Here is a 71842-nt window from a genome sequence, read left to right on the forward strand (position 1 = left end):
GGTTCCCTGAAATTAAAATGCTTGAGAATCACTAATAGAGCCGTAAAAAAAACCTTCTCACATATGGGTGTCCCTGGCATCTCTTTTCAAATGGGGGTCCGCGGGCTGATATAAGTGTCAATTTGGGGGGGTCCTTGACATGAGAAAGTTTGAGAAGCACTGGTCTACGTGGAGCACAACAACAGCAGAGCAGGCCCAGGGAAGCTCCTTGGGCCTGTAGTGTAAGCTCCACGTAGAGGACCCAGGGCTCAATGAGACCACCGTGATCAGCTTTAGCGGGCTACAGCCCCAGCTCCACGGCGCTACGCCGAGGACTTTGAGCGAGCAGAATAACGGCCCAACCCGTTATCCAACCCCCATCTGAACATACGATCATTATCGGCCATTTAATTTAACCACAAGTCACATTTACACTTCACAGCAGGGAGGGGGGAGATAGCTGGCTAACACGAGCCGCTAACCTTGTGTGGTTTGACAGCCGAGCGGGCCTCTAATAATAATAAGCTGTGCCCAAAGAATTAAACCAACAATAAAAGGTTAACAATACCTGTAATTATTGTTATTCTTACCCGGGAATGAATAATGCCTGTGTGATTTGATGGGAAGACGGGGGGGCTCTTATCTTCTGTTATTTGAAAGCAGTGGCTTAAGTTTTCTTGTCCTCTTTCTCCAAAGGGAGAGTGGTGCCCTTCTTAGCTATTGACTTAGCGAGCTAGCTAGCTAATGCTAGCTGGCTGGCAGGTAGGGTGAGTGCTGTAGCTGTCACTTGCTATTTAAATCCCCGAAGCGTGCAAAAAGTGACAGCACACAAAATCAAATAATATAGCACTCCAGGAGTACTATTGGCAACTCCGATGCCCCCGAAAAAAGCCTCTGGACCGGAGGTCCATCATCAAGGCGCCGATGGTAACGGATTGCCGGTGAGATATGTACACACACAGCGGGCGTTTCAGCAGGCTTTACAGCGAGGCCATAGTGCGGTGTTTCTCCTCTAGGGAGCCGGTGCTGAGCCCAGAAAGTCGCATGGGCACTTCCGGGAAAATTATCATTTGACGCCGGCTCCCCGATCACGTGACACAGGAGAATACAGTAGTAGCCACGTTCAGGTTCATTGCAATCATATTTTTGAAAACTTGGGATATTCTGCGTACTGAGTACTTTTACTTTTGGAACTTTAAAAAAGCAGATCTAAGCTCACAATGCCTCGCATCACGACACACTGTGAACTAGATTATCTATTTTCAAATGAAGTGGTTAATGTATGTTTTGTAATAATAATCAAAATCTATAAGTAAATAGTAACTAAAGTTTTGAAATAAATGTAGTAATGGAGTAAAAAGGTAGGCTACAATATTTGGATCCGAGATGTAGTGGAGTAGAAGTAAAAGTATTGGAAATTGGAAATAAATTCTCAAGTAATATACAAATATCTCAAACTTGTTCTCAAGTAAATGTACTTATAGTTACTTTACACCACTAACTATATTAAACAATGCTGCTCTTTGTTACTAACATAATTTGGATTCCTATTTTGCTGTGAATGCAACCATAGTGTGTGTCCCTCTATTATGTTGTGCATGTGTTGAATGTATTTGGAGCATACTATTGAGCCTGAGCCATAGCCTAAGGTTTCTTTGCTGCTGTAAAAGGTGTTAAAAAAATCAGCTTCTGTAGGATCTTTGTGCTAAAGTTTTCTTTTTGCAGATTGGTTGGTTCAATAGAGTCACATTTTCCCACCCAGAACAGTAAGCTATGTATATCCAGTCAGTTAATGTCTGTCTGAGTTTCATAATATTAGAGTTGTTTTGTAGGTTTTAAAACATTTTGAGTTGATTTATTACAATTTATTACACTATTAAAGCAGCCAGAAGAATCCTTTTCTAACTTTCGGTTAGTGTCTGTCTTTCTCTGCTCAGATGGGACACACCAGACTGACCCTGTGCCCATTACATTCATACTCCTGCTGTTTTGTCGGCCAATACAACTTATTTGTTCCGGGGCATCAAGTGACAATTAATACTCTACTGCTCTGAACTTATTATTCAAAAACCCTAAAACCCCTTCAATGTGAAGCTACCTGGTAAACACTGGTGACTGGCCAATAGAGGGTGCCCCACCATTCCCCACATCCTAAACCTTCATTGAATAAGACTAAAAGGTACACTAGGTAACTTTAAGACTATTTTTTGAAGCGGTGAAAGCCGCTTCCAAGGTGTGGCTTTGTGTGTCCCGTGCATCTCTGCGCTGTGATTGGTCAGTTCTGTCTGTCCCGTACATGTCCCGTGCATGCTTGACCAATTGAGGATTGGTCAAGCTTCACATGCCAATTTGGCCCTCCAGACAAAATCATTCATTCATTCAGAATTCATAAAAATATAGAAGTAAAGCACATAGAAAGTAAGTATAGATCTAGAACACAGCATGTATAGATCTAGAACACAGATTTCATAGCTCTAGAACACATAGAATAAAAATTCACCGCTTCACTTTGAACCGAGGTTTGATTTTTGAAGCAGTGAAAGCCGCTTCCAAGGAGTGGCTTTGTGTGTCCCCCGTCCATATATGGTCATTTCAGTCCAGAATGAACAGGTTTTATCTGTCCGTAAATGTGTGTCCCATGTGTGTCCCCCATGTCTATATGGTCATTTCAGTCCAGAATGAACAGGTTTTATCTGTCCCGTACGTCCAGAATATGTGTGTAGTGTCCGTCCCGGTCTGATCAATCCTTTTAATCATCCGATCATCAGACGATTAAAAGGATTGGTCAAGCTTTACATGACAATCCAGCCCTCCAGATAAAATCATTCATTCATTCAGAATTCTATAGCTCTAGACAATTTTATACTCAGATTCACCGCTTCACTTCGAACCGAGGTTTAATTTTTTAATATTATGCATAATTGCATAGACATTTTTTAGCAGACATTTACCTTTATCAACCATTATTGTGCTTCCAAAAAGCTGCAGATCTTCAAGGACAGTACATTATCAGCTCTTTGAGAGCTGATAATAATCTCTCCTCTTTGAGGAGAGATTGCATTGAGATCAAATGAGGGCTGAAGTTGTGTAACTTGATTGATCCGTTCAAAGAGAAAACACTGGTTTCATCAGTGCTTGTGTCATAAGCAAAGTACCTCAAAAGTACCCGAAAGGTACAGTTCTTGAGAAACTATTTTTGGTGCACTACACCTACGGTGCAACTAAGGCTTAAAAACACCTTTATCCCTGGCGCCTGTGCTGTGTGCACCCTGTTGGCCAAAGGGTGATGATGCTAAAGAAAATCCATGAGGTCATACAAAATCAATAGGGTTCATCCTGCAGTGCAAACTGTATGTTAGCTTATGAGATACCCAGTGCAAAGTTGACATTTTGGCCTGAGGGTGGCACTAGAGCAAAGGTCATGGGGTCACTTAATTTCCTTCAGGGAACATGAATGAATGCAGCATATTTCATGTCAGCCCACTATTATTATTATTAGGAGATACAACTGTGTGCAAGTGGAATGTTTGGCCCAAAGGTGGCAGGAAAGTCCATGAGGTCACCAAAATCAGTAGCCTGATTTCAGACTCTTTCTTCCTTGTTTATTGCATGTAAGTTTTGGATGTATGTACACTTTTGGCCAAGGATGGCATTCAAGGAAAGACCATTGTGTCATATTTTTGGCAGAATTTGCTGTGATGCAAATTCTGCCAGTATTCTTCGAGATATGTTACCAAAGATGGACAGACGGACAGACCAACAATCAACAAACCAACATGGCCCTCCAAGCCCCACACTCTAATCTTTCATAGACTTGTACTGGATTCATAGAGGTTTTGGCTCAACAGAACCATTCATAATCAATCAATCAATCAATCAATCTATCTATGGTATCCATCCACAGTGGTGGGCAGTAACTTTAGCCCTGTTCCACCCGAGTGCCCACATATTTCATTTTTACATTTCCCACCCGTAATAGTTTTACTTGAGACATGAAAGTCAAAATAATAATGGGTTGTGAAATTGAGTGTACTTTATTTGAGAAGGGTGAAGCAAAGTACCTACATGCATATGAGACTGTCATCACCTCAGGCAATGAGATCATTTATACTTTGTCAAACAGCCTTATGGTACGACATAGAAAACCTATTTTCACCTGAACACAGCAACACTTTCAGTCGAAGACATGTTGTTTTTATCGAACAGTACAACATGGTAATTCGAAAAAGTATACATTTGTCTTTAGTGTTCATTTGTAGAAATTTGGAGTAGTCCACACACAGCATTGTTGTAGAAAAGAATGGGAGTTTTATACATTCAAAATAAATTCAACATGTGTTTATGTATTTCTAGAAAACAAGCATCAACAAAACAAACAATGTCATCTCGGGGTCCAGTGTAGGTAGTTTGCACGAATCAGACTGACACTTTTATGAGTCAGTTTTCGCAACTAGATCTTCTGCTGGCAGGAATGGAAAGTGCATGAATTCTCCAGATCTAGTGGAAAAGGAGAACATAAAAGTTAGACTAAAGAAGACGCAAGTGTGTGTGTGTGTGTGTGTGTGTGTGTGTGTGTGTGTGTGTGTGTGTGCGTGCGTGCGTGCGTGTGTGTGTGTGTGTGTGTGTGCGTGCGCGTGTGTGTTTGTGTGTGTGCACGCGCATATAGTTTGCATAATGTAATTATAATAATACCTATACACGTACCATGTGTTTGAATTAGACAGGGATTTCCTACATACTGGAATTAAAAGTGTGTGTGGAGGCGTGTAAGAAATTGAGTACCCCTCCTGCAAAATATTTCTCCATAATACCAACCTGATGCAGTGCTACATTCCCTTAGGGACTTCATGGCATTCATATACCCAGGTCCGAGGAATTTATCATAGGCTGTACCACTTTCTATCTCCTGGAGGCACTTTGTTTTTTCCTTGAAGAGAAGGTCCTTTCCTCCCTCAGACTCGAACATTCGGAATGAGTCATCAGTGCCAGTGGCGCCAAACTTGGCCTGAACATAAACAATAAAGTAGTATACATTCAGCTCTGTGTTAGTCATTTATAGATTTCATTCATGTCTACTGCAGGGGAAAATCTAATTAAAAATAAGTATCACAATGAAGATCCATGTAATGAAGCTCATATTCATGGCTACCCTAAACTACAAATACATTTAATGCCAACATTTCAACCGTGTGAGCTCAATATTAGTTCTGTCTGGTTTGATACCAACCTGCTGGTCGTTGAGAATGCGCACTACCTCATCACGCATTTCTGGGCGTGTCACCACAGCGTGAGCTGGCACTTTAGCTAGGTTGCATGACTCATACTCAGAGATGAGCCCTATCCCAGGGGCGTCAGGACAGATCAGCCGGTAATCACCAGAATTGATATTCAAGGCCGCATCCCATGTTGGACGATTGCCTTGATACGAGCAGGTGCGATGGGAGAGGAGAAAGAGTAAAAGATGTGTGTTATATGTAAACAAAAGGTAAAGTTGGGAGAAACAAGACTGTCTGGGGAAATAGCAGAAGCAGAGGTCAGCACTCTCTTACCATCACTGTTATCTGGAACAATACTGTGTTTGATGAAGGCAACTTCTCCAGCATCCTCAACAAGACATCTATAACATTAACAATTGAAAGGAATGCAACTTAATTAGGACAACATTGTGAGGAAGTAGTTTTTGGTCTTAAGCAGGGGATAACTGCCCTGGCGTCCCTTACCTGAAGGCCCCGTTATAGCCGTAGTAGCGCTCGTCAGCGCTGGCTTTGCATTTGGAATCGTCTCCCACAGCTTTACCACTGCCAATACACTGCTGACAAAGTGCAGAGCTCGTTGGAGCTCCAGGAGCACAACCGCTGCCGAAGAATTGATCTTAAGAAAGGAGCAGACACTTAGGCTGTTTCTGAGATGAATCACTGTTTCCTGATTTACATGGCTCTAAATAGGAGGCTCTATAGGACACCAATTACAGTAAAAGTAAAGTAAACAGTTTCTATTGAGACACAGATTACTCTAACTATTCATAACCAATCTGTGTCAAGTGGTCCTGTAACCAAAAACACATGACAACATGAATACATGTAACTTAATATATAATAATAATATAATATGTAGCTAACCATGAAAATATTTTGAAATATTTATTATAGCTGGATATTTAAAATCACTGTGTGAGATATGAGCACCCTGGAAGGTTTGACAAAAGTTGACTGTAAGCTATATAAAAATGGGATTCAATAATGCAATAAAATGAGAGAGAGCAAGAAACAGAGCTAGGTAGGTGACAATTCCACAGCTGCTTACCGAAATCACAATTCTTTGTTTGGGAATGGATACGGCCCATGGGGATGTTCCAGCCTGCAGTTCTCCCCTTGCCAGTGTGGCATGACCTCTTGCCCCGCAGGTTCTCCCAGGTCACCCCAGAATCCTTCTTCACCACTGCTACAGCAAAGTAAGAGGAGGCTGGCACTGTGGATGAAGAGCAAAGGAGATATAGCCTGACACTCAGCCTGAACTGACATTTTGTTTCACTCCCTGAATCGCCAAAACAAAAAATTTAAAGTGGCGTGGCTAGCGATTCAGGGTCTGGAACTAGGCTAAAGGAGATAGGATTAGAAGACTAATGTAAACTAATACAAATAATTGGCTCAACAAGTAAAAAAAGAAAGAAAGAAGCTTCTCAGAGCCCTGTATATCAGGCCCCAAACGCCATGCTGCTATGCAAAATGATTTCAGGTGTACTTACCACTTCCGGTGTTGCTGCACTGCCCTGTGAAGAGGGTTAGAGATGTGAACAATGTCAGTGTTGAAGTTAGCCCCATATAGAACCTCACCCGTCGCTGTACTACACTACTAATATGATTCTCTTCTACTTCAACATAGCCCCATATAGAACCTCACCCGTCGCTGCGTCCTGTTGTGCTCCGAGATGAGGTCCTAGAAACATGGCCGCTGGAATCGGGCGACAGCCTCCACATCACAGTTGGGAAACACACAAAACGAAATTTTGTCTAAAAAGTAACGGCAGTTCCGAGCTCCCAGACTGTGAAAACCTCACCTCGGTACATAAAACATGAACTGCGGCATGAAACAACCCCTTAAAATCGCTAGTTTTGTCAGCCGGAAATGTTTACAAGCCTGGAAGTTGCAGCCGGAATGGCAGCATTAGCGCCCTCTCTGGTCGAACGTAGCCCCAACCGTCGCTGCATTCGAACAGACATTCGACCAGAGAGGGCGCTAATGCTGCCATTCCGGCTGCAACTTCCAGGCTTGTAAACATTACCGGCTGACAAAACTAGCGATTTTAAGGGGTTGTTTCATGCCGCAGTTCATGTTTTATGTACCGAGGTGAGGTTTTCACAGTCTGGGAGCTCGGAACTGCCGTTACTTTTTGGACAAATTTCGTTTTGTGTGTTTCCCAACTGTGATGTGGAGGCTGTCGCCCGATTCCAGCGGCCATGTTTCTAGGACCTCATCGCGGAGCACAACAGGACGCAGCGACGGGTGAGGTTCTATATGGGGCTATGTTGAAGTAGAAGAGAATCATATTAGTAGTGTAGTACAGTATACTATACTGTATGTGTGCAAGTGGAAATGTCAGCCTGCTCTTCTTGGCTGCAGTGATAATGGATTGCATTTTTATAGCGCTTTGCTAAGCAAGTTGTGAACTCAAAGTGCTTACAATGGTCCATTCATTCATACATTGCAGTTCCATCTTGAACACCATCATTACACACACACACCCTGATATATAAACTGTCACTACTTGACAAAAAGGTCCAAGTACTTTAGAATCCACAACATCTCATCCTCCCCCATCATCCTCATCCAGCTTGATTCCTGCCGGGGACGCTGTGGACTCTGGGTGTGTGTTCTCTCCTCTACGTCATTAGTGCCCATACCCTAGGTGGGGTTGGCGAAAGAGCCTTTCTGTGTGGAGTTAGCATGTCCTCCCTGTGTCTCCTTAGGTAACCACACACAAAACATGCTCTACTGCCTCTCCCTGGTCAGCTGGGGCGCCTGATGGAGGGGGAAGGAACTGGTTGGAATAACGTGTTCCTTCCACTCGATACGTCCTACCGGGGAAACTTCCCCTGTCAGGTGATAAGAAGCGGCTCGCACGCTCCTCATGCATTGAAAGAAGCATGAGCTCAGTTCGGGGCTCTCCCCGGGTTGGCAGAGGAGGAGTAGTTGCCAGGATTACAGCTTAGGCAATAAACCCTTTTGCAAATCCCGCCCCATTCTGCCCTGTTACTATGATGGGACATTAACCCTGGGCAGATTGTTTTTATAGTGGAAGTGGATGGGATTTTTTTTCCCTTCATAGCCTCATTACAGCTATATAAAGTACCAAAGGAAAATCACCTAGGTGATATTAATAAAAAGGGAAGACAAAGGTACAGTAGTTACATTGCAAAACAGGGGATTTACCCGAAAATATATGTTTTAATTTGTTTAATCCCAGTGGGACAGAATCCTCTTTGCAGATTCTTTTATAGTGGTAGTGGATGCGTTTTTTTTTCCCTTCATAGCCTCATTACAGCTATATAAAGTACCACAAAAAACACATCTACGTGATATTAATAAAAAGGGAAGAAAAAGGTACAGTAATTACATAGCAAAACAGTAGTTTTCCCCCGAAAAATAAATGTTTTAATTAGTTTAATCCTCTGGATCAGAGATAGAAAGAGAAGCGCATTGCATCTTGGGTACTAGGAAGAGGACAGAGAGAATGTTTCTCCTCACATAATAGGCTGGCTTTTCGTAATTCTGCCCATTTAAATTATATGTACCCAATCGTGACTCTTAGACCATTGATAAGGTACATGTGAACTAGTTTGTTGAAGCTTATTCGTTATGATGAGCGAGATCGCTTGACGCTTGCCGTCGCTATCACCGTACCGGCCGATCTCCGTGTCGCGCACTGCGGACAGTTTTTGAAAGGCTGAAGCAACATTCTCCACTGCACAAACTCCACCCCCGATAGCAAAAAGTGAATGTTTTTTTCTGGTTGGCCAGTCAGGGAGTCTCAGGGACCAATCAGAAGGCTGACAAACGGTCTATTGGCACTGGGTGAAAAATGGGTTACAAAATCGTGGGATAAAAATGTAGTAAAAGAGAAAAAGGCCTGCTGAATCATGAGGGACTCTACCCACCCTGCAATGTTTGTCTTCAGGCAGGAAGTGATACAGATTCAGGTTCAGAAGCACCAGGCTGAGGAACACTGTTTCCTGATGCTGTGAGACTGATAACTAACTTTATCTCACTGTTTCACGTAAAACATGTTTTAGATGATTATAAAATATCTTTATTCTTATATGCCAACAGGCTATTTCTATTTAGCTTTTTACCTCCATCATACTGCTCCACCATGGCAGGAATGAGACCACATTTTCCAGCTGTGTACACCTGTCCACCATCCACAGCCATGACATCGGCCTCTCTCCGCTAGGAAGCAGATAGGACAGTGGTTGTCAAACCTTTTACATGTCACAGACCCCCAAATTCAGATATATCTGGCTGTGGATCCCCATCTGACTGAAACTATTTTGTGCCAGGGAGGGACCCATATGAAAACGTTTGTGTAAAAATAATTAATTAAAAATATTTTCAAGATTTCTCAACAATTTTCAATACGCATTGTGGGCTTGTACATCTGCTATTTTTGAATATCCAAATTAGCCCTATTCACGACCCGCCCACTCAGCATCCCCCGGGTGCTGAAGTCACATTTTGAAGGGGTAAAACCCTGCTAAGCCTATAGAGTTAACACAGAAATCGCAAATTTAATGCAATTTCCGAATAGTAAAGTATAAAATACGGCTAGCATGATCAAGAACACAAGATAGTAAAAGGCACAAAGCATTATAATTTACTTTACCGTTCGAAATAATGATTTGTTGGCTTTAAGTCCAGCTATTTCTGTTATAGTTTCCCCTTTTAAATTGATGTCAGCACCCGGGGGATGCTGAGAAATTTGCTGAGTGGGCGGGTCGTGAATAGGGCTAATTATAAGATAGGGTTAAAGCGGTTCAACAACTTATTGTGCTGCTAATTTAGCTGGGGACCCCATTCATGGACACCGGGGGACAAATGATTATCCAGGATATCTGCCAATAAAATGGAAAAGGAATTTACCATGATCTTCCTCACGCAGTCCTCCACCGTGGGGGCCTTCTGGCATTCGATCACAGCAGCGCCGTCAGAGGCAGAGCCGAGGGTGCTCCATTTGTCACATTTGTCCCCCTCAGCCTTGCTCACTGCACACCATCTGATGCCACCTGAATCGGCTTGAGACAACTCTGGAAAGCAAAGTTAAAGAAGTATTCAAATAAAATGCATTTGCATTAACGTGTGTGTGTGTGTGTGTGTGTGTGTGTGTGTGCGTGCGTGCGTGCGTGCGTGCATCTGTGCGTGTATGTGTGTGTGTGTGTGTGTGTGTGTGTGTGTGTATGTGTATGTCTACCCTTACCTCGCTCCAGGGAACGGATGGTGCTCATGTACTCGGCACCCAAATACAGGAAGGAATCTGTAGTTGGGGAGAGCTTCACCAGACTTTGTGTTGAGTCCTTGAACATCAGGTCCTTAGCTAAGTTATACTCACTAGAGGAGAAGAGGTTAAAACCCTGAAAGTCACAAAGAAAGTTATTAGTTGTAAAGTCTGACAAATATGTTCTCTGATTTATTAAGAAGACATTATGTAACAGAATCTAAAACCTTATTCTGTCTGTCATATCTGCAGCAATTAACATATATCTGGGTGGGCCAGCTATGTCTTACCCGGTCCCGGACAGAGGTGAGTTTAGTGTGAATTAAATTAGCCAGGTCTGGGTCTGTGCGGCTAACCACAGCATGGGCTGGGACCTTGGCCAGATGGCAGGTTTTGTAGTTTCCGATGGGTGCTTTGGTGCCATCCTTACACAGCAACTCATAATTTGCTCCATCTGCGAAATTATACGCCCTTAATTATTTAAAATATATATTTCTTTTGGTGTTTGAAATAAGAAAATACATATATTTCCTCCCCCTATAATACGGGTGATGGTCTATACAGCAACTAATATACACAATAAAAATAAAAAATAAAAAATATATAAAAAAAAAAGCATTGGAACATCCGTTCGACCGATTCCACTCATGATTGACCAGAAGAGCCTTCTATGTAAGATCCTTTTATATGAATCAATATTGATGCTGCAGTTATTTCATATCAACATAGAAAATGTTTGAATACCGACCAGTGACAGTGCTGTGTTTGACAAAGGCGACGTCTCCACGTCCGTCGGCCAGGCACCTATGGAACAAGTGGACACACAGTTTCTAGGGGCAGTGTAGACATATGAGGCACAGTAGCCTGTTTGCATATTAGTTGTGTATGATTAACAATATGGTCTTAATCTTTCATCTTTATTTCAACCAATTTATTATTTAATTAATTATTGCACATTACACAATTATTAGGCCAAATAGGCAAGTACGTTTCTAGAGCAAGGTTCAAATTCAAACATTTAGGCTACAGCACAGCTGTAGCAACATTGTAGGCAGTGAAAGTCCTGCTAGATAGTAGTACTATGATCTTCCTCAACAGCACTCTAGATTAAAATAGGAAAATAGAAATATTTTGGCCATATAATCTCTTAGCAGAATCTGTCAGCACTACTGCCTTAGACATGTAATGTTGTAGTTAGTAGAAATAAACAAAGCACCCAGAAGGAAGTGGACAAAGAAAGGGGAGTAGCCAACCCTGAGTTCCTGCTAATTATTACTATTATTATTATTATTTACTGAATGGGTTCCAAGATTGTAGGCTATATTGTTCAAGTAAGATACCTGAACCTTTATTGTTTTATATTGTCATTTATTATGAAGCTCTTTGACAAGGCGATATATTATTTTGCAATACTGACATTAGTGTGTCAGTAAGGCAGCTTTGAAGTGGAATTAATTAAATATAGGTAAACAATGTACGTGTTACAATGAGGAGGGACATGTACTCACTTGAATGCACCTGAATAGTCATAGTAAGGATTGGAGTGTGACCTGGAGCAGTCGGCCCCACAAAGCTGACAGAGTTTGGGAAATGTGTTGCGGTCAGCTCCTGGCACACAGCTGGCCGAGAAGAACTCGCTCACCGCTACAAAACCATGACAGTCATATGTCATTTAAGGAGATGACAGACCTAATTCCTACAGTGCCTACATTATCATTGATAATGTAGATACCTCTCTAACACAATGCCTAAACATTGATAATGTATGCACCTCTATAATACAGTATATGGAAACCTGGAATGACTAACAGGAGGAACCCAGAAAAGCAATGCATACATACATACGTCTTGTTTCAAAGTACAAGCGTCCACTCACCCTTCTCCACAGGCTTATCCTCGATGCCTGTCCACTGGATTTGTTTCAACGCTAATAGAGTTCCTATGGGAATGTTCCAGCCTGCAGACTTTCCCAATCCTGTGTGGCAGGACTTCTTTCCCTTGAGGTCATTGATGCTGGCGACGGTGCCCTTCTTTACCACAGCAACAGCATAGTAACAGGTGTCTGAAGCTAGTTGTATACAAAGGGCAGATAATAGAGAATAGTTTTAAAGTGATAATTCATATGAACATCAAAATCGAACAAAGGTAGCCATTTCCTGCACTAGTTACTAATCTTACATGGGCCATAGTCCTCAGCAATAATGGGCTTCAGATTGTTAGGGGCCAATCCAGCTTTGTAGATATCACCTCCATCCAATGTGATGGCATCTGCTTCACCAGCCTGTCAGAAAGAGATATTTATCATTTTGGTAATGATTGATGATGATGATTTTAGAATTTACAGGTGTGTAAATGTGTGTGAATTTAGGTGTGGTATACATTGGTATACCAGTGTAGTTTTGGTATTAACAGTCAATGAAATATGCTAGTCCTTGTTTACCTAGGTCAGTTTATGTTGAATATATGCGGAAAATAAGACATAAGTAGATTAGTTCTCACCTTAATTGCCTGCATGCATTCGAAAGAGTTTTGTCTTTGCACACAAGCGAACGAAGAATCTTTGGCTGCGAGGGCTGTACATTTGACCATTTCTTGGCTGGATTTCAGACACCATGTGACTTTGTCAGTGGGACTGGGAGCCGTAGACACGAATGCTGTGGATAAATCCGGAAAAGGTTGTTTTTCTTGGTTCTTTCATTTAGTTTTAAAGACGCTAAAAATATTCAATTGCCACTATATTTGACAGAAACGTTTCAAGAACAACAGAATATTAATTTAAAATAGAATCATCTTTACCAAGGCTTCCCAACATCAACGAAATAAGGAGAAGATTCATGTTGGATTGTTGTAGTCTCCAAATTAGCGCAGCAGACTGGTTCAGTGACAATATCCTACTGGTTTTTATAGAAAACGTCAATGTGGGCTGATCAAACAGAGAAGGGTCATAGTTTGTTCAGTGTTTCCTAATGCAGTTGTTCACTGTGAACACCCTTTCATGCATGATGAAAGAGAGGCTGAAAATTCTGATATTTCATCATAATGGAAAGTAAAATTCCAGAAAGGTATACACTGGAATTATTTAATTTGGAATCAAAAGCAAAATGTCTTCTTAGACAGAACATATATAATATATTAATAGAGAACAAACAATCATCTATCATATACATTTTAAAACATGAATGTATGTATGTGGGTCAAGTATTGATATACAGTAGACATAAAGGAACATTGAGCAATTCTGAATATGTACAGTAATTCAAAATAATCACTGGCAGTTGGCCAACCACTTCTGTCTCTTATTGATTTACTTATGGTTAGACAAAAGAGTGGACAAATTCACCATAGCAAGTCTTTTCCCTCCAAAAAGACACGGCATGACCCATATAATGCAGTGTTTGCTGAGTCAACATTACCTAACAGTAGAAAGTACATGTTGATCTCTAAATTAAAGCTAACTTATTCATGAAGACCTGCACAGATTTTCAAAATATTCAAATACCATACGCACTTTCACAAGAAAAGGGCAGGTGAAGCCACAAGTCATAGGAGGTATCTGTCCTTGTTTCACCAACTACTGTTTGTAAATTAAGGACACAGTTTCACCGAAACCACTTATATTTTCCACTGTAGAATTATTGAATGATTTTGTTTGTTTCTGAAAGTGTGATGGAAAAGGTTAAAAATAATAACAAAACCAACAATAATAAAGTAACTAAAACAAGTACGATTTTGTGTGGTCCGTGAAGGTATTTCATGTGGTCCCTGGACATCCATTCACGTGATTGTTTTATTTTGGAGAAACTTAGTATTTTGGTATTTGTGTGATATGAGGACAGTGAAATTCCAAAGGTACTTCAAGCTTGTAACAGAAGAAGATCAGCTCATTGTCCACAGACTCTTTCAAGAGACATGTACGAATGAAACACCCTGTCCCTTGTGAAGTAGTTTTCAGACAGTAAAAGCTAAATGTAATATACCTTTTGTATTGATGTATATCTCAGAGTGGCATTTCCACACTGGTATACCTGAAGAATATGAGTAGCCTATTATATAACAGTATTTTGTACAGGGCAAGGTTGGAGCCAGAAAATGACATGAGACCACTATAGCCAAGAAAAGACAGGCATAGACCACCTGTATTCATGCCATAGACCATTAGTGGGCCATGGACCACTACTTGAGAAGCAGTGCACTAAATGACCCGGTGACCTAAAATGATGAGTCAATGCAGTCAGTTACTGGAAAGTCTGAGTTCAAGCCATTCCACATTGAGTTAGAACCTCAAAAAGGGAGAAGGTGTCATCATTATTAGGATTATGTGTCTGTTAAATGGCATGTGTTTGCTCACTCATAAATGTTACACATCAGTATAGTATCAGTTAACACGAGTGAGTTTAATATGGAAGGTTGGATAAAGTAAGATAAATGGATCAGTGGTTGGTTTTCAACCTTTTTGGAGCTCTGGACCACTAACATATTTCAAGCAATCTTCAAGGGCCAGTGCCACCCCAACCCACCTTTAACTAAACTTGCACATGATATCCCCACCCAACACAACAGTGGTCCCCAGGTTGATTGTTAGTCAGGGTTGTGGTCCCTGGTTCACAATCAGTTGAAAACCCCTGGTATTATACAGAATCATGTGAACTTTGACTCCGACCACTGACTCAGCAGTGATAGTGTAGTGAAACCTCTGTTAACTACTACACAGTAACATTATACTTCCTTATGGGAACATAAAGATAATATTTTTACACTAGGAATTCAATTTAACTTGAATCATCACAATTTGTCTCTAGACACTTTGCATACAGTATAGAGTAGAGACCAGTTGCCCTCCCTGCCCTGAGAAAGCATTTTATTAGTGACTGTGGTGAGGAAAATGAATAGAAACCTCAGGCAGAACCAGGCTGTAGCGTTGGCAGCAATCTGCCTTGAATATAATAACAATTTTCCTCAACCTTGACCAATCAGAGTTAAATTAATCTGTGTAACCGACTGTATGCTTGGTCATTCTGATATATAGACAAACTGTACACCGGTAGGCCTACTGGTAATTCCAAAGTTACACTTGACTTACGTGGGGCTTTAATAAAGCCACAGTACCTGCAGAGGGGAAAGTGTTGGGGGCAACACAGTAGGTTTCCATCTTTTAGGGCTTCAAATTTCAAACCCTGCATCTCTGGTGCATTATATGGCCTCATTTAGAGGGGAGGGGGGAGGGGGGGGGGGGTTCTAGTACAGTAGGTAGACAGGAAACAGGGAGAGAGAAATGGAGTGACATGCGGCAACGGTCGGCGGGGTTGGGATTTGAACCTGTGACACACATGCACCTGGACCGCTATTGGCCAGCAGGCACCCCTGGAAATCTTAGAAAGTTCTTAAATTGTATATGTCCAATTTCTTTCTTTTTTTTAACATGAAGTATAATTCAAACTTAAGTGAATATCTGTATGAAGTATTGCCCCCACCCCTAAAGCGGGAGTTCTGGGGGTCCTCCCCCAGAAAAAAATGAACATAGTAGATTTAATTTCCTGTGTTCTGGTGAATTTTGTGCATGTTTGATACTTTTATCAGGCTTGCTTTACTAGCATGGGTACCATTTCAGCCTTAAAATGCCAAATATAGGTGTACAGATGTGATGACTGAAGCAAAGTAAGACATCATCTTTAATAATGACTTCTCATCTTTAAGTCATTACTTAAGTGAATATCTGTTGCATGCATTTTCCCCAACCCTAAAGCGGGGGCTCTGGGGGTCCTCCCCCAGATTTTTTTTACATAGTCTATGTAATTTCCTGTGTTCTGGTGAATTTTGGGAGTTTGATCCCAAATCCAGGAGATTTGCCAATCCAGGAGATTCCCAGGAGATGGGGTCAAAATCCAGGAGACTCCTGGGAAATCCAGGAGCATTGACAGGCCTGTCATTATCATGTATGTTACACTCAAAGATAAACGCTTTTTACAAAATCTGGGAACTTACGTACTTAACGTTATTGGAAAGCTGGACTGCTGCTGTGCTTGGGGGATTTTCATGCCGGCCTTGAGCTCCCTATCAGTGTTCTGGCTTGTTGTCATCTCTGGGCTATTGCTGAATAATGTTCCTATGGATACCATACTGACTTGGGTAGGGTTGTCTGTCCTCTAGAGGTTCTTAGGGGCCAGGGATTGAGTTTGTAATTCATCTATCCATAACCTTTTTCATTTTATTCTATGGTGTTATGTCTGAGCTGTTATTGTGTTTGTTGCTGTTTTTGTTTGTTGTGCCGTTTTGTTTCTTGTATGTCAGGTTTTGTTGTTGTCTATATTTTGTTAGAAAAAGATTAATAAACATATTCTTTAAAAAAAAGCAATATAAGAACCCCAGTAATTGACAATAAACACCACTCAATTAAAAGGACACATAGCCACTTTCTCGTATTGGAGAAAAGATAGACACACATTTGTGAAGATCAGAGAATGGATAGTGAAGCTATGACAGTACAATTGATCAATAATCCATTACTGTCTACTGTTCTTTTACTGTAATCCTTGTGGTGATCTAAGACACAACACTTCCTGGTAAGCAGTGATGTATCGTATCCTGTTACACTGTGCATTTAGCATAGGTTTAGATAGGGTTGGGATGGGAGTGACATGTTCTTATCAATGTCAAATGAGGGAATAAGGTGACAAGGTCCAAAGATATATATGATGGCCACACAGGGCTGATCTATGCATCTGTTGACTCCGCAGCATAGACTATGTTAATGTAAATTCCAAATTGGGGGGTTGTCCCCGGGTGTCCTCATTCAGGGATTAAAAGTGTCTTCTTCACATCATACTATTCAGTATACTTGACGAAGGCCACAGAGGCTGAAACTTAGTTTTTTTCTGACCGCTCTGGCTGGAGAATTTTGGGAGCATTTAAGACAGTGTGCAGACCTGCTGAGTCAGGCTTAACACCTTCTATGATGGGAACGCGAACATGCTTGTGATTTTACGTTCAACTAGCAGCTGTCCGCATTCGTCGGCAATGCACCCTTCATTGATTAAAAAGGGAACATTCCCTGCGTTGACGATGATGCGACGCCCGATGGCTGCAGTGGAGCCCTGGCGTTACATGCTGCTTGGTGAATTGCACGTCAGTTGTTGCTTACACATATGGATTTAGTCCCTTTACTTTATTTACACATTATTAACGGTCAGATTAGTGAATCGGGCCCAGTATCTCTGTAGTCAGGACTCAAAGTTGTGATTCAAAAATTCTTTGTTTTTGTTTTTTAAATGCAGAAAAAGAAAAAAAGGGATGTTTACTCGTGACCCGACCCATACAAATCTGCCCGCGACCTAAACATGGGTCCCTGCAGCCATCCAAAACCAGACCATAGTCTTATCATCAAGTATATATTCCTGCATTTAACCATGTGCTCTACGTGGTGTTTTTAGACAGAGGTTGTTGGGGTTGGATAACCTAATGTGATCCTGGAATATTGCTAATGTTTGGTTTTCTTTGGAATGCCTATGTTGTAACACTGATTATGGAAAAAACAAATAACTGTGGCTCCCCTGTGTAATTGAAAAGGCTTTCAGATAGTTAGCTAAATGAATGATCTGTTAAACATGTTGTCCTGGCCTGGTGTGAACTAGAGCTAGTAGTGTGCAGGCCCAATGGTTAAGGCAATTCTGTGGTGGCTAGGAGGATGGTGAATGCCTAGTGGTCTGTCCTTCAAGTTAATTTGGAACATGGGTACATGTGTCAGCGCTCGCATGCCCAGAGACACACCAGAGCCTCTCACGGGGTTGAGGGAGATGGAAGTGTATGTTGACAAGGGGTGAACTGAGATGGGACTTCAGGAGGGATACAGAGCAAACTGGCGTCCAGAGCCAGGGCTCACCATTAGCTGGGGGCAGAACAGAGTCCAAAAGCCATATGAGTGTTGTGGAAAACCGCCTTGCAATGCAATGAGGTTGTGGTTCTCTGGTTGTAATGGAACCTGTAGATAGTCCTGGCGGAGGTCCAATTGAGAGAATTGCAAACCATGTAGGGGGATGAGCACCCTCTATCATTGGCAGGGAACCTGATGGATATGATGGCCTTATTCACCACTCTCAGTTCCACCTGCACCACCACCAGGTTGAAGCATTAGCTGTAGCTCAGATGAGATGTCATGCAGAGTAAGGGGAGAGCAGGTGAGGACATACTAGCTGCACATACAGTACACAATGCAACGCACACTCAACCTGAACAGCTGTCGGAGCATTAGAAAACGTAGTTCATCATTTTCCATCAATAGTTTTGCTCCAATCTTGTCATGGTTCATATGCTAAATTAGTTCTGTCTGTACTGGCTCACGTGATGCTACTCTACATTCATGTCAAGTCAACCAATTCCTCTGTACACCCAGTTATCAAGTAATGGCCACTGCGAAGCACATCCACCAGAGTAACATTGACATTTTAGAGGCTCATGGTGAAGGGAAGATCAGCAGTAGTTCTTCAAGGGAGAGAAGGTATTTTTCATTCACCTTCTCACCAAGATTTTCCCCAAACAGCTGTTTTGTGATTGTGAACTGGAAACTCTATTGGCTAATCTGCTTCTGTCATTTTTAGGTTACTGACTATGAGAAAGCACAACCATGACTTCCTAAAGCAATAGTGTGTCATTTTGTGGTGTGCTGTTAAGGAAATCTTTACATTTTTCAATTTGTCTAATTTAATGTTTCTGTGGGGAGTAATTCTTTTTGCAGGAAAATATGACAAAGCATGACTTGTTTGACTTGTTCTCTCTTCGGCAGTACATGGTATCTTTCTCTTTTAAGGATTTTGTGCGTTGCTATATATTTGACCTGTACTAGCCTTAAGTCTCCAGACAAGTTATTGACTGCTGAGAATGAGAGGTGCATGCGGGGTGAAAAGCTCAACAGTCTTTTTATGCAACATAAGACCATGCAAACAAGGTGGATTTTAGTGCAGCTGGTGGAGATTTGGTGGTTGTAGTAGTGTTAGATTTGATCTTATATACTGTATTGTGGCCCAAATGCCACCTTTGTGCAGTTTTCCTCCATTATCGTAACTTCAGTTCATGACCCTAGCTTGTCTTGTGCTTGACAAAAAAAAAGAAGAAAAAAAAGGATTTTCAGAATGATCTTCAGAAAGACCATGCACAGCTAAGCGAATACAATAGAGTTAGTAGCCTCATCTGTTTGATCAGCTGCAGATTTCTCTTCCAGCTCTGACCTTTATCCTACTCAGATGTTCTACTTCTAAACATCAACTTGATGCACTCAACTGACCTTTTTTCCCCCAACAGTGCTCTTGTTCTGTCTCTAAGATGTAGTAGGTTGTCTAGCTACACGTTAAATATTTAAGTGGGTATTTGGTCTGGGCAACATATCAATATCAATTATATTGTGACATGAGAATAAAATCTAATCTCATGTCACAATATAATATTGATATGTTGCTTATGTGTTAAGTGTTGTATTTTCCTGGTTTTAGTCCTTATTTTATACCTAAGTTTATGTATAAAATAAAACCAGGAAAATACAACACTTAGGCCCTATCCTGCCTTTTGGTAAGCAGTGATGTATCCTGTTTACACTGTGCATTTAGCATATAGGTTTAGATAGGGTCGGGATGGGAGTGACATGTTCTTATCAATGTCAAATGAGGGGAATAAGGTCCAAAGATACATATGATGGCCGCACAGGAACATTAAGGGCTGATCTATGCATCTGTTGACTCTGGCATAGGCTATGTTAATGTCAATTCAAAATTGGCAAGTTGGCACCTCAGCAGAGTCGCCAGCAAAACGCGCAATTACTGTGCATTCAGTTTTTCTGTTGTGTCCTCTGTGGCAAGTTGGCACCTTGACAGAGTGCCGAGGTGGCAAAGCGCAAGTTGGCACCTAAACAGAGTGCAGGAAAATGGGTCAGACAATGGGTTATGGTTGTTATTGCGCCAATAGATTGCTACTTAGTATGAAAACCTCCAGCTCATGTCTGTCTGTCTGTCACACCTCATGCTCTTGCACTGACCTGTTCTGACATCACAATGATGCAAATGAATGGCCAAGACAGAATTCATTTGCACTGACCTGTTCTTACATCACGACACTTCATCCCAGTTCCGCAGAAGGATATTGCTGATCTGTTCTGACATCACAATGATGTTGCAAATGAATTCCGTCCTTGTCCCTTTTATCCCGTTGTCATCAATATCATCTCAGCTCCGCAGATAGCTGTTCTAACATCACAATGTTGCAAATTAATTCCGTCATTGTCCCTTTTAAGCCCATGTGGGTCACAGTGCGTGACACCTCATCCCAGCTCATCCATATTTGGGAAATACGGCCACATTTTGGCCAACTTGAACAACCAACCGCAACGCAAGTCACACTTGCGAATTAATTACATCCCTTCTATGCCCATATATGGGCCCATTAAGCCCATATCTGGGAATGCCCATATGGGCATATTGTGTCAGTCTCATGTGGTCTATGACATCAGACATCTATGATGTCAGACGTTAGTGATGTCCATATTTGGGGGAAAAAATTTACACATTTTGTCCTACTTAAACAACCAACCATCTATGCATTTTTTTTTAAATCAAAGTTGATCCCATGCCAAAGAGCCAGCGGTCGCCCAGCAGTCTGCTGTCACCCAGGCGGAATTCGTGCACACGCCCATGTGCAAAACAGGGAGTACCTCTCTCCCACACAGTTCCACCAGCTATGGGACCTACTGGATCAGAGTCCCGACATTTGCACTGCCCATGACAAGGACTGTGGTCCAACATGAGATTGGACCACAGCACTGTCCGTCGGACAGTCCTAGGCCTGCAGCTATTTTCAGACCCTGGGAAGAGACACAAAACTGCTTTCCACCAGCTGGTGAGTCGTGACTATATTAGAGTAATGATAAGCTAATGCTGCTGGCTAATGTACACTGTTTGGGCTTGTGGCTACGGAGAACCAGAACCACGGATTCCAAACACTGGGGTCGGGACCCATGCGTGGGTCACATCGCGGACACATTGTATATACACACACACACACACACAAACCCACATGGTAATCTCAGAATTTGTAGCTTTTTTTCTTTTTGTTGAAAGAAGTGAAAAATAGAAATAAAGCTGGCACCCCCTAGTGGCGGCCAAAAAAGACACCCAGGGATATCAGAAGAAATAAGTCATGATAAGTCATTGGCACCCTATGAGTTAACGTGCACACACTATTGACCTGATGGGAGTTCAGCCGCTACCTACCCTGTATCATGGACAACAGTTCTTGCTCTGAGACTGATCATGTCACCAACATGGCTCCTCAGCTTGAGCTTGTCCTCCTGAGGTTGCCTGAAAGAAAGGTGGCCCATTGATTTAATGTTTCTGAAGATTTCTATGGGGTGTCAAAAGTATAACCTCACTTTTGCATTCAAATATGACAATGACAACAAATGACTGTTATTTGCTCTACCCTGGGTACAGATATCTTAAGACTGTGGTTTAGTTCTATAGGACTTGGTGCTTTGCTATATATTTGACCCTTGCTGGCCTTAAGCCTCCAGACAAGTTATTAGTTATACATTAACTTCCATTGACTGCATTCTGAGAATCATTAGAGAGGTGCATGCTGGGTGAATAAGGTCCAACATTCCTTTTATGCAACAGAAGACATTGCAATGTGGGGGTTACAGACAGTACTAGCATTTTACCTTAGACTGTATGTTGTCACACATTGTGGTCAACTGACACCTTCGTGCTTTCTAATTCCTAGTTAGCACTCTTAACTTCAGTTCATCACTTTAAAAGTATGCCCAGCTTGTTGTTGTGATTATCAATAAATGCAGGAGTAGACTGTAGTGGAATGATCTTCATACAGTCCATGCACGGTTACAGCAAGCGAATAATTAGTCAAAAATCAGATCAGACATATTCAGATGTTCTAAACATCAGGGGTACATCAATCGATTGAGACCAAAAGAAGATACTTGTAATTGATAAAAGTTCAGTATTCAATAATTGTCCAAACTTTTCCGTCCTAATTAATCTTACAATGAGAAGAGGAATACCACCAAACCTGAGCCAGAACAAGGCATGTCTGGTGTGTCACAAGAACAGGACAATCAATGGTGTAAATGAACTAATTACATTTACACAAGTAATGTACTTTTGAGGTATTTTGACTTCACTGGACAGTTTTCCATACTGTAAGGGCACAGTCACACCACTTTTGTTTCTACCCATGTGGGTGGAAGCGTTCCTTTGCAGAAATCTGCAAATGGCAGCAAACCACTCCATTCACTCCATTCCCATTGAAATGCATTGGCATAATCCGCCTTAGGCCTACTTCTACTACAAATATTGTACTTTTACACCACTACAACCAGTAAGACTCCCTAATCGGGAGATAAGCGTCCGTCAGGTCGCATACAGAAACTTTAGAAGGCAATGGTAGGCAATAAGGAGGGAATATGGGAAATGGGAGAGATCGACATTTGTAGGAGCAGTGTCCAAAAATGTGCTTTGCAAAAATCAGCCTGATGGTGGCACTAGATGGGACAGATGCATGTTGATGACATGGCTGTAGAGATACTGTGTACCGCTTTGCCTGATTTTAGGTAAGGTAAAGAAGTTAAGGCATAAGGCATAAGACCTGGATCATAATAGGGCCCCATAAGTCTAAAATGCATCCATAGCAGATGCTTTAAAAGTACCATAATAAATAAAAGGCTTTGCCCCAAGGGTGGGGGCTAGTGTAGATAAATGTCCATGGAGTGACAAAATCAGTAGGATTTCTCCTCCAGGAAGCATTAAGGTGCTCACAAAGTGTCATGGCCAGCCACACATTAGATAATGTCTTGTGTGGAAGTGGAATTTAGGTCCAAATGGCTGTAATAGAGGAAAGGGGTGTGTGGGCACAGGGTCACCAACATCAGTGGGGGCCATCATCTGCAAGCATGGCAGCAGTTTGAGGTATGTTGTTTGGGACGCAAGTGGACCAAGAGACAATCTTCCTTAGAACCCTGTCTTAACAAAGATTAGATGCTAAACATGACCTGTTCAGGTCAGTTCAATTATCATTTTGCAGTGAAACCGCATTATTTAATGAGCTAGTAGCATGTATTATACAAACCATTTGAGTGGGAAAATATGGATCTCATAAAGGCTACTTCATCATTACTATTATTATTGTTCCAGTAGAGGCCAGGCAGGAGGATTAGGGCACATTATAATGAAGTGGCCGTGATTAAAGGGCCATTTCACCTCTGGGACAACCAGATCTTATTTTATTGTTGTTTTGCATCATATGATGCAAATTGCATCACTAGTACATGCTGAAATACTAAAATATCTCAAAACGGATGATCGTTGATCGTGTCCCAAAGAACAATAAAATAAGATCTGGTTGTCCCAGAGGTGAAATGGCTCTTTAACTTAACTGATCTCTTTGTTGACATATACTTTGCACATAACACAGGAGTGAGATAACCGTGACAGACCCTGTACTCACCCAAGGCTCAGACAAAGTCGGAGGCCTTTGATATGTTTATGAAATTTATGAATGTAATGAACAGGTTCTGCTGTTCTCTGCATTTTTCTTGCAGCTGTCTTGTGGGGAATATTATATCCACAGTATTTCTGGTTTTGCAAAATCCACACTCAGCAGTACCTGACAGTACCTTAGCCAAAACCTTACCTGCTGATGACAGTTGCAAGATTCTCCTGCTATTGTCACAGGTAGTTTTGTCATCTTAGTTTACGCAACGGCACATGACAAAACATTTTCCTATCCCCTGAGGTACTCCGGTCAGCAAAATATAAAGTGATTTACATATAATCAGGGACTAGCTACACCTGGGTGTAGATGAATGCAAATAAGTTAGAATAGCATACCAGTTACATACCATGGACACATACTGACAGATACAGAACAAGGCATGTAACAGAAGACCAAGCCAATATACCCTTGATTTGATGGTTATATTTCAGCATCGGCATCTTTTCTTGGAAATTGGGCAGCATATAAAAAAAGAAACAGAATGACTACAGCTAAATATCAATCTCTCTACACCATCACTGTACAATGCAGGTCTGTTCAATGCATTGAACAACCCTCTCATTAATCCACTTCTGTATCAAAAGTCAACCCCCGAAAACTCAAAAACAATCCACTTGTGTTGTCTATTAGTTTACCCATATAAACCTGATTAAAAATATGCAGATCTTCCCAATCTTTTTCGATCTATGTCTCCAAGGTGATAGTAGACATGTTTGATTTGTAGTTTGCGGTTTGCGGAGCCTGTGTCTCCTTACCCACCACAATGCCTCCATTACTGAACAAGTGATAGAGCAAATGTGGAACAAAGTAAATTAAAAAACAAAATAAAGCCCTCCTTGACCTGTCCGCAGGTACAGAAAATATAAACAAGGACTAGAAAATAAATTCTGAAATCTGAAATCCTTGCAGCTTTCAGGGGGGAGGGTGAAAGTTTTTTTTTTTTTCTTTTTAGTTTTTTTTTGTTACAAGTCTCCGATGCCTCATTTATCATTTAAACATTATTCAGTCCTTTTTAATTTCACGTAGGCCATATAAAATGTATTCCATCCTGATGTGCTTTAATATATCAGAATATGAAAATGTAGCTCAGGCCAGAGATTACGTTAAAAAAAAGTGTGCTAGCGTCAATAACACTTTACTGGTCAGATTTTGAGCACTACAATTATTTTAGGGTATCAGTAGAGACATTGGTCGAGTATTCAGAATGGCGGGAAACGCAATCCATCCAATATCAAATCCTGGCAACAGGGGGCCTAACTCCAGGAAAAAAGGTTAAGGGGCCGTGGCCAGTAAAGTCATCCAGGTCATTGTTAACAGGGTGAGGTCTATCAGAGAGATAAGGGGACGTGGGTAGTGAGTGCGGTTGAACGGGCTAGTTCCTCTCCTGCACAAATACAGTCTCCTGTGGACAAAGCCCTGCCTCTTGCAATGTGATGTCATAGTCCAAGTGGGCAAGCTTCCGTCTGGGGAAGTTAGTGACAAGTTCAAAGCGTTCATTGGGGTAGCCTTTTGACTGGACGTGTCTCACCAGCGCCTGTGATAGGAGAAAGTAATACAGTGATTGTAAGAAAGATTGTTATAACAAATCATACAAAAAACATGAATTGACCACCATGTATATAGTCAGAGAATTTTATCAGAATAATGTCAAATCTGGGAATAAATTCCTTACCAAGAAATGTCTTCACCAATGTGTGTGTCTAGGAAAAGTTGTCTAAAAAAGTTTGAAATTCAAAAATCCTAGGAGAATCTTTTACAGCTGCTGAAAGTTGGGCTCAGGAAGAAAATACACAGAAAAAAAATCTTCTTTAAGTAGCATGTGAGGGGTCTAACTAGGTGGTTGTCATGATTCTGAATCCATTGCAAGCATTTGTTTTGCACAAACTGTGAAAAGTGACGTCTCATCACTAATCCATCGTTTAGTAGTATTGTGTATAGAAAGTCAATGGGAGCCCAACTTTCAGCAGCTGTAAAAAATTCTCATAGGAATTTTGAATTTCAAACTTTGTTAGATGTGTTACTAGACACCTTTTACACACACATTGGTGAAGACATTTCTTGGTAAGGAATTTTAAACAGATTTCATTAATATCCCGACTAATAGAGCAGAAGCACTGATAAGAATAGATAAGTTGTCGTCTCACCATAAGCTTGGCTTTGGATGACAGAGCAATCTGTTCTCTCTGCCCATCTGGGTAACGAAGCATCAACCTTGCCTTGGGACCTAGGATTAAAAATACAAATAAAACATCAACATCATAGAGAAACAACAAACAGTATTTGTTCAACTACATGTGGACTCATACATACAAACAGGGACACTGGGGCTTACCATTATCATCAAGGCAGTCAGAGGGTTTGCTGTCACTGGCATTGGAAGGACCAGCACTTTGGGTTGCTGCGTTACAGTGGTTCTTTCCAGAGTCTGGGGCGGGTGGAGAACGACTTGGGCCTGCAGCGGAGGAGGGCTCTAGGTGGTTCTTTTTGCTCTCCTCTTTTCTGTGGCTGTGGTTGTTTTCTTTGTGTGGGGACTTTCTGTGCTGTGTGGGGGGGCTGTCGGGATGGAGAGGCTGAGGGGCCGGGGCCGTGGGAGGGGCTGGGGCGTGTCTGACTGAGGAGATCTTCTCCTCCTGGGCATCTGGCGTGTCGTCGTCAGAGCCGTCGACGGAGATGAGGCCCTCGCTGTCCGAGAAAGGCTCTGCGTCCGAGTCGTCCTCCGAGCGCGGGGAGTCAGGGGCCTCCGCGGCGGAGCCGGACTCGTAGTGGGTCTCCTGTAGAGATGCTCGGATGGCTGCCTCCAGCTGGCTGTCCTCACTGGCATCGATCAGACTCTCCTGAGACAGGAGGACAGACAGTATGCAGATGTTAAGAAGCTGAATGACAGCAAAGTGAAACAACATAGAGAGCCTTTTTTAAATCTGTCCCAAAAGCGTAACTAAACGATGAACACTAGCTTAGGTGAGCAAAGTGTGTTCCATGTAGACAGACAGGCACAGAGCTAGACAACACAACATGGGTTGTAAACTATTATGGAATTTGTCTCATAGAAGTACAAAACAATCGAAGAAAAAAAGTAAAAAACAATACATGTTTTTACATTAATACTAACTTATAACCTATCCATGGCATATTGAAACACGTTGGGGAGTGGCGTGCTGACCTGTAATGTCACCCCCTTGCGAATTGTTATTTTACATCACACTCTCCTCGTTCTTCTTTTCTCCAGTCTCCATCAACAAGAAAACACCATACACCTTGACTGTCACTATAGCTCCCCCTTGTGGAAGGATCAGAAACTCACCAGCCAAATGCCAATATCAACCATTTTCATTTCTCCTAGTACAATGACTGAGGACATTTGTCATTTAAACCAGTGGTTCCCAAACTTTTTAACTTGTGACCCAAAGAGAAATTAGACGTTTGCCTTGGGACCCAAACTAGTGAAAAATTATTCATGGAATTTTAGATTTGTTTGTTTTAAAATGTATGAAATCATTTATTTTTAAATATTGAATAGAAAATGTAGACCTTTTTCATGTAGGAAAAGAAAATGGGATTTTTATTTGAGTCATGACCCATAAAAATTGGTCCGTGACACACGAATGGGTCCTGACCCAGTGCTTGTGAACCAGTGATTTAAATGAGTCACTGAGGAACCACTCACCTCCTAAAACAAGGATATATTGAGTGTTGGAGTAAATGCCAATTAATGCTGCTGACGTGTCATTTCACATCATTGATCCTGGCATCAGCATTTTGTAGAGAAATACTCAGTAGACAAGGTTTTATTTGCCACACTAATCTCTTCATATCAGAACAAAGGGATTTAGGTTTAAATAGGTTCCCTTTAACTTTTTCAATTGCAATTTCCATTTTAGCGATTGCGGTCATCATGTTTTTACAGAATGCCTCCTTTGGGCCGAGCTGAAGAGGGTCAGTGAAAAAAAACATTTGGAAATCTCATAGCATCACACACTACAGGATAATCTTAAAACATTCTCTAAAACACAAAAGGATTTTATTGAGATTATCGGACTGCGCCTCATTTCATCTCACGTGATCACAAAACATGCGGAAACAGTAGCAGAGTAGCAGACATAACGAACGAAACATTAAACTTCCAATGGTGACTGGAAAGACAAGTTATAGACAGTGTTCTTGCCACATGACATCCAAGCTGTCCTACAGGTTGATTTGGCCAGTCGCCATGCCAAAAGTCCACTTATTCACTTGAATCACTTCACATCTGTCTCCTTGTAGAACGCCTTTCTTTCTCTCTGTCGTATGTGAGTGCCTCCCACCTTGCTGTTCCACTTTAGAACTGTCTCCACCAGGCTGAAGGCGTGGAAGAGACTATGATTTTGCCACCGACCGTCCGTCCGTGTGGGTGTCCATCTGTCTATGTACAGCCAACTGTTCTATATCTGGCAACGTTTGGCCCAATTAACGATTCCTTGGATACAGAGCAGAAACCCCACCTTTTTCATATCGGCTTGTCATAGCGCCACCAGGAGGCCATTTTTTTTTTACATGACTCATACAGATTTTTTCCAAACATCACGCAAATCGGTACACATTATAGTCATGTGATCAAGACGGATCTGTCCAATTCTTCATATTTCATCCTGATTGGCTAAGATTGACCCAAGGAGTGTTTTATAAGGAGGTCAATGGCAGTGGGATTTTGCTGAAACCATACCCAGATATGGAAATTACTGACTTCATAGAATGGCCACATGACTGAGATATGCATGGACGCAGTGCCATTATAAGCCTGTCTTGTTTGTTTTATCATCTGCCTCATTTGTATGGCACTTTGGGTCCACTGTGCAGTTTTTAAATGTACTACATAAAGGTGACTTGACAGACAATTATTGCAGATCATGTAGATTTTCACCCGATTGCAATCTCTCTCGTGGAAGGTTTCCGCTCAGTTTATGAAAATTATATACATCTCTTTTATAATGTATTAGTGGCTAAGCCATTGCTGAAATCTAAGACATGGGAAGCGAAGGTTGCTTCACTTGGATTTTTCCAACTGGGGTGAAGATACTGAGGCGACCGTTTGTGTCGACCTGCTTGCGCCGTACGTCATTTCGTCTTTGCATTCACTTTGTATGTAATCGTGCTGCTCGAACTATCCAGGTTTGAACGCACCATCAGCCTTGTTCAGACTGCATAAAACAAATCCGACTGCAAACAGGATAGGAAATCAGATTTGGGCTGCCAGTGAGTCTTAATAGGGCCTAAGTATAAAGGGTTTAGGTGGTTACGAATGTCTAGTTAATGTCAAGCATTACCCGACAATCATTATCCAAATAAAGACAGCAATCAAATACTCACAGAACGAGCTCGTTTTGCAGGGGGCGCGTGGCAGGATGGTCCATCTAGTTGTCCGTGCTCTGCCAGGAAGCCCGACACCTGCTCCAGGAACGACGCCACATCCAGCTGGTTCCACTCCACCATTTTTTGACCTAGGTTGGATGCCAAGACACAGGTATCAGAACCTTTAACATGTCTCCAAAGGCGTTACATGTAGCTACGCTAAAATTATATTTATTATATTATATTATTTAAGCTTAGCAAATGTCAGATTCGCAAAACATTCAAATAAAATGGGAATGGGTCATCACATCAGTGGTTCTCAAAGTAGGGTCCGGGGACAGCCAGGGGTTTACCACAGCTGTTTTACCACTTTAACCCAATTATGCTTCAGCGTTCTAAGAATAGCCAATTTAAAAACAAAAGAAAATCTTATGTTTCCATGCATTCATGGCTGTGGTTGATATGCTGTTGTGTTAAACCATTGGTTTAAACCTCCGACCAGTGCAACCACTAGAAGCAGTGTTATACCTTCAGAAGAAAACAAAAGCGCCTTTCAGACGGAGCGCGGTCGCAGCTTCCTAGTAATTCATTTTCAATGAGAGGCGGGCAGTTATTTTGGCCGTGCGGGGAAGTTTAGGTGCGGCGAGGCCAGCGGGCGCGGTTCCGTGAAATTCCCCCTCGCGTGCTCGTTCGTGGATGCGCTCGAGGGTGGCGAGAGCTGGATTGTGGTCAGCTTTTCTTTACACGCTTGGCGGCTGGCGCGCTGAGGACACAGGCGTAATATCGCCCGGCATTTACTCGCGGAGCGATTGTGTTTATCGAACTATCCAGGTTTGAACGCACCATCAGCCTTGTTCAGACTGCATAAAACGAATCTGACAGCAAACAGGATAGGAAATCAGATTTGGGCTGCTAGTGAGTCTTAATAGGGCCTAAGTATAAAGGGTTTGTCTCCACATGAGACCGCAGCGCAGCCCCTGTGCCCCGTCTGAAAGGCGCGAAAGGCTTCCCTGAATAGCCTACTACAGAGCAGATTATAATGCATATAATATACACAAACATTGAGGAAACTTAACTTCAGCCAATTATATATCCCCTTCAATAATACCAATAGCTATTGTGTTTTATATAATCTTTATCATGGATTAGACACCTTTACAATGGTGTACAGCTTGTAAGCATCAGGCATTCATGGAATGAGCAGCAACGTGTGGGTAGTGCCCCCCAAATGTGCCAAAATGGCCTGCAATAATTGTAAAAACGTATATATGTGGTTTTTCTTCTCCTTATTACTGTGGGAGAGTGCAATCATTTAATGCAACAAGAATGAAGGGTGTGAAGAATCACAGGCAGAAAGACAGACAGATACAGAGATCTCCATATATGGGCATAAATTGGACACAGTCAGACAGATGGGGAACGGGTACAACGAGCATTGCATAACCAGAGGGGCATGCATTCCCAACAGGGATCGACCTGTTAAAATGTAAGATGAAGTAGGGAGATTTCTGCCTGTCAGTGACAATATGCTGCCATGTCCTCCAGTCAGGACTCACCTGTGCGGGGGTCCAGGATAGATATGTATGGGAATTTTGACAGCTTGTAGAACTGGATGTATCTCTGTCCCTCTTCACTGTCATGATATACCTGCAGTTTGTAACAAGCAGATAAAGTGGTGTAAGGCAGGCATACAATGGGTGATTTTAGTTTTTACTACCACTCATGCTGTACAGGTAAATCGTTCGCAACATGTTCACAATGTATGTGCTGCGACCGATGTGTTTGAATTGGCTTGGTGATAAACGTGACTGTTGACAGTTTTTGCACATGTATTGATTACTCCTACTAATAAACACTTGGAGATAAGTATTTTTGCAATATTATTGAAATTCTGTAAGTACATTATAATGGCCAACTTGTTAAAGGGTAGTTTTATAATAATTGCATTGTGCATTTTTCCCTTCTTTTTTAAATTTAATTATTTTGCTGTTTTTTGTTTCTAAACATTAATGGTTTGAATTGTGTTTAAACATTTACACAATGAATCCCACCTCTAGTGTCAAGGCTAGGTTTATGTAGCCTGTGTACCAGCCTGCTATGCTACGTTCCGTGGATTTGTTTTGTCACTTTGTCGCTTCTCAGTCTGGCAAGCCCTCCATTTGACTTGTATTTCCGAAAGTCACCTGTTACATAGGTGGCGTTGTTGCTTGGATGTTGTTCCAATGAATCAAGAGTAGGGTTAAGCCCTTATCAAAGTCTGCGGTGAAGAGCCTATCACCGCAAATTTTAGGTGATAAGCTGTCCACCTAAAGTGAGAAAACAAGTGGAGGCCATCATAGTCAGTCACGGTGAAGTCCTATCACTGTCACTGACTGGTCTAGATCGACCAATCAGTCAACGGGGTGATGGGCCGATCTGTCTGAAAGTAAAACAGAGAGATGTGTCGGGGTTCAGTGCAGTGTCGTTCGGAAATCCAGTGCGCTGCGCACTGGGTGTGCTGAGTGCACGCACTGAACAACTCTACTCAGAAGATGGGGTTTGGCGGTGTGGTGCGTCAGTACGGTGTTTTGATTCATTGGTTTTCATGGCTATGTCTTGAGCGCTTCTCAGCTTTGAACAATGGAGGAAATGATCGCGAAATGCCCCATTTGCAGCTTGATAGGTCCTTTTGGGGTTTATTGTTAGACAAGCATCAACGTGTAAACTAACAGCAGGAAGGCCATTGTTATGAATTAAATTACCTTTCAATAGTAACGTTACGTTAGCAACTGCTGCTTTTCAGGAAGTTCTCCTTCAGAGTTCAGAGTGAAAAAGCACACAGCTGCCCCTTAACTGGTCGTTTCGTAAATAAGCCACACTGAGTGCACTCTACAACGTCACCGCCCACTGCACTCACTACACTGAGAGCACACCCGGTGTGCATTTCCGAACACACCCTATGTCATCAGCCAGCCAAAACACAGTGGTGTATTTGTCCCACCCCACACCACAGACCAATCGTAAGCTGCAAGTGTTTCCACTTGCTTTCTATGTCCCACCTCCCTTGGAGATAGAAGCCTGGCCAGACTGAGGAGCGAAGTGACAAAACAAATCCGACGGAACGTAGTGTAGCAGGCTGGTATCCAGGCTAAGGTTTATGAGACATACAGAGTCAAGCAAAGTGAGAGGGTGTTAATTCACACACCTGCCAGAAGATGAAGTGTTCTCTGATGATGGTCCTGACAGCATCGTTGCTCCATACGTCCCTGTTCAGACACTGGCAGGCAAAATCCTGCACGTTCTGGATGTTGATCATCAGCCACTTATTCTCTAGCTGACCGCAGTCTTTTGCCTATGCACAGAGGAACACAACATCATCATCAGAGGGTGTAGCGGTTCAAGGGTTGAAACACCTGATGACGATGGCTATTGCCTGAAGACATCAACTCTTCCTGGCCAAGGCTACATTCACCAAACGTGAATGAAGAAGAAGCATCTTTAGATGCAATTATAATCATGGGATCTAGTGTTAAGTAAAATCCTTTTGACTATTTCTTTTTACCGTTAGTGCACCTAAAAGCTCTAGTAACACACCAATTACCACTTCCCCGGCAGTGCGAGGGCCAAGCAAGATTTCTTTAGCATAGTAATCTTTTCCTAATCCCTGTGCAATACTGTCCGTTATCCTTTTTAATTTTTATATTAGTATTATTTGTTACTCCTCCTAGCTGTATCTCTTTTTCTTTATCTGTTCTGTCATTCGTAACTGTATTGTCATAACAACTGAATTTCCCCCACAAGATCAATAAAGGTCTATCTAGTATTAATTTAACACTGAAGAGTGTGCAAGTGCAAATGGAACAAAATGGACCCAGTCCATTAGATTACAAATGTAAGAATAACAAAAAAAAACAATGGCAACGCAATATCACACTTTAGATAATAAAAACAACAAAAGCACGAATCTGGGATATAGTCAGAAAACAGGGTAGAAATCCCCACCAAAAAAAAAAAAAAAGAAATCGGCAAATGTATGGTAGAGAGAAAGATTACATTAAAGAAACAGCTGTATATTAGCTGATGTACCGACAACAGAACAGACATGCTTGTTGTCACATCCACCATCAGAATTATCATTCAACATTCAGAACCCGCGTAGAGTGAGTAGAGTAGTGTAAAAGATCCAGCGAGTGTGTGCTCACCGTCTCAAAGCTGCCTTTGTGCATGAGCTCAATGGGGGGGCGGAAAAGGTCTGCCAGGGTGCTCAATTTCTTATCCACTGCGCTACCATTGCGCAGCTCCTGCTCCTGGCGAACTGGTTAAAAAAACATGGATACTTAGCCACTACAGGAGGAAACAGTACAGCTAGGAATACAATGACAGAGAGCAGACATACAGAGAGGGAAACCCCAAAAGAGACTGAAAGAAAGACAAGAGATTTTTCCGTCTAAGTGCATTATCCAATAGCATTTTCTTTACTAGGCTTGCTCTTAAAAAGGCAGAAGAGAAAAAGGAGACATTAAAGGGATAGTTCACCTCCAAAATGTTTTTTTTTCTTTCTTTTTCTATCGATTACTCACCCCATGGAGACTCGACATTTCTTGTCGCATTCCTAAGGCAATAATGTGAGGAGACTCAGTGTCTCCATAGGGGACAAAGCAGGTTCTTTGTGTCTCCATAGTAAACCACTGCTGGTCATCAAATTATTGGCTTAGGAATGCGAAGAAAAATAATCATAATAATAAAAACTATCCCTTTAAAGAGACTCACTTGTTTCAGTTTGGAAGTCACGGAAGCCATCAAATATGGATCGAGCAGGTCTCCGTCGCTTTGGCACTGCAATTATAATGGACATGGAAAGCACATTCAGACACTGAACAAAAGACTGACTGTTTGAAATGACTGAAATGAATTATGTGTGAACTTTCAGTCAATGGAAAGACAAAGTAGAGTTCAGTACATAACATCACCTCCAAACATTGGTTCCGGTTCCACCAATATGTCTTGCTTCTGGGGAATGGGTGCTCGTACCTCACTGAAACACAAGACAACAGGCATTAACTCATTCACTGCCAATCCTGTTTTTCAGGAATTTGATGTTTTGCCCACATCGCCAATCACATGTTTTTCACTTTTTTTGCATTTTTCACACGTTAGCGTTCAGCCCCATCTTGTGTTGTTCTTCTAACCGTCAGCTCCGTCTCTTGCCAGTGCCACCATGGAAATGTTTAATGCACAATGCATCACCACATCATGAAGAAAAGGCTTCATTTCATGAGCAATGCCTGGCCTTTCTTCCAGGAATGCCTTGCTTTCAAATGTAAACCTCCAAACTCCATGGCAGTGCTTCTCATGTACCGACCTCCCAAACCAAATCCATTCTTCCTCCCTGAGATAAATGATGTACTCACCTCACTCTGCACCATGTCATCCATCATAGTGATCTGAATATTCATGTGGGCAATACCTTGTCATTTTGCAACGCGAGGAGCTCATTCGGCTTGATTTTCTTGCAGGTGGGATTTATGGCTCTTTGAAGTGAGCCGAGCCGGATATCTGCGATCCGTTCCTTTTCAAAGAGCCGTTCAAAATACTACATGTAAAAAGTACAAACATTCTTTACTACAATGTACAAAATACACAAGTAGAAGTGTAATTAAAATGTACTTGAGTAAAAGCACTAAAGTATTGGTATCAAAATGCACTGAGTAGTCCACCCCCCAAAATGACTTTTTTTCTATTGATTACTCGTGCCATGGAGACTTGAGTTCAATAATGTGTTGTAGACTATTTGTCGCATTCCTAAGACAAAAATATGATTATAGCACATTTAGCCCCATATTGAATAGAAAGTACTCAATATGCAGAACGTCACATTTCACAGGTTTTCCAATTAATAACATTTGGAAAAATCATTTGACAATAGCAGATCTACAAGCTCACAATGTGTCGCAACGTGACACATTGTGAGCTTGTAGATCGGCTAATATTTTCAAATGGCGGAAATGTATATGGCCAAAATGTAGGCCTATATAGGGTTGAAGTGATTTGTAATTATAATCAAAATCTAGAAAGTAACAAAATAACTAAAAGTAACTAAAATGAGACAGTATTTTGAACGGCTCTTTGAAAAGGAACGGATCGCAGAGATCCGGCTCGGCTCACTTCAAAGAGCCATGCAAGAAAATCAAGCCGAATGAGCTCCTCGCTTTTGCAACAGAGTTCCTGAGTGTGCTTGGAGTGTCTTGGCCTGCAGCAGCACATTGAGGTTCCTACTCACATCAAGGGCAGGGGTGCACCCTTGACCAAGTTATCACCGACTCTGCCCCCATTAAAGGGGAAATTCAGACCAAAACATATCCCCCCCTAAATGTACCTTTTTTATACATGATCCTGCCTGGTTTGGTGGATTTCACTCATTGTTACTCCTCATCTGAGTTTTGACAACCCCTCCTCACAGCTAAAATGGGGCTTGTGTGACTCCAATCGCTTATTTCAGGCGCTCCAAAATTCTGCTAGAATAGTGATCTACGCTCACGTAGTACGCTATTCTAGAAGCTTACTACGCTAGAAGCGTACATATGTTCTCATTCATATTACTGGATTCAAGCGATCAACAGCCTAACTAGATTATATTCGTATGATGCAATTTTTTCTTATTTATACCACAATGACGCGTTGTGTATATACTGGCTGTAATAACTCCAGGAAAAATACTTCTTTACGCTACAGAATAGTGCTGGGCGATTCTTGCTAAAATGACAATCTCGATTTTCTTCCTCAAGAATCTAGATCACGATTCTCTCACGATTTTTTTAGAGCATAAAATGAAACCAAATAAGGGTTCATTTGGGTTTATAAAAAAAAAAAAGTTTGATCAAGAAAAAAAAACATTTATTTTGAAGTCTGCAGACCGGGAAAATGCGCCAAAAAAAGTCCACTGACAAATTCAAGAATTGACAATTGTCTAACTTGACAAATGCTATGTTGCTTGCTAGTGCTACATCTTCCTTCAATCACATGTTAACATCTGTCGGACAGACAGTCACAGGGAACCACAAAAAGTCTAGCTCTGCAGGTGTTTTTATTTTTAATATATAGCCCAGGGACTCATTCATGTCATGGTCCTGGGGTCCGGGGGATGCGCCTCCATTGGAGTCCATGTTAAAATAATTTACCGGGTCGCGGTAAAAGAAAAACATTTTAAAATTCCACAGACACCACCATTGTTCATGGGTGAAAGCATCCTACTTTACCCTACGTTAACACAAATAAAATCCACGTAGAAAGTCTTAAACAGGCGATAGAAACGTCAATGTTTTGATTCCACCGACGTCCGACGCCATTTTGCACGCCCAAATTCATTAGGGGCACATGTTTTAGTAGTTTTAGTAGTTCTAAGTTCAAACATTAGCCAAATTGTAAAATAAATAGAAATAGGCATACACTTTGAAAATAGCCGATCTACAAGCTCACAGCGCTCGAAAACATTGTATTGAGGACTCATAAAACTTTTCTGGGACCCATTTGAATCACCACCTGGAGTTAACGCTATGGACCAGAGCTATGTGTGTGTGGTAGAGAGAGAGGAGACGGCGATGGAGACAGAGCTTTGACTGCGTGCGGTGTGTGTGTGTGTGTGTGTGTGTGTGTGTGTGTGGGGGGGGGGGGGGGGGGGGGGGGGGGGTGATAGAGAGAAGGGGATACGGTGAGTTTTGCTCAAACGTAGTGTGTGCGGACTGTTGCATTTTTATTTCTCATGACATCATAAAATCGCCGTAACTACATAGGAGTCTGAATCGAGATTGCAATCCATTTCCGATTCATCACTCAGCACTAACTACAGAAGTTACGCTGTAAGCGAAGTCGCCGGAAGTCTCGCGATACGCGAGAATCTTGCCTAAGCTATGGAAACAGTAAACACAGCCGTGTTCTCATGGATTACTGCATGTGGTGGTCCAACAGCACGTCGGTGTCTTTGAACTATGAATAGACGATTGATAAAGAAAAAAACAATTGTGGAGCTCCTGAAATAAGCGATTTTGGGAGAGTCGCACAAGCCCTATTTTAGCTGTGAGGAGTTGTCGTCAAAACTCGGATGAGGAGCAACAATGAGAGAAATCCAAACCAAATCCAAATGTATGACAAAAGGCTCATTTAGGGGGGATATGTTTTGGTCAGAATTTCCCCTCTAATAACCTGAAGGACTACAGTCTGGATGTCATTGTGTCTGACCGACCACAAGGTCAGACACACCAGAGACAAGGTCTCAATGACCTTGACATTTTTGCTGCCCCCTACTAGACCTAATCATCAAATGGTTTTCTGAAACTGGAAAAGCATTGACCCAGCCCCCATGACCACAGATCTGGAAAAGCATTGACCCAGCCCCCATGACCACAGATCTGGAAAAGCATTGACCCACCCCCCATGACCATAGATCTGGAAAAGCATTGACGCAGCCACCATGACCACAGATCTGGAAAAGCATTGACCCAGCCCCATGACCATAGATCTGGAAAAGCATTGACCCAGCCCCCATGACCACAGATCTGGAAAAGCATTGACGCAGCCACCATGACCACAGATCTGGAAAAGCATTGACGCAGCCACCATGACCACAGATCTTCCGCAAATCTCTTGGGTCCTTCCCACTTCTCAGTCTCTGCATCAATGGATGAAATAGTGGCTCACTATAACACCTCATCCGCACTGCACGCGAGCGAGTGACACAACGTCCTGTGAAATAGTGTCCGCATTTACAGCATCGGACATTGCTCAACCTTGCTCAAATAGAGGCTCCCGAGCGAAAACAGGAGGGGTGGACGACATCGCGACACAACGCGTTGTTGCTCACGGTAGGCCAGGACGTCCTCATTGAAACAAATGTACCGGTATTTTAATGAGATTTCGTCGCTCGCGTCGCGTTGCATCGCGGGCAGTGCGGATGAGCTGTAACACATCCCTGAGCAGTAGGAGTGTAACGATACATTTAATAGCGATACGATATGCATCACGATACATGGTTGACGATACGATACATGGACTATATTGGTTCATTCATGGCGATACAATACAATATGATTCAATGATTTTGAATCGATGTAGGAACTATTTAGCAAAGAAATTAAATCTGTGTGAAACGTGTCAATAGTGCTGTTTTTTGGGATCTATTATTATGGCTATAATTGTAAGTAAACACTGTAATTCTCTACTAAATGCATGGACATTATATTCAACACATTATTATGGACAAAGCCTCACCTTGAAATGAATATAGAGATTACACACATTTATCGATAGACCAAGAGTAGCTATATGGAATGTTAAAGTAATTAGACCCCTCTTTTTCATTTTCCTTCTTAAAATTGCTAAATACAAGTCACAAAATAATACTTTGTTTCTATACAAATCAATTATTTGCATTGCAAAACTATACAAAGCCAAACAAATGTAATATTTTGCTTTTGCATATCGATATAGTAGATCATTGCAAATTGAAATCGATTTTTCAATTCAGTTACATTATCGTTACATTCCTACTGAGCAGTGTTTTTGACCTCCATGACCCTGTTATGATGCATGAGGTGAGATTGTCCTGGAATGACGTTCAGACACTCACGGCTCACTGTGCATAAACTGGCTTTCCATGAACTTCAAAAGGGTCCCTTAAAGATGCTCAGTCTCAGGTCTACTCCAACCTAACAAATAAATAAACAAACTTAAAATGTCCCCTTCTTTGACTATCTGTAATACCAATCCAATTGATATTTGCTTAACCCGGTCTTCTACCCTGAGCCATCTCAAACAAGCAAAAGTGTGTTGCAATTGGGTGGGTCATGGAGTTAAGGCCAGGCCAGACAGACAAACCAAACCATTTGTAGACCTCTTGCCACAGAGCCATGCCATAAAAACAATCCAGTGACAGTACATGGAAAAACAAGGTTTAAGTAATGAAAGGACACCGTCCCAACTTTAAAATCTTGGATACAACAGGTGAGAAGGGAGAACATCATCTTACTCTTCAGGAGGAGGACCTCTGCTGCTTGAAGCTGCTGTCGAGCCGGAGCTGGTGCTGGGCTCCTCTGCAATCCCTCCTCCATCTAAAAACATGGTCACTGCCATCTCTAAATTGTTGTTACATGCCTCTAGCATGTGTTGTCCTACGCTCTCTGTGGCCCCTGGAGGAAACAAAACGTTATTTTTCTATGCACATATTATTTAAATTAATACTATAAATACAATATACAATAAAAGACTATACATAGAAACTGACACCATTCACAATGTATTTGTATATATTATGTAGGCAAGCCCCCACAAACCCAAACAAGTCCATAATGCTCAAATAGCTTTGACCGTGGCTTGGTGAACAAGGTTCCACAATATTCTGTATTACATTATTTATTAGGGGACTAAAAATGGAAGTTGATCGCTGTGCAAACAAATATTCAAGGCATGTTGTATGTATGTCGGTTATGTATGTGGTGAGTGAGTGCACAGTCCATTATCATCAGTTTCCTGTTAACTGCGCATGTCCGTATCACTTTCCCAAGTCTTGCTCTACAAGCAGCCCCCATCTGGCTAAGCCATTCGCTTAAATACATTGATGTAGTTTAAACTCAGCACAATGCAATACAACGCACTCGCATTATTAGGCAATTTATAGATTAGATGGCGATTTCGATCGAGATGCCGACACGCGAGGCGAGAGCAGGCAGGGATGTTTGATTCGCAGCCAGCCAGCCAGCCACCACTAAACATGAGGCGGAGCTTCCACAGACACAGCGCAGGCTGGCTGATGGAAGGAAAATGTTAACGTCCATAATGATTCCACATACAATACAATCAAACCTACAACACAAAAGGCAACAGGCCAAGCCAATCTCGCGGTAATCAATAATACCAATCTGAAAGGCAACCTTAGCAGGTATAACGCCTCCGCCTTGTGGTTTTAACATGCCTTTTTGTTCGGAATTTGGTGTAAAGTTGAGCAGCTAAAGCTGCACATACTTGTCGGCCCTCCTCCCCGGCTGGCTGCTCCTATGTTCCCCATGTACAGGAGCACTAACAGGGGGCAGTGCAACACTTCATGCCCGCTCCGTTTCCTGGGGGAGCCGCTTCGCTGCGGGAGCGAAGTGGCTTTTAATGAAAAGCGTCCCGTGACGACTCCATCAAGCAAAAGCAAAAGGGAATGTTTTTGCTTACCTGTAATCGCTGTGAATTGTTGTATTAACCCATTCACCCCCGGAGCTGATGCGTCTCCGAGCGCCGCCATCTTACCGCCACAAACAACAACACAAATGTTGCGCGTGCGTTCCGTCGTCCCTTCCCCTGGCGCAAAAGGCCTGACGTCACAAGAGAGTCGTGTTGAATTATGGGTAATGTATTTTTTTCCCCCTGGCCCTACGTGATTGCCACTTGTTTTAGACTCGATGGAGTTGTTGTTCAGAATGTAATATCAGAATTTATGAGATACATGAAGTGGTTCCTGTGTAAATGAGCTGAAAAGCTTACTAGGATTTCCTTTTAGTTCACCTTGTACCAGTGATTTGTCCTGTCAGTGAGCTGTCATGAAACTACTTTTCCTATGCAACCTACTAATAAATTCTTCAATCAATCAACAATAATTTAATTCATCATTAAAACAATGATAATACTAACAAATGTCCCTACTCCCTAGATTCAAGTTTGTTGGAGGTCACTATTTGAAGACATTATAGGAAAATAGGCCTACATGTTTTATACTGCCATTATTACTACTCTATTAGCTACTCATATTTTTTTTACTTTAAATGTTTAATTGTAGACCAGGGTCAAAGTTACGTATTTCATCAAAGAGTAGCATGTCAATACTAATCTATCTTTCTTGACCCACAGTTAATTTGATTTTTCTTTTGAGATTATTTTTTTTTTCAGTTCAACAAAATAAAACAGCCAACTGGATCCAAATACTGAGAAGCAAAACAGTATCTTCATTACTTTACAACCAATCATGCATTACTTGCATGGATCAAAAATGTAAACTGAACACAGTTCACCCCCCATATTACATGCAGTTTCATTACCATGATTCACAACTTTTTTGTTCTGAAGCAGAAACTGAGTCATGTATAAAAGATGTATCTCTTTTAATTATAACAGGGAGTAAATCAAGTGCACTCAAGCATTATATATATATACACGACAGACCCCATGGATGAGTCAATTATTATTTGTGTGTGGTCAAGTCAGTAATTCAGTACGGCAACCATGGCCAGCTACCATAAACAATACTATGTAAGCAACATAAGTATGTGGGGCAGTTACAGGATATTACAAACAGCAGAGATCACCTTAGCCTTTATACACTGAAGAATTCTTAAAAAGATAATAAATTGCTCTGAGCCTGACATAAAACGTCTGTGATTATTTTTTAAATAAATATCAACAACTCCCATCCAAAGTGTGAAACCAGAGAATAAAGCCTGTTAATTGGAGATGCTTCACAACAAAATATTGAGGTCAAGTATTTTACATAAATTTGCTTTTACATTTTAATTTAATTAATTACAACACTGAGATCAACCAGAAAGAGGCAGTATCCAGTAAAATGACTCTGGGCTTATGTCAAAGCTGAGCTCCACTCCAGAATTCGATCGATGCTGCTGACTTTACAGGTTTCTCAGCTTTGGATAAGCCTTGGAGATAACTACTGACTTTCCCAGACCAAAGAATAAAGTTTCAGCATAAGGACTTGTTCCTTTCTGTTTCTACCTTGATGCCCTCTGTCTCCACCTGGTGGCTTTAATGAATGCAAACTGTCCATCTGCAAGCAACTTTCAATTGCCACAATCCTGCTTAAAAGGTTGAATTTCTACACTTTATCAGACATATGTACATTAGTTGAATATGGTTAGGTATCGAATGTTATTTCCTTAAAAGAAACTGGCGGTATGATAATCACTTATTTCAAAGTGCTACTTTCATGGCATTAACCCAAAAGTGTGCCCTCCCCCCCTTACAAATGATGTGTGTACCTTGTGAGACCACATTCATCCTCTTAGAAGAGCAGTTGACCAATACTCAGTATTTCCCTTATAAAGTATGGTAACGCCCAAGACTGCAGAGCAACTTCAATAATGACGCAATAAGCTCAACTTGTTTTTCTAAGGGAATTCCAGGGATGACAAAATAAGCATCCATCCCACATCGCCAACATGCAAAGAAAAAGGTCAAAGAGTAAATGTGAGCAGGATTAAGTTAGATTTCTTATACGTTCTATTCACAGCCCATATCCAGCCAAATAAATTAATAAGCTTTCATAAAACAGCATACAGTATGTTGTGCATGGATGTCTACATGTGCACATGTACGTTCACATGTTACATGGATGAGTCATAGGTGAATGGCAGAATGTGTGCATGTATATTTATTTATAAGCAAATACGATTGTGTGTGCATACGTCAGTGTCTGTGAGGCCAATATATTTGAAATGGAGGTCCTTGTTGTGGGAAGGGCAGACAGGGTGGTGAGGGTCAACACTGGGTGGGCAGGCAGAATGTGAGCCAGCAGCTCAAAAGCGGATAAAGGTAGCGTCGATCTGGCGTACGGTGGGCAGGGCCAACATGATCTTTCGCCGGTACTGAGGGTCCTTCTGTAGCGGGTTCCTCTCGAGATAGACCGTCTCCAGAGATTTGGCATTCTTCAGCTCATCGAGATCTGACCAGTTCTCGATCTGATTATCATTCATCTGCGAAAAGACATGACTAGTTTTTATCTTTGCTTAGGTCTGACATGTCCAAAGTCCGGCCCAGGGGCCAATCGTGGCACGATGGCAGATTTTATATGGACCGCAGCTTCCTTCCTCAAATGTATTATTTATGGCCTACCAGTAGACTTCATGGGAAATTCATACATTGAGTTTTGTGTTTTGAAATTAACATGGGCAGATAGACCATTTCTCAGTAGAATTCGCAAGGATTCCTAACTGCTTGTTCCTTGTGTCGTTTCATTCTCAGGATGTGAAAGGAAGGCTATTTTACTTTATTTCTTATTTTTGTACGTACCTTTTAGGTAGATACATTGGGCCATTTGAACAATTTACTGGGCTGTCAATATAATAGCAATGCAGTGCATGCACAAGAGAACATACAGAAAAAAGGCTCAATTCAGATTGTCTCAGATTTATTGAAGGGATAGCCCCTTGAGATGCAGCATCTTATTTTTGAGGGGGTCCCATATTGGTTTTGTTCACAGCAGTGACTTTCATTTGGCCACAGTGCCACCAAAAGACCATTGATATTGCACCGGAATTAAATCAAATTCTTGTAATGCGATGCATTTTTATGTGACTTTGTTATGGTCCAAAGGTACAGTATGAGGAGATGCAGTTGGCCCCAAACTATTTTCAAATATGGCCCCCTTTTGGACACCCCTGGCTTACAACATGTAGCATCAAGTATAATACTCCCACTTTATAAAGTATAATTCTCCCACTTCATACTACAAATATACATACCCAGAATTCCTGTAGCTCTGTTAGATGGCTGATGTTTTCAATTTTCTTTACTCGGTTGGCTGCAATGTCCAGGGTTGTGAGCTTTTTCTGTACAGGCATAACAATAATGTCATTTAAGCACGCTGCAAAATAGCCTGTTATACGCTTTGTGCATGATGGTTAGTGCACAGTATCGATTAGTAGAAGAAATGTAAACAAATGGACCATTAGGGGTCCATTTTACAGTGGCTGTGGCAGAGCCCTTTCAGAAATAGGCTTTTGTGTTGTGTTGTGTTGTGTTGTGTTGTACTGTACTGTATGACTCACATTGTTCTCCAGGCCTTCAATAACCTCTATGCCATTGTGACTCAGATAGAGCTCTCTCAGGTTGCACAGGCTCTGTAGGCCCTCAATTTTAGTGATGCGGTTACTCTGGAGATAAAGACACACATATAACACACATTCAATTAATTTGTCATGAATATAATAATAACTTTCGTCCCCAAGATAATATTATTTTTTTGCAAGTATTGCTTGCCTTGCTATTGCCAGTGAATTTGTGAATATATACCTGGATACTTAAAACGGTCAAGTTGTGCAAGCCTTCTAGTTGCTGAAGCTGCGTTATCTTGTTGGTGCCAAGAAACAAACTTTGCAAAGATGTGAGCCCATCCAAGTTCTCTATTACCTATGAACAAAACAAAAAATACAACAATACACATACAAACATTATTTAATATACGATTCAAAATGCTCTTCTGTGCTTTAGGTTTTATTTGTCCTAACCGCATCCAAAATGTGGATAGCAACAACTAAAACCTTTCATTCTATAACTGATTTACGGAAAGCTTCAAAGGATCATTTCTCTCGTCTCACTCGGATGCGGTTGGATCCCAGCTCCAGCATTTCCAGGCCTGTGAGGTGATCCAAGTTGGCAATTGTGCTGATTTTGTTATGTAGCAGGAAGAGCTTCTTCAGCTGAGTCAACCGCTCCAGACCTTCCACCTTCCTCAGGATGTTGAAGGACATGTCAAGCTGCCTGTCAATCAAATGAATCAAACATATCGTCACCGTCAGGCGGAAAACTCTTAAGTCCTCCAAAACAGTTACTTTTCAGGAAATGGAAAACATAATCAGTGTTCCAACTTCCAATGGATCCAATGTTATTTAGTCACAAGCTCTTGTTGATACATTTCATTGGTTAAATATTTATAAAACCCACAGACAAACCCACTTTCACCAAAAGACAATTCAAAAATAGACGGTCTAACAGCTCACAACGCACTGGTATTCTTCGTTACTTTTGTATGACACTGTAGTATGAAGAAGCAGGGCACTAATTATGGAAAAACACAAAAAGTTGAAAAATGGAGATACATGGTTTCTGTCAAACAGCAACGATATCCATCCATCCAGATTAGTAGAAGACGTAAAAACACACAACCAAAGATCAATCTGTCGTTATCACACCATCTCTATAATGTTCTCTGAGCTGTGATGGAACCACATAAAATGAGGAGAGGAATACAAAGTGTTTTTTGTTCAGTAGTCCTACAGGACACATTTCAGACTCACTCCAATTCTGTGAGGTTCTGCAGGCTCTCCAGTTTGCGGATCTGATTGTCATAGAGATCCAGTTCCCGCAGTGAAGTCAGACTCTCAAGGTTCTCTATCTTTTTGATGAGATTCTGTCGTAAGGATAATGTCTGCAAAAATACACACAAATAAACATAAAACAAATTTCAAAAATCTAAACAAATATTGATCACTCAATACTGTGTCAAGTTGTTTTGGGGTAACCCAACAGACAATTATAAACCATGTTACGACAAGAAAGGAAATCGGCCCAAATACAAATTTGTTGCCAATGTCAAAAACAAAAGCAGCAACCCCAAGACATTTAAAAACGTAAAACATTAATAGCCCATAACTTACTTTAGCCTTCTGTAGCACCTCTAATCCTTCAATCTTTCCAATTCGACAGTGAACAAGATCAACATCCTTGGAACAACAGAGACAGACATCAATATTAAACACACAATGTTGTAGTAACATGTACTATTTCATAAACTGTGAAAAGGTTTAACCACTTTTAAAATCATAACAGGTGACTAACAGAACAGCAGACCTTCCTAAAAGCCATCCACTCACCTCTTCATCAGGGTCGAGGGTTATTGTCTCCATATCAACAGGAGACTCTTCGTTACCTAAAATGGTAACAAGAATAAATAACATAATTCTGAGACGTCATTATAGCCCTACGTTCACATATACACCAGTAAGACGCCCTAAAGGGCGAGAACTGACCTCGCCCTAACGGGGCCGGACCAGGCCTTAATTTTCGGGCCCGTTGAGAATGCTGAGCTGTTCGAGTCATCATTGTTATGTCAGAACAGGTCAGCTATATCCTTCTGCTGAGCTGGACGAGTCATCACTGTGATGAACAGGTCAGTGCAAATGATTCTGTCTTGGCCATTCATTTGCATCATTGTGATGTCAGAACAGGTCAGTGCAAATGAATTCTGTCTTGGCCATTCATTTGCAACATCATTGTGATGTCAGAAGAGCATGAGGTGTGAGACAGACGGACGGATGGACGGACAGACATGAGCTGGAGGGTTTCATACTGAATAGCGATATTCAGTCGCAACTACACAGCACTGACACACAAATATTGTACAGGCAGGCAAACGTACTTGTGGTAACGGGCTTATTAGGGTCCACGTCGCCATTGATGCTCTTCCTTCGGGTCTCATCATCACCAGACTCCTCTGATTCACCCCTTCGGTCCACTAGACAGGAAACAATGACAGGAAAGGTTTCATTTAAAGACCTGTTATAATGTGTGACACGTTTAGCTGGAAATTGAGACAGAGGTGATCTCAACTGCAAACCTGACTACTTTCAGTGGAATGCAAGTCCTTGCCATCCCCACATAAAAGCCCCTTATGGAAACAAGCCTAAAAACTTTCTTGTGGTCTTTATCCTTTTAGTTGACCTTGTATCAGTGAACCGTACCGTCCTGTACTTTTTCCTGTGCAAACTACTAATAAACTATTCAATCAATCTCAATCAAAATGTTCAAATAATTTCAACACATTTAAAAAACGAGAACAGCAAAAGAAACATGGGTCTATTGTCTTAGAAAGGTGTCTACAACATTTTTAATATAAAAGAAATTGCGCTATCGTGAAGGAAATTTCCTTCACGATAGCTTGATGAAGCTAACAATTGCTAACACATTAGCTATATCATATCTCTATTTCAATGAAAATTACTCTTGAAACTAAAAAGAAACTAGAAAATGTGTTATCACACATTTGACAACACCATATAAGCAACCTGATCGTTGTAATGATTAGGGTAGGTTAGGCTCAGAGAAATTAGCCATCGATTAGTAGGATATGACAAATGCATAACATTGTCATTAGCTAACGGGTGCATGTTGTTAGCATATTAGCTAGTAAGCCAAGGATGAAAGTATGGCCAGTAAATAGTGCAAGTTAGCAAATAGAAGATTATGTTTTCTTTATTTAGGTGTATGTTCGACTAGTTTAATAACGGTCCATCAACTGCCACAACAGTGAACGGAGGCACCGCTGTTATGAAGGAATTTCCTCACCTTCCATGTCTTGAGGCTCTCCTACAGTCAGGGAAGCCATGTCTCCTGGAAACACTGTCCTGACGACCGCTCAGCCAATCAGGTGGCAGCAGTGGTGTAAGTATCCAAGTAGATTTACTCAAATACTGTACATAAAAACATAAAATGTTGAGGTAATTTGTACTTTACTCTGGAGTATTTCCAATTTTCAATACTTTAGCTTCTACTCCACTACAGCTTCAGAGGCAGATATTGTAGTTTTACTCCACTAAAGTTATTTGAAAACTTTGGTTGGTTACTATACTTTTTTGTTTTTGATTACAAAACATACATTTACCACTTGAAAATATCCAATCTACAAGCTCACAATGCGTCGCGATGCGACTCATTGTGAGCTTGTAGATCAGCTATTTTCAAAAGATTTGTATTCAATGGGACTTCACGCCCTGCAATTTACTCAAGTAAATTTTGAAATCCGGAACTCTAAAGATAAGAGTATTTTTCCACCACTGGGTGGCAGAACATCTTGTAGGCATAACGCTATTTGTCACAAGGGGGCGCTAACAGCCGGCCCTCCAACAGTTTGATGCAAAGGTCCTTAATTTACCAAGTTGAAAATAAAATGTTTGACTAAGTAAAAGTATCAATATTGCAATGTATAAATACTCAGTTACAAGCAAACGTCCAGGATTCAAAATGTACTTGAGTAAAATTAAAAAATATTGTCATAAAAATGTATCAAAAGTAGAAAGTAGGCCTACTCATTATCCAGAATGTCCCATTTCACAAGTTTTCAAATGTATACATCTTTTTTGGGGTAAAATATCAGATCTACAAGCATAACATAGATAATGTAATATCAAACTGGGAGAAGGATCTGAAAACTAAATATGAAATAGCTGACTGGAAGGCGAGCATTCTTTCCAGCAGTAAAACATTTTGCTGTAACAGACTCAAGGAAACTCAGTACAAAATTAAAATTCTACATAGACAACATAGGACACCATACATTTTAAATAAGTTTGACCCCACAAGATCTCCATTATGCTCTAAATGCAAAGATAAAACTGGTACATATATGCATTGCTTTTGGGACTGTCCCGCAATCTCCAAATTCTGGTCCTCAATTTCCAAAGAGATAAACAATATGTTTAAATGTAATATCAAGATGAAACCAGGTTTATTTCTGCTTAGCCTTCCAGACCGGCCCATATCCCCGAACCTGAACTCATCTAATGTTATGCTTCTCCAAAAATTGCTAGTTCTACTGGCCAGGAAATGCATCCTGTTTAATTGGATTATGGATAAACCACCAACAGTGCCAGGATATAATATCTTACCCATGGAGAGAATGAGTGCTAGGTCTAAAGGCAATGAGAACTTCTTTACCAAAATATGGAAACCTCTACTTCATCACTTACCACCAATAGAGGGAAAACCAGACATGTCTGTGGACTGTTGTGACCCCTTTCTTTCTATCTGTGACCCCTTTTTGTTTTGTTTTGCTTTGTTTATTTTAGTATATTTGCTTTTATTTCATGCATATTCTGTCGCATTTGTTTTATGGTGTGTCCGGTTTTGTTAAACGTGTAGGTGGTGTTTGTAAAAAAAGGGGGAAGAAAAGGGACAATGTTATGATACATGTAACCTGCTGTACCCAAATAAATAAATATGAAAAAAAAGATCTACAAGCGCACAATGCATCGCATCGCGACACACATTGCCACTATTAAGTTTCATACAGTACAAATGTTATTTGGTCTCTTAGAAGTGCATGTCAGATACAGGATAATACTGGTGGTCAGCTGACTCAACACAACATGTAGGTGATTGTATGTGTACTTCACTGTCTGATCTGGCAGAGCTGGCAATGCTCGAAATATCACGTCCAACTAGTAATACTATTCCTAAGAAACAGTGTGGGCTTGCATGGAACACCATGTATGGGCATAAAGATTTACCAAACGGGCACTCCAACATATATGGGCATAAAGATCTGCCCAACGGGCACTCCAACATTACTTCTGAGACTCCTACATTCAATCCCTCAGATACTGAGGGATTGAATGGGTCTCTCTTCCTCTCTCTCCAGACTCATTTCCCATTGGAAATGCACTGGGTGATTAAAGTTAAATATTTCACTACAACTACAAAAGATTTCATGTGGGTGTTGTTGTTATTTACTGTATGTCAGTCAGGTGTTGGTGGTGATGTCACCAAAAACGCTGCTCCCTCATTGACATTTGTACTGTCGGACAGTTTTTTGAGGTGAATAAACTTACTAAAAATTTGGGAGAACATACTGTACGCGTGCCTGCTTTCAGCGAGCCCACAGTGATGGTGTAAACTAACCAATACATTATTTACTTTGAGCATGACCCCCCTTCCTCCCACCCAAGGATCACTTTTTGTCTAGGTCGATCAGCAAGAGTGAATCATGGATGTAGGGATCTAACATTTAACACATCTAACGCTAACATTATTGTACCCAGTAGTATGCACATAAACACACACAGCGAGAGACAGCTTCCAGTCCCAGATAGTTGAAGTCATATCTAATCTCAAGTTGTCTTTGTAGGCTTTTCAAACTTACAGAAAGATATAGCTGCCTAAAAAAGAACATGGCATTCATGCAACTGCTATATATTCAACTGACCACATGCCTACTGATACCCTTGGTAGGAACAAGATGTTCATGTTCTGCATTCACTGATGCATAGGGATGTACTAACATAAACAATATAAAGCGTGTTGTGATAGCGTGTTGTGATAGTCAACGTTTCAACTACATCTTTTGTACTAGCTCTAACACAAATTAACAGACCTTGACCCACTTCACACTTGGTGGGTGTATTGCTGAGGACCCATGGGGTCAACCATGAAGTCGGCCAGAGGAACGGTTTTGAGAAAGCTTCACACAGCAATACTGGAGGCCAAGTAAGCCCTTTCTGAACATGCAAGTCTTGAACGGGCTCTGCACTAGTATTATTGCATCCCATCAAAACAGCTAAATTGAATTGCACTGTACACAGTGTCCTCACTGGCCTTATCGGTCAGAGGTCCTTAAATGAATTATAGATATGTGTCTAATAATAAGCATAATGTTTACAATGTCTAAACTTAAAGGCAAAACACAATTCCCTTAAAGTATTTAGTGAAAAATCTTCAGCACAAATACAGACTTGTACCAGCCAGCATGGAATATGACTCTTATCAGGAAATTCAAAGTTGCTTTATGAAACAGATTTGTTTTACCACAGATGGTTTTACCACAGATGGTTGTGTGCTTTGACTTTTACTTTGATCTCTTTATTGATGTAACGTGGGTCAGTGACGTGACGCCCCAAAAAATGTGTTTTTAAAAAAACTTTAAATTGCAGGCATAAAAGTTATTTACTTTTGTTCTACTCACTCTCAACCTTATGGAAATACATTTTGTTTTTAGATATTTTATTGGAATCAGACTTTATTCAGCAGTTTGTTGTACTTGTGCCTAAAATCGTCATATGGTGTGACATGAAAATAATTGTTCATAAAATGAAAATGGAGTACATCTTTCTTAAGTTACTCACTTTATCAAAGTCCTTTATCATAACTAACCAGTGATCCACTATAGTTTTTTGAAAATGAATTATTAATTAATTATATTATATTTTTTTCATAATCGACACTCTGTGTGAGGCCCATGTTCATGATCTTACAACATATTTTAAATGTATTCTGTCAAAACTTTCTCTAAAATTACACAAATATTTGTGACTCTTCCTGATAATATTCTCTATGTAATCCATAAACATTTTTTTGGTTTAATCATTAATAAAGGTATGATTTTTCACTATATGGAATGTCACACCAAATGATTTAGTGTCACACCGTATGATCATATCTTCATGTGTCAAAGCAAACTGTGTTTTAACCTACCTATTAGTGAGTACTGAACTTTACTGATTGATTAAACAATTACCCAGGATAACATGGCCTTAATATTTCTGAACAGGATATTATTGTAGGGCTTTAACATGGGATAAGAAAGAATTGTAGTAGTAGATGGATGATGAGGATGTGCACAGGAATGCTACGCACACCTCAGTCTTCTGCCGGCCCAAGGCAGAAGGATCCTAAAGAGACAATAAGGCGCATAGCCACACTTGGAGCCAAGGCAACATTTTATTAACACCAATTAGTGGAAACAGAACTCAGCATTCAGGTAAATTGCTTTTTTCCGAAGTCTCCTGAACTTGAACACAGCATTTTGTGTTGAACAAATGTAATTAGGAATCATGACATTACACCACATCTCCACTAGCTAAAGAGTGCTGGGTTGCGCAACTCCGAAAATAGCTGATCTACAAGCTCTCGCAGCACAACGTGTTGAGAGCTTGTAGATCAGCTATTTTCGCTAGTTTTGTCTCGGGTCCTACCTTAACACTGTCCACTGTCCAGTCCAGTGAGTGAAAGTACAAAAGTATTAGATCAGATTAGATTATACATTTAGACTGTATTGTACATCAGCCAGTCGTATTTGGTGAGGGTAGCAAACCGGCTGCCTTGTTGCGGTTCTGCTATGCCACAGACAACCTCCTGCTCTTCGTAGAAAATGCAGTCTCGCCCCTTTGGCTCCTCTCTCCTTGCTGGGTCATTGTTTAGTTTCTCCCTGTACTTTCTCGTTCTCTCAGCACTTGTCATTTTCCAGCTGACAAAAGAAAATGGAATGTATAGTTTAAGACAAAGAGAAAATATTGTTTAGATTGAAACAATATGTTAAGGTTTCTGTGAAGGGGTTTCTGCTCTGTCTGATGAATTTGAAGTATCACTGAATGAAGCTAAATTACATTTTATGTAAAAATGTTTAAAACAAATGTTTAAATGTACAAAAGAAACATGGAACTTTGTTATTTATTGTTATATCTGTAGTTAAATACAGTATAAATCATATGGTGTGACAATCAAGTCATATGGCGTGACAAGCAGACATGTCACACCATTATGATTAAGTGTCACACCATATTACATTTTCTGCATTTAGGTTTACCTTGAGGCTACTATGTACACATTAGCATGCTAACAGCATGCTAGCTATAACAAAGCAACCTAGATCTACATGGAAATATGACCAAAACTTCAAATAACTTAAGCTTTTTTTAATGAAAAGGTGTCACACCAACAGACATCCAAAGTGGTGAGTTTGTCAAAGTTACAACAAGATGGCATTTCATGAAAATGTTAAAATCATAACTCACCTCAGACACCTGTCTTGCAGTTGTGCTGGGAGTGCTGAATAGCCTTACAGAAGAAGGACCTCTCTAGCCAATAAGTGTCCAAATAATTGCCTGTTTAATTTGTCCAAACTAGTGTCACACCAAATGATTTTGGTTTGGGGGACAAAATGTTTTTGATCAGAAATGACTGAAAACATTATGCTTTGACTTTGAAAAGATATAGGCTCACAAATAGACATTTTTTTAGCCTAAATTCATTTTCAAATGATTTTTAGCAATTCTTTTTCTTAGTTTTATTCAAGTTCCCACTTTGAGAAACAAGGTCAGGACAGTCACACCATATGAGTTTTGCCATGTTTGGTTGAAAATTCTGAAGAAATGAGGAATGAAATGTTTTAATCTTGAGTAAGTTCACATAAAGCTTAATGTCCTGCACAATATTCAGAAGGTTTTTGACAAATATATTTTTTATTTATACATGTTTGACACCGAGGACAGTGAAAACGTTACGTCACGTCACCCACCCACATATGTAAAATACATACCACAACATAATAAAAACACAAAAATGACAGCTGCTATTTCCATTGTGGTCCTTTGAACTGTATGTGCAGATTCATGATGTGATGCATGTGTGTGTGTGTGTGTGTGTGTGTGTGTGTGTGTGTGTGTGTGTGTGTGTGTGTGTGTGTGCGTGCGTGTGTGTGTGTGTGTGTGTGTGTGTGTGTGTGTGTGTGTGTGTGTGTGTGCGTGCGTGCGCGTGCGCGTGTGCGTGCTTGCTAGCTGATTGCAGGCCTCAACAAGCCCAATCAAACATGTAACTGATTGGATCATTGGATTATGAGTTGTAAACTGATTGAATAATCAGATACCACAGAAAACTGTGGTCACATCACTGTGTGTGTGTGTGTGTGTGTGTGTGTGTGTGTGTGTGTGTGTGTGTGTGTGTGTGTGTGTGTGTGTGTGTGTGTGTGTGTGTGTGTGTGTGTGTGAATGCAGGCGGGCTCCTTAGGGCAGGCTGTTAATTACCCCCATAACAAATGTCTGGGAAAACATATAACTCTTCTTGATTATTGAGTCGTCAGAGAACTTCTGTGATTGGCATGTAGCTGAGGCAGAAGCTGGAGGTGTAGAGCAGGAAAGATGACAGCACAGTTCATTGACCTTGGGGTGTGCAGGTGTGATCATGTGCTCACCAACACATCTTGGCCGAGGCTGAAACCTTGCCCAAATATGGAGATGACTGACGTGACATCATAGTACTAAGGTGATATGGATATAATGGATATTGTTTGAGTGGTAACTCTCCTACATCTGGCTTTGTCTGGTTTGTAGTGTAGGCCTATATGTACCGGTATGTCCCGTCCCGCCCCATCCCACATTGGTCAAGCTTCATTGGACGCTTATAGCACCGCTAACTTTTCACTATTTCTTTCCAAATATAGCAGATCCAGATGTCATGGCCTGGGTAGCCAGCTATAAATGGGATTTTATTTCCAGTCCTCTTTGTTATTTTAACCTTCCAATGTTGTGCACAAAAGGGCTCTCACTAAACCCCATCCAAAACTAATAGCCTACTACTATACACCTTCAATGCCATGCCATAAGCCTGATTTAAATCGCCACAGCAAGTAGAACCATCGTTGAGAGACACTTGAACATGACAGTCCCCAGAGTCTCCAACCAACCAATGACTAGGCCCACTAGTGAAAGTAATGAACTGACAGGACACACTGGCACCTCCCAACAACATTCACCAACCAATCAAAAGCCTAGTCCTTGCATATAAGTGCATTTAAAGAAAACATTGAGAAAGTGCAGGCTGCAGGCAGCAGTGCGTAGTATTTTCTTGCTGTCTCTCTCTGGTGATCAACTTGAACGGATTAAAGTAATCGCATTAGTCTATTCTACTCTAGGGCAGTCGTCTCGTATATTGCAACTAAAGTGCTTCAAATGTATTCATCATTTACCATCATTTTGTTGTGCCACTTATCGTGGGGTTTTTCAATTGGTAAGTATAGCCTAAGTAGCCTATTATTGTACTGATTGCCCTAATAATTAGGGTCTTATTACGACGTGTTGTTAACGTGATTTGTATTTTCTTTTTAGACACGGTGATTCAGATCCAACACACGGGAGTGGTCGGCAGGGCGGAGACCGTAGACCAGGTCCTTGTCAACGGAGCGTCTCTACCGAGCAGAAGCACGGAAGTCTCTGATATTATAAAGACGCTGTTGACCGGTTCTCCCCTCAGAACGCTCGAGACTGAAGTGATCGATGACGATGAAACAAACAGGACTGCAACAACACCAGGTAAGCAGCATCTCATCAGTGGTGGGAAAAGTACGTACTCGCATGTTTTACAAGTATCAATAATGAAATGTAGAACAACAAAATATAGGTCTACTCTGTTACAAGTAGAGGTCCGGAATCCAAAATGTACTTGAGTAAATGTAGGCTACAGAAGTAGCCTATCATTAGTACTAAAATGTACCAAAGGTAGAAAGTAGACTACTCATTATGCAGAATGTCCCATTTCACAACTTTTCAATTGTATTAAAATGTATAAATATCTTTTGAAAATAGCAGATCTACAAGCTCACAATGCGTGACGCATTATAGATCTTCTATTTTCAAATGGCCAAAATGTATAGGGCTGAAGGTGGCTAATGTATGTTTAGTAATAATAAAATAAATCTACAAAGATACTAGTAACTAAAGTTGTCAGAATGTAGTGGAGTAAGTAGCTACAATCCGAGATGTAGTGGAGTAGAAGTAAAAGTATTGGAAATTGGAAATACTCAAGTAAAGTACAAATGCTTCAAAATTGTACTTAAGTATAGTATTTGAGTAAATGTACTTAGTTACTTTCCACCACTGCATCTCATTTTGTGGCTGCCATCAGTTGATAGCCTGCCCTAGAATAATGTGCAGTTTGATTTAGACGTTTATTATTCCACAGACAACCACACTTTTATCCGTTTGCGTGAATGCAAACTGGACGGGTCACAGGTGCTTTTGACCGACAGTCTCTTCTACAACGGAGCGATATACTTGATTTTGGACCGAACCACAGACACATGGACAGCCCAGAGACCCCAAGCAGTACCACTCAAAACAAGATGGGACCAGGAACCAGAGCGCACCAGAAAGGAGAGGATTCAGCTTCTGGAGGGATGCTCTAAGCTTATGAAAGTGTTGATGCTTTCTGAAGACAAAGCAGGTAGTATAGGTATATCCTAATATTCTTTCACATTTCACTGTCTAATTCTGCACACCATATTCCCTAGCAGGGGTCTTCAACGTTTTCAGGCCAAGGACCCCTTAGTTGAGAGAGATGAAGCAGGGACCCCCACAACCTCTTCATAGATTCCATATAGTTTCATCATTTGACAGCACTATCATCAGTGTATTTTGGATTCATTTCAATTTTTTGTTTTCAGATATTTAACTACTGAGCCATCATTAGCTAATAAACTTGACCTTTTACTCTGTACTTAGTCTGCTCTTTGTCCCCTCTACACCAAACCTCTTTGCCGAAAATAGCCCATCTACAAGCTCAAGCTTGTTGATCTGCTATTTGTGGCTACTCAGAATATGGACACTAGGGTTCAAGTTGTTAATATAAAAATGATTGGAAGATTTGGAGGACCCCCTGTAGTAACTTTGAGGACCCCTAGGGGTCCCGGACCCCCTGTTGAAGACCCCTGCCCTAAAGAGTCATGGGAAGAATTCTTTATTCACCCATCCACCACCCATGCATTGATTCAACTCTGTCTTGGAACGAATTAGGGCACACAATCGTAGTTTACAAGTTTCTCCAGTCTTGTTGGAGTTGGCCATAAGCTCATGAACATAACCAATTGGCTGGCCCTGGGGTGTATATGTATATGCTAAACAGTGAAAATGTATAGCCATTTTACAGACCTGTTACCCCACATTCTGAACTGTGACCTGCAAAACTAGTTGTATACAAAGTTCTATAGTTCTATATGTTTATTAATTGGGAATATTGTCTTAGTTCCACAGATGGCTATGCCTGCTATTTTGGTACCAATCTTGGCACTGCTGGCTTTTATTGGGCTAATCTTGGTCAGCCTACTAATCTCTAAAAAGCGAGGTGAGTGAATGTGATTTACCTTTTTAAATTAGTCTTATCTGTAACTATAAAACTGAATAGTTATAGCCCCGCCCAAGACAATTTGATTCACTCTATTGTTCTATAAAGTCAACAAACATAAAGAATAATCTGTAACTCAAATAATTGGGGTGTTTTGCTTTTGGACTCTTTGTTATGATATTATTGACCCAGTCCTCCCCTGTGTAATAACACAAGCTTCATTATAAACATGTTGTGGTATTTGAGGTCACATGAAGTCAAGTCTCATACCATGTGAAAAATGTTCTGTATGGTCATGGGACTTTCTTTTCTGCTTCCAGGAGTGAGACACCCTGGAGGTAAGCACAAACACTCATTCTCATTTTGTTAGCCGTTTACAGTTAACAGGCATGGGTGAAGATTGATAGAAAATTAAAGATTAAATATCCACCTCACAATAATTTAACCACAGGGTGTGTGTGTGTGTGTGTGTGTGTGTGGGGGGGGGGGGGGGGGGATCTGTCACATGGGTGTGCAATTCCTGAATGACTGTCCTCAATCACATTTTTATTATGAGTTAAAGTGACTGTGCGATTTCACCCAGTGAAGTGGTAGTGTGCCCGTAGTAAAATAATTCATACTTGCAGTCAGATCTGTGAGGCGGCGTCCAAACATTTGCGACAGCTATCGTGTCACGTGGTTTTTTGTCTCTTGCAAATCTCTTGGCCAAAAGACAGCCTTCGGTTGAGCAAGAGACACGGCAATGACATGAAACCACGTGACTTACATTGAAAATGAATTGGACCCCCCCTCATTCTCAAACGATACAGAGAAGATATCTCACGCATATGTGTGATTGTGGCCTGAGGCTGTGGCAACTCATAGTGTGTGTGTGTGTGTGTGTGTGTGTGTGTGTGTGTGTGTGTGTGTGTGTGTGTGTGTGTGTGTGTGTGTGCTTTCCTCACAGGTGTCATTGGCTCAGTTATACACTATCCTCAGGATATCACAGAACTGCATCAAGATGGAAAGGGCTATGGTTACCAGGCCTTGTAATTCAAAGACCCATGTCATCCTCAGTTCTTGTATCAATTTCCTTTTCCATATTGACAATAGGTCAGTGACAGTGAGTGTAACCAAAGTTTTCCTCAAAAATCTGCTGTAACGTCCAGCGTATTGGACTTTCTGGGCCTCTTCACAAGTTTGTTTCACGCACTTTAGAATGTTGTACAGTATGTGTCTACTCCTTGCTGAACATTTGTGCATTTGAATATACAGTATTTATGTGTGTGTGTGTGTGTGTGTGTATATATTCTTGATCTACAAGATTTGTTCAGCTTTTTCTTTATTCAGAATTAACAGCGCTTATATATTCATAATATTCATAATTTCCATAATGGTTTGTCCGAAAAACTGCAGAAACTATGAAAGAATAACGTTGGATCCACATTTTTATTCACACAGATTGCCTTACAAACATGATTCAAAATTAAGCTTTTAAATTTGTTTTGTTTTTAGAATCTATAAAACACTGGAGTGACAGTTTGGTCTGACTTTCTGCTGATCCAATTGCTATATTGATCAAATATTTTTAATAGATATACCTTTTGTTTCCTGTTGAAATGTCTTTGTATACATTTTATTGAAAATTATATTAATAAATTGTTTTTTATGAAATCTTTCGTGTTTTCATTGACAGGCCTCTAGGTTTATCTGGTAAAAATGTTGTTCACCTGTTGTCAAGACCCAAGGTTGAACTAATAGATGGGCATAGGTATGCCTACATCCATACTAAAACTCTCCCACAGCTAATGGAGGGTTGTTTTTTATTCCTTTTCCAGTTTTACTTGATGGACCAGAAACTGGACCGTTGTTGGCAGTGGCACATAATTTATCCAATAAACGGCCCAAAGTTGTCAGAACAATGCTCATATCAGCTTACAAACTAGGCTCTACTCAATTTTATTGGTGAAACATTTTTACACTCAAAAATATTGAGTAAATATTACTGTTATGAAATCAGGTAGATGATACTCAATTAATTTGAGTAAAAGTAACCAAAACTTTTACGTACTTATTAACAACTAAAATTGAGTACAATGACCTAAAGAAATTGAGTAGATATAATTAAATTATTCAGTCAATGCCACAAAAGACTACAAGTAAATACATTGAAATATTAAGTAGATCTAATTGAATATTAGAGTATGATTTAACAAAACAAATATGTCACATTTACTTTATTCATTTACTTTTATTGATTTAATTCATATAGTACCATTTACCCCTTTCATTTACTTTACCTTTTACTCCAGGAGTACATGATGTCAAATGAATACACATGAAATAATTATGCAGATAATTATGTTTTTAATCAACTAATTTTGACCAGTGTAACACCACATCAAGTATGAACATTCAACATACTTTAGTATGTAAATGACATGCAACAATGCCTGCAAAAACAATATGTTTAAAGATAATGATCAGGAAAGGGGTATCCCTGACACTTTTAAAATTCTGTTTACTAAAGAGCAGTGTGTGTTCACAATACTGTAATAAGTACCTCTAATTGAACTGTGCATACTGTAAGTAAGCAGTCTGTCAAACATTATGCACCATAAGAACAATGAGCCCATCAAATGAACAGTAAGTCATAACCACAAAATACATTAAAGACAGTCAGAGGCCATTTGGCATGAAAGAAAATCACAACTTGGAATATGAAATAATAAATAAGCATTTACAGTAGCTCAACATTTAAACATATTGACTATGCACACGTGTAATGTCTATATGCTAAACTGACCTGTTTGCATTATGACTCGAATGCACCAGAAACAAACACTTTACATTAACTAATTACTATCAGCAACAAATACCATTGCAAAAATGCTGTTTTGACAATAAATCCACTTTCATTAGGTTATACCCACTTTCTGAGAGCATCTTGCTGAACAGTAGTCGGCAAGCAGACATTTTTTCAGTCTCTGAACTTTGGCTGAAAGGTGTCCAGGATCCAACTCAACTAGTACTTTTTGGAACATCTCAAGACCATATCTGAGGTTCTTGGGGTATCTCAGATTAAAGGCATAGAACAGTCCCAACAGATAGCAGCAGACCCCCAAGATTGTTGAGGGCAGTGATGCCCTTAATCACTGCCCTCATTCATTGAGTCCTCTTGGTTCTGCAGCAGGTAGATCTTCATCTTCATCATCACCTCCTCTGTCAACTTCTCTTCTACTCTGACAGGTGCACCAGCAGCTTCCTTCCTGCACACATTGTGAAGATAATTGTTTAGAGCTCACTTTCAGGCTAAATGTTACAAGACACACAGACACACATTGAGCAATCCTAGCTGTCTCCACACATGCAGCCCTGGGCATAATCTTGAATCAGTTGGACCAGACATGCAACGGATGCAACAGCCATTCAGCCAATGTCACAACCTCATTCTCTGGACATCACTATGCTGTTCCTTTGCATGTGATGGTCTCATCCACGATGACATTAAAACGTCAAAACATTTATTTTACTAACTTGAAAGTCCTTGATCTTGACACTATCTTCTTCCAGATGGTCGATGAGACATCGGATGATGACCTCTCGTGTTCGTTGATTGGGGATTCCTCTCTGCAGAATAGAAAAATAATTATTTGAACAATAAAGAAAAAGTATGACTGCACTTTCATAACTAACATAAACTTTGGCAATACAATTGTTTCCACAACCCAGTTTTAGCAACGGAAGCTGGGAGACTGTCCTTAGTAGCTATTAAGACATACATTTAGAAATGAATAATCAGGAGAGAGAGAGTTGCAGGGGATAAAGATGAGTTTAGCATAAATTAATATAGTAATTATTGTCATTAGCCAGGTGAAATATAATTAAAGCAGTTAGAGTAAATGAAAGTTTCATACCTGAAGTACAATACTCATTTGTGCCCAAACTGCCCTTCTTGGACTGGAACATGGACAGTAGTTTGGGGGTATAGAAGTCCAACATTGCCATACATTTTGGCTCAAGATTCAGTGTGGTGATCATCCTGAACTTTGCACTAACCTGGAAGACAGAGATGAGGGGAAGAGAGTAAAAAAGAAGACATGTAGATAATAATGTAGGCCTATACCTGTGCATTTTATCTTCATTGTACACACCATTGTATGCAGCTGTGCATAGCTTGTAATAAATGCAAAAAGTCACAATGACTAGAGGGCTTGCACATTCCTCTCACTGTAACCTTAACTAGCTGCAAACCTTTGTAAAGAACATAAGTTATACCCAATACATTTGTGTAGCCTATATGCACAAAGATACAGTAAATCTACTTACCAATATTTGCAAACACTCTCCAGGTTTCTTGTTGAAGAAGATGTGTGCTGCTGCTGTTTGTTGACAGAATGTTCCAGTAGAACTTTCCCATGAACCCTTGTGTACAATTTTGAATCTTAGTCATATCTACTCAATTGTTTAAGTTGTTGTGAGAGATGAAAGATTATTAAGTTGGAATGAATAATAATTAAGGGTCTTTTTAAATTGATCCATATAAGTACTCCATACTCAAATATTATGAAGGAAAATTACCAAAACAAATTGAGTATAATTCATGAATAAAATCAGTTGGTCAAATACTAATTTATTCTCATGAAATTAACTCAAATAATATATGTACATCTAACTCAAAAAGAACAGTTGGATTTTTACTCATTCTGTTTGGTGTGACCTACTCAAACAATCACATACATGATATTCAGTGATTTTATTGAGTAAATATAACTTTTTCTAATAGTGCTATTTACTCGGTCACAGAATTCTTTCTTAGAGGGCTTCCACAGATCGAAAGCCCTTCCATTTTTCCACAAGAGATCTTTCAGGGAAAACATTTATTTTATATTCTTTTAAGCATGGACAAAAGCCATCCAGGCTCCTGGTGAATCATAGCCATAAAGCATTTGAATCTGTGTCAAAACATATTTGAAAACTGCAAAAAAGGGTAGGCCTATATTTATTAAATCTATAGTATATGATAATATTCAAATATCTTTTACACAGAAATATGGAATCAAATGCTTTATGGTTATTTTCACAAGAAGGGAGCCTGGATGGCATGGTTCCAGGCTTGTAATATTTAATATTAATATTTTTCTGAATATTATTATTATTAACACTGCCCTGTCACCTCCCGTTTCCGTCAGAGTCAAATTACATTATATGGCCAATAGGCGGCGGTACAAATGTTGTCTGCCACCTTTTCGAGGATGGGAGGCACCATTTTTGTCTGGTGTCGTTTGTTCGGGGTTTGGGTTTTTTGACCAATCATATCAATCTATACTGACGCACGGTAGCGTCACGCTGAGATTTTTGAACGGACCAATCACGAGATCGCTGCTGGACATTTAAAGCAGGCGTTGTTTCTTTTGGCGAAACGTTTGAAAATTCATTGGTTCTTATTGCAGGAGCGACGTTTCGTACAGAGGTAACTTTACGGTTTATTATGCATTATATCATACCGAGAGATTAGTCAAACGTTTTGTTTTTGCAGTAATATTCACATATTCACGCTTTGTTTTGAAAGAAAGCTGGACCGTTGTGTTGTAACGTTAACATAATGTTGGCAATGTTGTAGCCAACTGACCTTTTGTCTAATCAATGCTAATGCTAATAACAAGACTTGGTAACGACGCCATTTATCCGGTACCGTTTAACACTGGTTTTCAACCCTTTTCATAATCAAGGTCCATTATTTATTTGCCATTTAATTGAGCCACGGACCACCATTTGTTGAGATTTAGCCTCAGACCCAAATCGTAGAATATCTTTCTTTGGATACGATTTTGTCTACAATTCCATGCTGTAATGCTGTATGTATTGATGTTGGTACCATAGGAGAGAGAAAACAGGCAAAATACAATTCTTTAATTGTCTAGACTGCTTGTAAATTAAGTACTGTAGATGTTTAACAATAATTTAACTATTGAGAGCGTAAATGAAACCAAACGGACCATTGGGCAACCATGATTTGATTTAATTTTACACTCAAGAATGAAAGAGTCCATTTGGTTACCAACTCCATTGAGCTGAGGACCGCTGGTGGTCACCAGACCACTAGTTGGAAACACGGAATTAACAGGTTAATGAAACGTTGTTTAAATTAAAGTTGTGTTAATATGGGCTTGTGATCTTTCGTACAGTTGCCATGGCTCAGTTTGGATTTGAGAACGACATTCAAAGCATCATGAAGCTGGACATGCCGATCACCAACGCACCCATGCCCAGGTGGCAGAGAAAGGCCAGCTCTTCAGGCTCAGCCCCGTTGAGTAACAGTAGCAGTCTTACGCCAGGGAAATCTGGTAACAAGTCGCAGAGTATCTCAAAAACGCCTAGCAAAACACCAAACAAAACGCCAAACAAAACCCCAGGTAACTTGCTCACTGTAACTCTGAGAGGGGCTACTGTGACAAATGGAGGGTCCATTTGGTTACATGTGTGCACTGAGTAAATGCATACGTTAAAATTGATTGTACTCACATTTCATGGATGTGATTTTGAACGATTCTTTGTTCCTAGGTAAAAATGTGAAATCTACACCATCCAAAGTAGGGGGGGACCGCTTCATTCCTACCAGAAATGGCAAGCAGATGGATGTGGCAAGCTTCCTACTTACAAAGGAAAATGAGCCTATGGAAACAAACGAATCCACAGCTTTGGCAGTAAGTTGGGTTTTATCCCATTGTGTTTGCTGCTCATATATTTTCAAAGACCGTTTGTTAATAAAGTTATGTGATCTTTGAAGGAAAACCGGAAAGCTTGGTCTGTCGCATTTAATGGCTGCAACATTGAAGACTCTAAGATCTTGCACTTTGGAGGAAAGCCACTGAATGCTCCAGAAGGTAACGTAGTTACAGGTACTCATTCCCTTTTATATGGATATAGAATCAAGAAGCAGGGTTTTATGATTATACTTTCTCCAATTCCACAGGTTATCAGAACAACTTAAAAGTCCTCTACAGTCAAGGTTCGACTCCAGGCTCCTCCAAAAAGACAAGATACATATCTTCGGTTCCTGACAGAATCTTGGATGCTCCTGATCTCAGGAATGATTTCTGTGAGAATTTATCCCTTATGTTCAATAACGTGCATTGTCAGAAACGTACATGGGCAAAAATGCCCCTGAAATTTGTCGGAGGTGGCAAGAATTGCCCTTTTCTATGTTATGCTAATTTAAGTAAATCTCCCAAGATGCAGCAGGCATAATGAGGGGTACATTAATATTAAGATGTACAAACTCTTTGGCCATTCATTATTTACATTATCTGTATTATTTATTTTGCCTGAATTCTTGTAGATCTGAATCTGCTTGACTGGAGCAGTCAAAACATGCTTGCAGTGGCTCTTCACGACAGCGTCTATCTGTGGAATGCTTCTGCGGGAGATATCACGCAACTGATGAAGACGGAGAATCCAGAGGAGTACATCTCATCTGTGTCTTTCACCAAAGAAGGCCACTTCCTAGCTGTTGGCACAAGTGACTGCAAAGTTCACGTGAGTATGCCATACAACAAACACAAATCGTTTAAATTTGTTCAGGATCACATGACAAGATTAATTTGCTGCTCTCCATGTTGCCTTATTTTTCTTGCTTAGTTGTGGGATGTAGCAAATGAGAAGCGTTTACGCACCATGGTCGGCCATTCAGCCAGAGTTGGAACCTTGAGTTGGAATGAGCATGTATTGTCCAGGTAAAATTTAAATGTCTACATATTGAGTTGTGGTTGCCTTACAGTTATTTGGACATGGTGTAAAGGCCTGTCTCCATACTGTCTCCAGCCAACAAACCTTTCCTCAGAGGTCCGGTTAAACTACAAAATGATGTCACTCGCTACTTCTGAAAAGCATTACCCCAAATTTGAGTTTGCAAAGCTGCACATCAAAGTTGGAACTCTCTGAAAAGTTTGGTGGTCGGAGACAGTATGGACAGCCCTTAATGCAAGCAAATGATTCTGCTCTTGAGTGAGCACACAACATTGTTCTTGGTTATTTACTGTAATCTTCCTTGTAGTGGCTCGAGAACAGGACACATTCACCACGATGATGTAAGGGTGGCAAAACATCACATTGTTACATTGAGCGGCCATTCCCAGGAGGTGTGTGGCCTGAAGTGGTCCCCTGATGGGAGATACCTAGCTAGTGGAGGCAATGACAACATGGTGTATGTGTGGCCTGGCGTGGCAGACGGCAACAGCAACGGAGGCCAACCCATCCGCTCCTTTAATCAACACACTGGAGCAGTCAAGGTCAGCAAAAACTTAAAAAAAAATGTTTAACCTTGAATCTAAGCATTTAAGTGATTGCAATTCTTTAAAAACGTTTAAGTAGCTCTATATTCCCATGGTAATAGTCCTGTTCAGGATTTAGAAAAAATGCATCAAGTCGGGATACACTTGATCCAATAAGTAGAGAAGATTCGATGCAGAATCTGATTAGATGAAATTGGTGACCCACCAGAGAATTATTTTAAGTGTACATCTGAATATAGAGACTACTTAAATAATTAAAATGAATTTGAGGAACAAATGCATCTTGTAGCCTACTGCTAGTCTTTTAAATGGCTATCAGTTAAATGAATTTGTGTTGTAATTTCTCCTCCCTTAGGCTTTAGCCTGGTGCCCATGGCAGTCAAACATTCTTGCATCTGGAGGTGGTACCAGTGACAGATGCATCCGCGTCTGGAATGTCAATAGTGGATCCTGCCTCAGTTGTCTTGACACTCAATCGCAGGTAATGGGACACTCCTACTTCAATGCTGCAAGTCTTAACGCAATCTTGAAAGTGAATTTAAAAGGTTTTTATTTGATGGCATATCTGGGACATGGGTAAAAGTCTGCATTTTGGCAATTTATCTCAAAATGACTCCTTGATGAAAGCATGTTTGCTTTGCTGACTAAGCACAATTTACTGAGAGTGTGTCCGTTTAAGTCCTTTTGCAGGCCAACTTGGAGGCTAATGGTTTTCCAACTGCAGATTTCAATGGAAATGTTTTCTTGGTTTTGTTTAAATAAGTTGGAATTTTTGTTGACCAGAAAAACCTTGTCTGCATAAAACATTTAACTGTATCACGAAGCGAGATAACGAGATGAATAAATGGACAGGTGGCTCCCATAATTCCCCATTTCTGTCTGAAACTATTAGTTATTGCGACCGTCAGGTCGCAGTTTAGTATCAAAACCTCCACCGGCCGTCCGTCCGTCGGTCACACGTCACACCTTTGCCCTGCTCATATCTCCGCATCAGTATGACATCACACTGCTGACATCAGTATGACATCACACCATATATGGAGGGATGTGTTGGTTATCTCCATATCTGGAGATTCAACCTTCAACGATTTTGACATCTTGTTACTAATCTGTCGGTAGATAATGCCGGTCTTATATAAGGGTCATTTGTGTATGGTGTGATGTCATACTGATGTCAGCAGTGTGATGTCATACTGATGTCAGCAGCTATGTCTCTATATATGGAGTTATATGTTGTTCGTGTCCAAATATGGGGCTTGTGAGGTCAGACTTGGTGAGATTCGTCGGTTATCTCCATATATGGAGGGATGTGTTGGTTATCTCCATATCTGGAGATTCAACCTTCAACGATTTTGACATCTTGTTACTAATCTGTCGGTAGATAATGCCGGTCTTGTATAAGGGTCATTTGTGTACGGTGTAATGTCATACTGATGTCAGCAGTGTGATGTCATACTGATGTCAGCAGCTATGTCTCTATATATGGAGTTATATGTTGTTCGTGTCCAAATATGGGGCTTGTGAGGTCAGACTTAGTGAGATTCGTCGGTTATCTCCATAATATATGGAGGGATGTGTTGGTTATCTCCATATCTGGTATTGAGATTGATAGGAACTACAGTGTATGCACGCTGTGTGGCTGTTACAGCTATGGCTTTCCTCTAGCTCAGGGGAGTCCAAAGTGCAGCCTGAGGACACATTTTATACAGCCTGCGGCTTCGTTCCTAAATTGTATTATAAACCACCTGCCAGCATGTCAAACAAGAATATTTATTATTTTCTGAGTATAATTCAGGATTCCTTGTTCCATACTGAAGGGATCCAAGAAATGCTATTTTATTGTATATATATTTTTTTACCTTGCATGTCAGGTTACATTTGGTAATGTGAAATAAGGTGGCGTTATTTGAGTTTTGATAAATAAAATTGTTTAAATGCGATGCATACATTATGTACTGTATGTGACTTATGATGCCTCGAGTCTTCGACCGAAGGAGCTAGTCGGCCCTTGGGTGTTTTAATATTTTCTAATGTGGCCCCCTTAGAAGAATGTTTGGACACCCTGAATGATGAATGATGACTCTGCCTTTCAGATATCATCCCTGGTGTTTGCGCCAAATTACAAGGAGCTTGTGTCTGGCCATGGATATGCTCACAACAACGTAGTCATCTGGAAGTACCCATCGTTTTCTAAAGTTGTGGAACTCAATGGTAAGTTATGAACTTAAATTTATTGTCCCAAAACATTTACTGCTTTCTATCGTTTTAGCCATTTTATTTTGATATCAGGGGGTGCATACAAGTAGATAAAATGTCTTGGTGATTTCTTAAATACTATTTACAGTAACACTGCTAGCCCCCATAAGTCACATCTACACGTGAAAGATTGCGGTGCATCTTGGGAATGGTCTTGTGTCTAAAACGACACACATAGAGCCACTTGTATGAAAATCATTAAAATCCCTAAAACGAGGAGAACATTTTAACAAACCTTTTATTTTCTCCATCTCTAATAACAATCAAAAGTATGAATCCTTGTTGTAAAAAAACAAAGTTGTCCTTTAAGAGAATAAGTAAAAAATCAATGTGTAGTTTGACTGGAAGAAACTTGTATCTCTATTTCTTAAAGGCCCGCTGTCAGCCCTGAAATTATTATAGTATGATACAGTAGGTCATGTGGTCTCTCTCCAGTGTGCATACTGAAATAGTCTGAAACTGTCTCAGTGTAATCTGCCCAACAACAGCTGACCAGTACAGTAAGTAGTCATACAGTCAGGCTATACAGACAATTAATTTGATTGGCTTATAATTGCGCATCCCCACAATGACATCATAAAAATATTAACTTGTTTTTTAAGATGGAACTTAAAGTGACAGTAACCCTTTAGGTGACAGGCCCCCTTTAGTAGCTTATCTACCAGCTCGCAATGTATGAAGTTGTGCTGAGCTTGTACATCTGTTTTTGAGAATGAAGTGGTCTGTTTTTAATAGCTTGTCCATTGGAACAAATTTTCTTTTCCCTTTCCTGAACTGTTTTGTGTATACAATGTTTTCACCCAGCAGAGAGACTATTGCAATATCAAATGGGTCAATGGAAACCCACAATGCACTTGTTATGTTGTGGTCTCAGCAGATGTAATTCTCTTTTTAGGCCACGAGGACCGAGTTCTGAACTTGATTCCTAACCCGGACTGCTCTGCTGTTGCTTCTGTCGCTGGGGATGAGACCGTACGCCTCTGGAAGTGCTTTGAGTTGGACCCGATTAGAAAGAAGAACAAGGACAGGGTTACCAAATCTACCACTGGTGTCCTAAATCACCACACCATCAGATAATGGTGAAGATAAAAGTTCAGGTTTAAAGGGATATTTCACTTTCAAACATGTTTGGGGTAATTTAAGAGCACCACCAGACAGTTTAAGTTGTTTGCTTCAGTATTTTGATTTTATTATGAGACGCCCCTTTTCTATATATGATGGATTAATCAAACGCCAACCTTGGCTATCACTTCACACTGGGGGATTTCTATTATCTAAAAATAACAAACATGGCTTGTATTTAGAGGGGCAGTATGAGTCACCAAAACAGTTATGATGGGTTTTTATAGGAAGTGTCTGATAAAATGAATATCTAAATACTGATGCAAGCCAACTGTACAGGCTGCTCACAAAAGCCTGAGTAAGCGTTTAAATGACCCCAAACATGTTTTGAAGTGAAATGTCCCTTAAGGGTTTTATTCAATTGTGTATAGTTTTTAATCTCGCTAAAAATAAAGGGTTTATTTTTTTCTGTTTACATTTTACATTCAGAGCTGCTGTTTCTCATAATTTCAACCAGAAGTGGTTATGACAACTACCGTGTCAGTTTTTGTTTTTATGCAGTCCCAAGGCCTGCCTAATTTGTTAGGAAATTCATTGCACAAATGTTTGTGGATATTAGAACTTGTTGTTTTTGTGATTCTCAGTATGCAATATTAAACTTAAACCAATGCCTCTTGCCATGCAGATGTATCTTCAGCTAGTCCTTACTCCTTAAATGGCCTAAAGTAATGTCAAACTGTTAGCTTTTGTTTCCTAGCAGTTAAATGCCAATCTGTAATTGCAACAATGTCTCGACTACAATAAAGACCCATATATATATACGTACCCTCTGTGTCAAATAACTTGACAGTCATCAGTTGCTAAAACAGAAAAAAAAGAAGCGCTGCAGGGATCAGTTGGCTCTGAAAGACAGGTGCTCTTTGGTGATACAGGTAGGAATATATGAAACAAAAGTTATTTCAAGGAAGTACTGCTAGATTCCCATGGTGCAGAAAGCAGACTTACAGAGAAAGGGACTCCAAGGCACTCCATCAATGGTGAAAAAATGTATAATTTATTTTCTGAGCAAGGCAACAAGTTGACCAACGCGTTTCGACCTTCTAGGTCTTCGTCAGGGTCTCAGGGGTCATCAGTTGCTGTCTTAACACCAGGGACTAGTTTTTAATGGGTGGGCAGAAGCTCTATTGGCATCCCAATTCTAGGTGCAAACTATTAGAAAATGGCTGAGCTACCAGCATGTGAGCGTGGCTATTTTGTGATTAGTATGCAGAGAACACCTCGTAGAACCCTGGCAAGTAAACTGTTGTAGCTTTACAATTATGCTGTATGCACAACTGTTTTATTTGACATTCTTTAAATCAAACTAGCAGAAGCAAGGTGGGAATCTACACTTGGCTAACAACCTTACTGGCATAAGTGGTTTCTTTTCAAATTAAAATGTAATCCACTCTTACCAAAAATTACTGCTTCAAACTGAACTGTCAGGGAGATGAGTGGGTTGAGTACGATAATGATCATTTATCCTATTGAGAAGGTTAATTAAGGTTATGTATGTAGCCTATGGACAACCAATCTAAACATTTAGTTTTGATGGTGTCAAACCTAATATGGCACACTCAAGAAAATAAACCTGGCAATTCACGTCAAAGGTTGCAGGCCTCCAGTCTTTCATTGCAGGCTCCATCTTTTTATCTTGTGTGGATTAATGAAAGCCTTTGAGAATCACCAATTCATTAACATTTCTATTTCTGTATTAATCAACAAAGTCAGTAAGTAAGTAATTCATTAACATTTCTATTTCTGTATTAATCAACAAAGTCAGCAATTTAACTAAAAACATTTTTATTTCAAGATAAATAAGAACTTTTTGACCTTAATCCTGTACAGGTTATTTACAAATGCCAGTCTTTTCAATAAATGTATTACGTTTCCAAGGGTCACAACGCCAAACTCCCGTGTTGATCTTCTGAATACCATCTAACACCAGACTAATTATCTTCAACGTACAGTTAACCACTTGAACAACACCAACGTGTCAATTTGTTAAATCATTTATGCCATACATTAAAAAAACAAGGCATAAATACGTGTATGAAAGAAACAATACTATGTACAGTTCAATGAGGCTCTCTGGACAGTCATTTATCGCTCCTCCTGTGACAACAGGTTAGACTTCCTTCACTTTGCCAAGGACAACTTTGCCATTAGTGCAGTGGCCATTAGTGGAGTGGTGTGCTGACCCATTCTCCAGCTGCTTGCCATTGGGCATCACTTCGACTTGGCGTGGTAAACCATTCTGCTTGGACTTGGGGTCCTCCAAGTGGATAGGAAGGCGGTTTCCCTTTATATAGGCCTGTACCCAGAAGTGAGAGAAGAGGAAGAAAAAGAAGGTTCCATATATCCAGATGAGGTGGATCCAAGCAGGATTTTGGTAGTCGCACTTCTCCATCCAGTAGTACTGGCTGATGTGAAGAGAGACCAGAATAAACTGGGTCTAGGAAGGGAATAGGATAATAGTGTAGAACAGAAATGTTAAGAATAATACATTATGCAATTCAGCTTTGAGCTATGAATGGTACAACGATGCTGCTCATTTCTGCAACTTAAAAATGTATGCAAAAATAGAGAAAAGAGACATACCAGCTGGATTGCGGTCATGTACTTCTTCCACCACAAGTACTTCTGGAATCGAGGTCCCGCAGCAGACAATCCATAGTATGTGTACATTATTACATGGACCATTGCATTCACCATGCAGTGGAAGGTGCCCATTCCCGATGCTGGCGACAGAAGGAAAAACACCCATTTATTAAGAGACCAATTTTCACAGCCTATTCTGGTGATGGGAAATCCCGTTCATTTCGGTGAACAAAACATTTCGTTAACGGCAATGATCCGTTCAAAAGATTCGTTCACCGTTCATAGTGCGATCTCCCCTGTGAAAACCACTATCGCGGGAGCGTTTTCATTACGTCGAGCGTACAGCCGGCCTCCCGTCCTGTGTGCCGGGGGCTATTATTTGGAGGGGAAGGGGGTATGAACGAAAGCGAGGATTTGAACGAATCGTTCACAAGTCTTGCAAATGATTCGATTTTTAGGAACAAATTACTCATGAACGACATCACTAGCCTATTCAGATTCTCCCCTTACACCTACATGTATGTTTGGCTAAGTATTTTACACAGACACACACGATTACAATAATTCAGGACAAAAATGGTGGATTTGAATGATCAGTAAAACGCCCCCAAGAAATGGTTAACCTTTGGGTGGAAAATAAATAAATATAGTAAGTATAACCAGACAATAAAATCAATGTTAACACATTGCAGACTAGAAATCATTGGACCTTTCTAGTTTATGATAACGATGATGTGCAAAATGTTTATGTACTTCTGATAATGAATATACTTCCCATTTCAAGCTGTCACTGCTTTTCACTCTTTGTCAGTGTATCATTTCACACAAAGTCAATACATGAAAATATCCAGCTTACACTATGTTTGTGTTGCATGCC

At 40.6% G+C, this 71842-nt stretch overlaps 6 protein-coding genes across 7 annotated transcripts in view; 1 reads left to right on the forward strand and 5 right to left on the reverse strand.

Annotated features, from left to right (window-relative positions):
- The window catches only part of eif4g1a (eukaryotic translation initiation factor 4 gamma, 1a), a 25029-nt gene extending 24040 nt beyond the window's left edge, over positions 1-989 (reverse strand). For both annotated transcript variants that reach the window (XM_080726326.1, XM_080726325.1), the window contains exon 1: positions 570-989. The gene's annotated coding sequence lies outside the window, so the exon portion shown is untranslated. The remainder of the gene's footprint in view (positions 1-569) is intronic.
- A 3001-nt stretch (positions 990-3990) lies between these two features.
- On the reverse strand, positions 3991-13385 carry tfa (transferrin-a). The gene is made up of 17 exons (XM_080726334.1): positions 13265-13385; positions 12968-13122; positions 12647-12749; positions 12345-12536; positions 11977-12112; positions 11217-11272; positions 10759-10922; positions 10451-10604; positions 10117-10280; positions 9330-9426; positions 6725-6748; positions 6283-6447; positions 5700-5850; positions 5529-5596; positions 5207-5397; positions 4795-4984; positions 3991-4476 (listed from the first exon to the last, which is right to left on the reverse strand). The coding sequence occupies exons 1-17, from the start codon at positions 13302-13304 to the stop codon at positions 4430-4432; spliced, it is 2097 nt and encodes a 698-aa protein (XP_080582460.1). The 5' UTR covers positions 13305-13385; the 3' UTR covers positions 3991-4429.
- Positions 13386-24418: 11033 nt separating this feature from the next.
- On the reverse strand, positions 24419-40613 carry ubxn7 (UBX domain protein 7). Its single transcript, XM_080726342.1, has 11 exons — positions 40523-40613; positions 39336-39495; positions 34285-34349; positions 34085-34150; positions 33517-33629; positions 32520-32666; positions 30892-30982; positions 29354-29484; positions 26343-26844; positions 26155-26234; positions 24419-25544 (listed from the first exon to the last, which is right to left on the reverse strand). Exons 1-11 carry the CDS (start codon positions 40590-40592, stop codon positions 25383-25385), a joined length of 1587 nt encoding a protein of 528 aa, XP_080582468.1. The 5' UTR covers positions 40593-40613; the 3' UTR covers positions 24419-25382.
- An 822-nt stretch (positions 40614-41435) lies between these two features.
- Positions 41436-47471, reverse strand: ppp1r7 (protein phosphatase 1, regulatory (inhibitor) subunit 7). The gene is made up of 10 exons (XM_080726341.1): positions 47417-47471; positions 46491-46586; positions 45946-46001; positions 45730-45795; positions 45370-45500; positions 44671-44833; positions 44366-44482; positions 44122-44226; positions 43816-43902; positions 41436-43047 (listed from the first exon to the last, which is right to left on the reverse strand). The coding sequence occupies exons 1-10, from the start codon at positions 47454-47456 to the stop codon at positions 42871-42873; spliced, it is 1038 nt and encodes a 345-aa protein (XP_080582467.1). The 5' UTR covers positions 47457-47471; the 3' UTR covers positions 41436-42870.
- Positions 47472-62906: 15435 nt separating this feature from the next.
- Positions 62907-68340, forward strand: cdc20 (cell division cycle 20 homolog; the record flags this gene model as incomplete). Its single annotated transcript, XM_080725731.1, has 10 exons — positions 62907-63129; positions 63278-63420; positions 63504-63600; positions 63690-63815; positions 64056-64252; positions 64355-64449; positions 64770-65004; positions 65363-65488; positions 67101-67218; positions 68159-68340. 10 exons carry the CDS (start codon positions 62907-62909, stop codon positions 68338-68340), a joined length of 1542 nt encoding a protein of 513 aa, XP_080581857.1.
- Positions 68341-70492: 2152 nt separating this feature from the next.
- The window catches only part of elovl1a (ELOVL fatty acid elongase 1a), a gene marked incomplete at both ends in the record, with an annotated part of 2805 nt that continues 1455 nt past the window's right edge, over positions 70493-71842 (reverse strand). Inside the window, 2 exons of the mRNA XM_080725732.1 lie at positions 70493-70819; positions 70966-71105. Coding sequence (XP_080581858.1) covers positions 70493-70819; positions 70966-71105 — 467 coding nt within the window. The remainder of the gene's footprint in view (positions 70820-70965; positions 71106-71842) is intronic.

The sequence above is a fragment of the Nannobrachium achirus genome (assembly GCF_963921795.1).
Source record: "Nannobrachium achirus genome assembly, chromosome: 5".
Lineage (NCBI taxonomy): Eukaryota > Metazoa > Chordata > Actinopteri > Myctophiformes > Myctophidae > Nannobrachium > Nannobrachium achirus.

Coding starts and splice junctions, on each gene's coding strand:
- ppp1r7 (XM_080726341.1), bottom strand. CDS start 47,456: ATGGCTTCCCTGACTGTAGGAGAGCCTCAAGACATGGAAG. Junction 46,587..47,416: donor AGAGCCTCAAGACATGGAAG/GTGAGGAAATTC, acceptor TTTCCTGTCTAG/TGGACCGAAGGGGTGAATCA. Junction 44,483..44,670: donor TGGGATCCAACCGCATCCGA/GTGAGACGAGAG, acceptor TTTTGTTCATAG/GTAATAGAGAACTTGGATGG.
- tfa (XM_080726334.1), bottom strand. CDS start 13,304: ATGAATCTTCTCCTTATTTCGTTGATGTTGGGAAGCCTTG. Junction 10,281..10,450: donor CATCCGTTCCCTGGAGCGAG/GTAAGGGTAGAC, acceptor TTTGCTTTCCAG/AGTTGTCTCAAGCCGATTCA. Junction 9,427..10,116: donor ACTGCGTGAGGAAGATCATG/GTAAATTCCTTT, acceptor TCTGCTTCCTAG/CGGAGAGAGGCCGATGTCAT.
- ubxn7 (XM_080726342.1), bottom strand. CDS start 40,592: ATGGCGGCGCTCGGAGACGCATCAGCTCCGGGGGTGAATGGGTTAATA. Junction 39,496..40,522: donor ACAATTCACAGCGATTACAG/GTAAGCAAAAAC, acceptor TGTTTCCTCCAG/GGGCCACAGAGAGCGTAGGA. Junction 34,151..34,284: donor ACCGGAACCAATGTTTGGAG/GTGATGTTATGT, acceptor TTATAATTGCAG/TGCCAAAGCGACGGAGACCT.